We start from the raw sequence: 72,089 nt of genomic DNA on the forward strand, positions 1-72,089 counted from the left end.
ATCCAGCTGGTTGCATTCTCTCATTGTGGAAGACACACCCTTCATTGATGTAATCAGTCACAGCTGCAGCCAACTGACTGATAATTTAATAAACCAGCCTTCTGGTTTATTAACCAGCCACAAATGTCCTTGCAGTAATGGTTAGACCGGTGCTTGCCTGAACAGACACCTGGGCACCCTTATCTGGCCAAGTTGACACATGAACCTAACCATCACAGATACCAAATTAAGTTCAATAGCATGCACAACATACACTCTTCCTATACCCCTACATTCCCCCACTTTTTTGTTGTGCTTGCCACAAATGATACCTTTATGCATTATATGTTCAAAACAACATATTTATCATTGCTTTTTATGCATTTGCCTTTTAGAATCTGTAATAAGTAAAAAAATGGAGTTACATACCAAAATATCCAATACAGTAGTACTGACATCTGACATTTATATTTACCATATGGTTACCTTTACTGGAGGCCTTTGTGCCACTTTGATCCATTGTCTAGTGTTCTTCCCTTTCAGCCTGAAGAACTCCCTTTAGTAATGCTTGTAGGGTGGGATTAATGGTGACAAATTCCCTCAGCTTTTGATCTGGGGATGTCTTAATCATCCCCTTATATTTGAACAATAGTCTTACTAGATATAAAATTCTTTTTTGGCATTTGTTTTTCTTTCAGCACTTTAATTATTTCATTTCACTGCCTTCTTGCCTCCATGGTTTCTCATGAGAAATCAGCATTTAACTTCATTGGGATTCTCTTGTACATGATATGTTGCTTTTCCCTTGGGAGCTTGCAGAACTATCTTCTTGTCCTTGGTATTCAGCAATTTGACTACTCTGTTTCTGGGTGTGACTCTCTTTGAGTTTATCCTGTTTGGGGTTCACTGCAATTCTTGAATATGTCTATCATGTCTTTCATTAAATTTGGGAATTTTTCTGCTATTTTTTCTTTGAATATTCCTTCTTCCCCTTTCTCTTTTCTTCCACTTCTGGAATTCCCATTATTCATACATTGGTATGCTTTATGGTGTCCCACATATCTCTTAAGCTTGGCTCACTTTTTTTCATTCTGTTCCTTGGCCTGAATCATTTCAATTTTTTTTTCAAGTTCACTGTTTCTTTCTTCTGCTAGCTTCAATATGCCATTGAAACCTTCTAGGGAATTTTTCATTTCCATTATTTGTCTCCAACTCCAATATTTCTGTTTGGTTCCTTTTTAAGATATCTTTCTCTTTACTGAGATTCTCATATTGTTCATTCATCATTTTCCTGATAGCCTTTAGTTCTTTCTCTATGGTTTAACTTTGATTTCATTGAGCAAATTGTGATCACTTTTAAAAAAGCCTTTGTCTGGTATGTCCATAGACTGGTTTTCTTTATTGATGATTTCTGTATTTTTATCTTGTTCTCAGGATGGGTCATCATTTCCTGTTTCTTTGTTTGTCTTGTAATTTTTTGTTGCACACTGTACATTTTGATATTTTGATATGTTAATCCTGGGATTTAATCCACAAGTTCTCTGTTCCTTAAGTTTGTATCCAGTTAGTGATATGGCCGAGATTTCTTTGAGTGCTAGGAGCTAACAAAAGCAAGCAAGCCAATGCAGAAAACACTTCCACAGTCTTTGCAAATTGGCTCTGCCTCGGCTGCTGCTCTCCTTCAGAGTTTAGCTCTCTTATTGAGAAATCAGCCTGAGGCAAAAGTGAAGTGTAGGGTCCTCTTTGTCTTTTCTGATCCTGCATCTCATTCCCTGGGCTTATGCTGACTGACCTTAGAAATTCCTCCATTTACAAGAATCCCAATGTCTCCTCTACTCCCTATGAAATAGACTTACTCCCTCTCCCAGGTGGTCTATTGTATGTTTTAAAGCCAGTAATCCTTTGCCCCAGGCCACTCTGACTTAATTGTTTCTTACATTGCTTTAGCTGTCTGCAAGCTGTTTCTGTCTGCAGGGCAAATTCTGGACGGATGAGTCAGAAAGTAGTTTCTTGACTCAGTCTTTCTGACTCTCACTAAAAGATTGGCACCAACATATAGGCAACATAGTATGTACATGAAGGTTACTCTGCCCACTCCAGAACTGGTCTAGGGACCCACAGTGGAGCACAGGCTGGCTCCAAATGTACCTTCCTCCTGCAAGGGCACAGGAACTTCTACCATTTTTAAAGCAGCACTTTCTTGATTTGTCACTCGCCCAGTTACCTGCACCCCTTTAACTGTTTTCTGGTACTTTAAGGAAGATTGCTTTTCCAGTTTTTGCTAGTTGTTCAAAGATTCTGTGCAGGAACTGCACCCTGGAGCATCTTATGCTGCCATCTTGGTCAACTGGAAGTCTCTATCCTGTGTTATTAAAGGCACTTTGTACCAAGGATTCACAACTTGGACAAATTGCAAAAGATTCTTTCATTTCACCTACCAAAAATGGTAGAAGTTCATTGAATGAAATCCAAATATGTTTTGGGCACTTCATTTTTCTCTAAAACTTTTCTCTTTTTAAATCCTAATTATATTTTCATTATGTCTTAATTAAAGATAAATTATCATGGATATTATTGTACTTGATTTAGAAGTGAAATTTTGAAGTGGCGAAGTTGATACTATGCCTTGACTTCATACTCATGAGATGTAAAGAATGCCTCAATAAGTATTCTTTTCTTGAAAGTCTTATGATCAAAATGGAATTAAAAAATTAAAAATTTGATATAGCTTTTATAGGTTATTTTGTATTAGGAACACTAGCTAGTACACCATCCACTTCTACAAATAATGTAATTGTAATATGAGTCCCTTTTTATTCTACTTTGTATTATTCTTTAACGTTTTATAAACATATTGGCTCAAAAAGAAGATAAAATCTTCATAAAGTTATCTAATGCACCCTTTCTAAATCTTCATATTGTATCAATATAGTTCCTTCCCTATTTAGTTAATAATTTGAATGTTTTAAATTTATTTTATATGTAAAACTGTCAGCTTTGCAATCATCATTGATTGTTGTAATATTTTTATCTTGCAATACTATATATACATTTGTATTTCACCCGATGGATAGAGTTTCAACTTACAAAGCACATAAAGAAAATTTCATTCCAAATTGCATCTAGAATGCTTACCCATTTTGGAAAAAAATATGACAATATTAATACTGAAGCCAAATCACATGCCTTGCTTATATTTTGTCATCATTACACTGACTAAATAGGATGGTGTTGTACATTTTCACAGGATCATTGATTATGCAGAAGTTCAGGGATGTCAGAAAGGAATTCAAAGTGGGCACTTGGCCAAAGCCAAAGTCAATTGGCATGTTCTGATTGAATTCTGAGGCTGAACCCAATTGTCAGATTATGCCTAACATTTACTTATTATGCAACATGTGCTACTGCACTAATATGTACCATACAAAACATATGCAAAAATTTAAGAAAATTAAAGCATAAGTCATAAGTGCTAAAATTTTCTTCCTGTATTCCAGTGAATTTTCTTGTACACACACTGAGGTGTGTGCACCCCCATTTTGGGGACAACTAACCTATAAGATAACATTCAAGCTCCTTAACACGGCATAACACAGCCCTTTGACATCTGATCACTGTTTTACATGTCCCCTCTCCTGGCCTTAAACCTTACATTGCAACAACAGTGAACTGCTGTATTCTCCTACACATTGTTCTTGCCTTTGTGACTTTCCTCAGCCTGTACCCTGTACCTTCCATGCCATTTTCTTTTTTTTTCCTGGCCACCTCCCTTCACCCTTTTGTCTCACCTCAGGCATCTTACTCTTTAGGAAGTTCCTTGACACTCCTGTTTCCTTCCTTGGAGGCTGTGTTAGCCTCTTTGCTCCTGAAGTCCTAGAGCATAGTTCTATTTTTATAGTTATTAATTGTATTTTAATTGTCAAGGGGAACCATGAACTGATTTAGGTTATATTACTGCCACCCTAGAGAATCGAAACTTGAAATAGAAATTAAGTTGAAATATGGGAAAGTAAAGAAAGTTGTATTTTCTGTGCACTTGTGTTTGCAGACTGAGGGTTGAACCTGCTACATCTACTGATAGGGAATCATCCTTTACCCAGGGGTTAGGTTCAACAGTAAAAAAAGTGAAGAGCACATATAGATCAGTTAGATAAAGTGCTAGGAAATAGATGATACTCTCAAGTGAGGCTATAAGAGGAACATTTAATAGTGCACCAAGGTGTGGGCTGGGTGTTGGTGAACCACAGGGGATTGGACAGCACTCAGGGCTTGTTAGAGCAGGCTGTTTCCACTACTGGATCTGAAGAGGTCACAATGGTAAGTGGTTACAGGAACCCAGAGACAGAGAGAGCTGTGTGGACAAGGTCACCTGACAGGAGCAGGGAAATCTGAAGTGACCCTGCTGTGGAATAAACAGCTTGGTGTCCTGGCACCCCCTTCCCCATTTCCTGCTTTGGCTGAACCCACTGGAATCCAGAGGGCAAAGCAGTTTGTTGATGCAGCCTGTGGAACAGACCACTGTGGGGAAGGTGGAAAGAGGATCGGGAGGGCAAACAAGATGTCCAGCAAAACATGTAATCCAAAGTATCCTTGAAAATCCCTAAAATCCATCCCCAACCCCTTCTCCACAAAGTCTTGAGGTTTCACATATGAGACTTTAAAGTGCAATCCTAAAGTGATGGAAGATAAGTGACTTATCCTAAAGTGATGGAAGATGCTAAAATCTTTACTTTATTCCTTTTCCTCTGAAAGGACTGCTCTCTCCCAGCCAATAAACCAAAGCTGTTTGCTGAAGTGGTGGGGAATTCTATAATGTAGAAGATTAGCAAAATATCAGAGCTCACCAACTCAAATGCCTCAGGGGGCCAGGCTAGGTGATGAAGATCAGACTAGATAAAACATCCACGGAGGCCCAGTCAGCCTGTGGGTGATGTGTGACATGCTTTCCTAATAATATCCTCTTTCACCAGCCTTTATTAATAGTGATGAACAACCACGGCGTTGGCTAATCATTTCCAGTTGCACGTTGAGATTGATGTAAGGCAGTCTTTTCTATGCCTTTCAAAAAGGCTGATCCCCTAATAACTGTGGACAGAAGCTCTGGAGCTTACTGTATGCAACCACTGTTCTAAGTGCTCCACTTGCATTGCCCCCCTCCTTGATGCCCCGTGTGTCTTACCAGATAGGTGCTATTATGATCATGACTTTGTGGGTGAGGAAACTGAGGCACAGAAAGGTAAAAGAAGGACTGGATGACATGCTACATCTCTTCCACAGTGTATTCTGGGCAGGATCATCCAGGTGGCAACAGCCATAGGGATTATTTACTAATTTTTGAAAGTTATTTGACTCTAACCTGGTTTAAAATATGATTTGAGGTGTCTAGAATGATTCACCTTTAAAATATATTACAAATTATATCATTAAGGCAATAGTAAATCTGGAAAATGATAAAGCCCACCTTTAAGGGGCCAAATGTTTGAGTGACCACAGTCATGACTGCATCAACCCCCTGGGGCCAGAAGTCAGAGGCAGCTCTCACAAACTACCTGGTGGGTGGGACAAACTCTGATCAGACAAGGTAACATCACTGAGGGAAACTATCCACTAGATGCTGTCTATTGGTGGTCTGGGCTGTTGTATCAAAAGAAAGAACAATTCATAAGAACCAAATATCTTTTGGGGAAGGAACCAGATCTTATCCATGTCACTAAAACTCAGAGCAGATTTTCCCAAAGTGTGGTATGCATTCCGCTCACTGGTGGTAAGACAGAAACTGGAGGGGTGACAGACAGGACTTTGAGCCTCCTGCTCTTTCTCAAAATAGAGAAAACAGCTCTAGAAGCTGGAACCAGATCTGGGCTTCCCTACCCCAACCCTCCCTTCACTTGTTTATACACCAGCCTGGGTCTCTTGGGGGTTTCCAGGTGGCACTCATGTGCATCCTGCCTTACAGACACATTCCCTGGGAAACTAGACACGTGATTGGGAGAGGTGATGTGTGGTGAAAGGTTCTCTTTGGCTACCTTTATCCACCACCTGCAGCTCCTCTGTATTGGACAACTGCAAACAATGATGCAATGCTTTCTTCTCACTTAGAATTTTCTATTTGTACTTATTGAGAGCATTCTTATATAGTTGCTTAAGATAATTCTAAAACTTCACATTCATGGTCCAACTCCTTTTTAAAATGCAATTTTATTGAAATATATTCACATACCTTACAATAATCCAAAGTGTACACCAATTGTTCATGATTTCATCATATAGCTGTGCATTCATCACCACAATCAAGTTTTGAACATTTTTATTACTGCAAAAAATAAAAATGAAAATAAGAATAAAAATAAAAATAAGAAAGAACTTCCAAAATATCCTATACCCCCCCCCCCATTATTCATTTACTTTTTGTCCTCATTTTTCTACTCTTCTACTCATCTGTCCATACACTGGATAAAGGAAGTGTGAGCCATAAGGTTTTCACCATCACACATCACACTGTATAAGCTAAAAAGTCATATTGTCTTCAAGAATCAAGGATACTGGATTGCAGTTCAATCACTTCAGGTATTTCCTTCTAGCAAATATTCCAATAAACTAAAACTAAAAAGGGATATCTATATAATGCATAAGAGTAACCTCCAGAATAACCTTTCAGCTCAATTTGAAATCTCTCCACCACTGAAACTTTATTTTGTTACATTTCTCTTCCCCCTTTTAGTCCAGAAGTCTTTCTCAATACCATGATGCCAGGTCGAGGCTCATTCCCGGGAGTCATGTTCCACGTTGCCAGGGAGACTTACACCCCTGGGAGTCAAGTCCCATGTTGGAGGGAAGGTGGCCTCTACCTGCTGACGGTCCAACTCTTTTGAATTACTTGTCTCAGAGGATTTGAGCTCTGTTTTCCCACACAATATTGATCTTTGTGCCATGAAGTGTATGGATTCTGCAAACATTTTTTGAAATATGGTTCCTCTATTATCTATAGGGCTTTCCTTCAAGCAGCTACACTGATCCTGTTAGTTTTGATGCTGGCACATTCTTATTTGATTAAATTCATGGGGTTTTTTTTGTTGTTGTTTTTTTCTCCTCAATTGAATCATATCACTGACTGTTAAACAACTTTTATTTAAAGTCAGTGGGAAATTTTTGACCAATTGATGATTTCAGCATTAATGATTGTATTAGTTTCCTATGGCTGCTAGAACAAATTATAACAAACTTAGTGGCTTATAACAACAGAAATTTATTCTCTCACAATTCTGGAGTTCATAAGGCCAAAATCAGTTTCACTGGGCTGAAATCAAGGTATTGGCAGGTCCATACTCCCTCTGGAGGCTCTGGGGGAGAATTCTCCCCTGGCCTCTTCCAGCTGCTGGTGATTGCTGGCATTCCTTGGCTTGTGGCTGCATCGCTCCAGTCACTGCCTCATGGTCAAATTGCCTTCTTTGTCATGGCTCCCTCTGCCTCTCTTCTTATAGGCTGTGATTGCATTTAGGTTCTACCTAGATAGTCCAGGAGAGTCTCCCCATTTCCAGAGTCTTAATCACACCTGCGAAGTACCTTTTTCCATATAAGGTCACATTCACAAGTTCCAGGGATTAAGACATAGATATCTTTTGAGGAGCTATTATTCAGCCTAACACAATGATAGTCCTGTGAGACTATCTTGGTCTAAGAGATACTATAATTTCTCCTACTTTCAGTTCACATTATTTGGTACAGATCTCAGAAACAAAACATACCATGGCTTCATCTTTACAGCATTGATCTTCCAATCCATGAACATGGTATGTCTCCTTATTTATCTAAATCTTCTCTGATTTCTTTCATCAGCACTGTAGAGTTTTCAGTAAACAAGTCCTGTGCATGTTTTGTTAGAGTTATATCAAAGTATTTCATTTTTGATGTGTGATTATAAATGCTATTGTATTTTTAATTTTGATGTTCACATATTCATTGCTAGTCTGAAGAAATACAATTGATTTTTTCTTTGTATCCTGCAACTTTGTTGAACTCACTTATTCTGGGAATTTCTTGGTAGATTCTTTGGAAATTTTTAAGTAGACAATCATGTCATGATTCTATGCAAATAGGAACAGTTTTATTTCTTCCCTTCCAATCTGCCTTTTGTTTCTTTTTCTTGCCTTATTGCACTGCCTAGTACTTTCAGCACTATGATGAATAAGAGTGGTGACGGCAATATCCTTGCCTTTTTCCTAATCTGAGGAAAACATTCATTCTTTCACCCTTAATTATAATATTAGCTGTAGATTTATTTTGTAGGTGCTCTTTATCAAATTGAGGAAATTCCTTTCTAATCCTGTTGTATTATAAATACATGATGAATTTTGTCAAATGATTTTTATACACTGATTAATGTGACCATGTAATTTTTTTCTGTAGACTCTTGATAAGGTAGATTGCATTGATTGTTCCAAAAATGTTGAAACAACCTTGCATACCTGGAATAAATCCCACTTAGTCATGGTGTATGATTCCTTTATACATTGCTGGATTTAATTTGCTAATATTTTGTGAGAATTTTTGCACCTAAGTTCATGAGAGATATTGTAGTTTCCTTTCTTTCTTTCTTTTCTTTTCTTTTTTCTTTCTTTCTTTTTTTTTAGTGTATTTGTCTGGTTATGGTAATACTAGCATCATAAAATGAATTGGGAAGTGTTCTCTCCTCTCCTATTTTCTGGAAGAGATTGTGTAAGATTGCTATCAGTTCTTCAAATGTTTGTAAGAACTCACCAGTGAAACTATCTGAGTCTGGATACTTCTATTTTGGAAGTTTTAAAATTATGAATGCAATTTTCTTAGTAGTTATAAGCCTATTCAGAATATCTATTTCATATTAGGTGAGTTGTGGTATCTTGTGTTTTTCAAGGAATTGGTCCATTTGACAATTTAGATGTGTATAGTTTTTCGTACTTTGCCTTTTATTTTTGATGTCTGCAGAGTCTGCAGGGATAGCCCCTCCTTCATTTTTGATATGGGAAATATTTCTTTTCTCCCTTTTATTTGTCACTCTTGTTAGAAGTTTGTTATTTTTTTGTTTGTTTCAGAACACCAGCTCTTTATTTCATTGTTTTTATGTTTTTTATTTCATTGATTTTTGCTCTTATCTTTATTATTTCCTTCATTTTTGCTTCCTTAGTTTGCCCTCCTTTTTCTAGGAGAGCTTGAGGTGGGAGTTTAGATTATTATTTTAGACTTTCTTCTTTACTAATATATGCTTTAGTGCTGTAAATTCTCCTTTCAGCATGACTTTAGCTGTGTTCCACACAACTTGATATATTGTATTTTCAGTTACATTCAGTTTGATGTATTTTTTATTTCCCTTGAGACTTCCCCTTTGACTCGTGGATTATTGAGAGGGTGTTGTTTAGACTGCACAAGTCTGTAGATTTTCCTGTTGTCTTCCTGTTATTGTTATCTGGTTTAATTCCACTGTGGTCAAAGAACACACTGTAAGATTTCAATTCTTTTAAATTTGTTGAGGTTTGTTTTATGGCACAGGAAATAGTCCATCTTGGCATATTTTCCATGGGCCTTTAAAAGAATGTGAATTTGGCTCTAGTTGGGCAGAGTGTTCCAGACATATTGATTAGATGCTGTTGCTTGATGGTGTTATTGAGTTCTATATTTTTATTTATCTTCTATTGAGTTATTCTGTCAATTGTTGAGAGAAGGGCATTGAAGTTTCCAACTATAATTGTGGATTTGTCTAAAGTTCCAAAATATGGTTTACATATTTTGCAGCTTTGTTGTTTGGTGCATACACATTTAGGACTGTTATGTCTCCTTGGTGAAAGCCCTAATTCTTCACTTGGTCCCCTCTCATGCCATCCCAGGAGGGCAGGGAAGGGGCAACTTTATACTGATGCATGTGAGGCAGAAATTGTCTCTCCATGTAGTCTCTGCTGATATTACAAGATGAGGGGCTCATTACCAGCTGGCAGGGATGAAAGTCCCAGCTCCCCTCTTGGGCTTCTCTGACACTACCCCAGTGGCAGTGGGGATCCTCATTGCAGCTTTGTGAGGGTGAAAATCTAGGCCCCTTACTTGGACTTTTATATATATCTATATATCTATATATCTATATCTATATCTATATCTATCTATCTATCTATCTATCTATCTATCTATCTATATATCTATCTATATCTTTATCATTCAGTTCTAAGTATTTTGAAATTTCTGTTATGGTATCTCCTTTGGTCGATGGGTTGTTAAGAAAATGTTCTAAAATTTCCAAATGTAAGGGGATATTTATCTTTTGTTGTAATGACTCTTAATTTAATAGCATTGTGGTCAGAGACTGTGGTCTATATGATACATATTCTCTTAAATTGTTGAGACTTGTTTTATAGCCCACTTCAGCAAGTCTCAAAATGTGGTCTGCAGATCCCTGGGAATTCCCAAGACCCTTTCAGGGGATCTATGAAGTCAAAACTGTTTTCATAACTATATTAACACATTATTTGCCTTTTTCACTGAGTTGATATTTGAACTGATGGTGCAAAAGCAATGGGAGGTAAAACTCTGATGCCTTAGCATGAATCAAGGCAGTTGCAGAAAACTTACTAGTAGTCATTGTGTTCTTCACCACTATGAATTTGCAGAAAAAAACCCCAACCAATTTCACTTATGAATGTTCTTGATGAAGCAATTCAAATTTTTATTTTTAGGAAATCTTGATCCTTGAGGACATATCTTTTAAATATTCTGTTTGACCAAATAGAAAGTATACATAAAGCACTTCTACTGTATATCAAAGAATGATGATTGTCCTGTGGAAAAGCACTTGTGTGATTAGTTGAAGTGAGAGGAGAATCAGCTCCTTTTCTCCCCCATAGAATACCAACCATTTTACTTAAAAAAAACAGTCAACAAACAAATCGTGGTTATTTGGACTGGGGTGTTTGGTAGACATTTTCTTGAAAATGATTAAAATGAGCCTGCCACTTTGAAGAAAACAACTGACAATATTTGTTTCCAGTGATAACAATGGAGATTTCAAAAGAAAATTGAATTTAGAAAATCTCATATCTGCTGCTACTGGGGGCTTAAGAGCTTCTAAATACTTAAAGACTTTTCTGATGGGATTGGTGGTGATACTAACAAATATGATTTTTAAATATACTGTAGAGTGAAATAAGTTAACATTAAGAAGATCTGCATAAATCAGTGAATTGAAATTTTCCAGATGGTCGATGCACAATATTCAGAATTACGTATGGTCAAGAGATCCATTCAAAGTGCAAAATAGGCTGATGGATTTTAATATGACAGACTATGAAAAGTTCACTAATCATGGTTTCAGATTCCACATCACAACTAACCTTTAAGAAACTATCACTTGTTGAATTTTGGTGTAGTATCAAAGAAGAATATCCATGATGATCTGAAAATGCAATCAAAACATTCCTTCCTTTTCTAACTACATATCTACTTGTCTATTTCTTCCAGCTGAAGACCACCAGAAACACAGCTGTAGTTGAGCAAGTTCATTGCAGTGAGGGAGAATGCACATCATAGGAAACCATGGGGCTTCTCAGTATCAGGGTTTTAGGAAAGACTTATGGGGTTTGGGCTTGTGTTAGGTGAATTTGAGGGTGGGGTTTAAGAAAGCGGGGCTTTGTTCTGGATTGGATGCTGTCAGGAACTGGAGGTAATTCTATGACTGGGAATCTTAATAAATCTAGCCAATAGGATGGCAGACTAGAGCGAGGCTGAAGATACAATTGGTAAAGAAGCAGCAGTCACTCATATTAGCTGGGAGAGGGGAATTGGTATTGTGTGGCTTGGACAATGTTAGTGTTTTATCTGTTTAGACATGATTACAGAGTGGTCTTATTTTATCTTGATCCGTCATGATCATAGAGTGGCCCTGCCTGATGTGGATGTTCTGTGGAATTGATTATGTTTAACAGAACACCAAGGCCTGCTCTGAGTGCCAGGCCAACTCGCAGCAGCCCCAAGGCCTGGCCAGGTATCAAGGGCTGTTTTCCTCGTTCTCATATGTGCAGCTGGATTTTCTTCATAGACTTCAACTAAAACAACATATCAAAACAGATTGCAGAACTAGATATGAAAATCCAGCTGTTTTGTATTAAGCCAGACATTGAAGAGATTGGCCAAAATGTAAAACACTGCCATTCTTCTCACTAATTTTTTTTAAAAAATAAAGTTATCTTTCACAAAAATGTTATTTATGTTAATTATAATGAGTTTATTGTTGTTATTTTAAATAAATATTTGTATTTATTTATTAAATGAGTTAAATACATAAAACACAGTAAATATTGATAATTGTAGTCACATAAACAAAAGCTCTTTGGAGTCCCTGGTAATTTTTAAAAATCAGCTTTTGGCTTTATTAAAGGGGTCTTGAGACCAAAAATTTTAAGAACCACTGGACTAGCTCATTGTCAAATTTTGTAAATATTCCATTTGTGCATGTCTGATTGTTGGGTACAGGGTTCTATACATATATATCTATTTGCTACATCAGGTTTGCTAAGTGTGTTCTCATCATCTACATCTTTACTAATTTTTTGAATGCCTGACCTATCATTAATTCAGAAAAGTGAACTGAAATCTCTCACTTTGATGATTAATTTGTCAATTCCTCTCCATAATTGTATCCATTTTTATTTTATATATTTAAAGATATTTGATTAAGCCAGATTGTCTGACTTACTAGCCATGTGGCCTAGGATAATTTACTTATTCTCTCTAGCCCTTAATTTTCTCATTTGTAATATGTGGGTAGTGGTAGCACTACCTCATAAAATTGTTGTCAATAAATGTTTGGTATTATCCTCACTAGCAGTGCTTAATGTAGGAGCAGAAAAGGAGAAAAGTTGGATATGTCCTTTTGAGGCTTTGGTCAGGGGAGGCTTGGGAAGAAAGATAGTGGATAAGAATATTAAAGTTGTTGAAAAAATAATTGTGGGAATCTAGGCTGGATAGGAAAAGAAATGAGAAGCCTGAGCTATGGGGAGAAAATGCAGGGGGCATCTTTATGAGACTGAAGGAGTAGTATGGTGGGAGGAGTTTCTGAGTGAGCTGGAGAGACAATTACTAGGTAAATGTGAGTGCCAGGGTGAGACCCCAGGAGAGGGTGGAATGAAGGGGTTAGGAGATGGAGACATTACTTAAACCATACAGAACAGGGAAGGTGACAGTGGAGCAACAGGAAGGCACAAATCTGAGAACAGGAGAAGCAATGCTTTGAGAGGAGCGCTGGCGGCTGGAGGAATGCCAACCCTGCCCATGGTTCTCGGACCTTGGGAGTTCCAGCACCTTCACTGGAGATGGATGCAAGGTAACTAGACCTCCTTCAGGACAGCTTTCAGTAGAGGCAAGAGTTTGGAAGGGCTTTCTTGGGTAGAGGGAGCTGATAATATTGGGGGATACATTTACTGTGGAACCGGGCAAAGTATGAAGCTTCAGGGAAAGAGCAGGGGGCCAGTGGGTCAAAGGAGAGAAAAATTGGTACGTTCCATCTGGAGCAATGGCCAAGGATGAGAAGGCTGTGAGAAATACTGGGATTGGGTGGCTTCAAGATTCCAGACAATACTCTGGACAATGAGGCTCAGGCTAGGGTCTAAGGTAGCATCCATTTCTTAATGATTTTAGGCAATGAGGGGAGGTTACAGCTAGATCAACAAGAAACAGGACTTTCTAAATAAGCGTGCTGCCCAGCCATAGAGCAGTCTATCCATGGGGTAGTGAGTGCTCCATCATAATTTTGTTTGTTTTAAAAGAAACTGGATTGACATCTGTCAGGGAAGCTGAGAGGAGAGCTGGGCTGCAGCTGGGCTGAAAATCCTTGAATTTTAGAGTACATAGTATTTGGCTATGTCGCCCTCTAGTGATCATTTTGCAGAGTTAGTCATAATACAGACATTTCAGAAATGAACGCATCATCTCAAACCCAAAGGTTTGTGGCTTCTAGAATATCCTACATTCCATTATATGGCCAATTATGCATGAAATCCAGCTAGGCATCTTGGCATTTACTGTCTGAGTCACAGTGTTCTAAATCTGAGGTAGCTGCATCAGTAATCTGACATTGGCTGGTAGACTTCTGCACCGAGCACCTATGTCTAGGGATGCAGCACAAAATGATTTAAATTCCTGCCTTCATAGGGCTTTCATTCTGATGTGGGAAAACAGATCAACAATAACCAATAAATAAGAAAGTTGCAGACTCTGATTTATACTACACAGGAAGCAAACCAGAGTGCCATGACAGGGAGTAAGAAGGATGAGCTACTTTGAAAAAGATGGTCAGGGAAGGCTTCTTGGAAGAGGTGATATTTAAAATGAAAAGAAGCAGAAGAATATTCCAGGCAGGGAAGACAACAAATTCAAAGGCCCTGATGGGAAACAGCTTGGTCTACTCTAGGAGCTAACAGAAAGCTCACAGCAAGAACAGAATTAGCAAGTGGCACAGGCATGGGTGGTGGTTGGAGGGGATGGCAGCACCAGATCCTGCAGCGCTCTTAGGTCATGAGAAACCACAAAAACGCAAGAAGGTCACTAATGACAACTTTCACCCTGTCTTAAATTGTATTTATTTTAAAAATTAATTTTGTTGAAATTATCTATACCCATACTTTGTTTCTAAACAACTGGAAGACATACTTAAAAATATGAACTTGATTTCATATTAACTTATTTGGTCTGTTGGCTCATCAGACCAGAGATTTCCTTGGCATTAAACAGTATTTCTATAGTGGCAGTTGGTAGTGAATTGAAAGAGGAGATTGAATTGGAAACAGCAGGTTCTTTGTTGAGTAACATCTCCACTATAGGGATGTTTTCTCTTGATGGAAGTGAACATCACATTCAAGGCACTAACCTCCTCCTAAGTATTTGAACTACTTCATCCAGAAAGGAGACTTAACCAGAATTAGTCAAACCCCGAATTATGATAGTTCTTCTTCTGAAATGTGAAAGTGTGAAAAACTTGACATTGCTTTTACTTTGTCCAGGAATTTCAAAAGCAACGTAAAATGTTAAAGCTCAATGTAGGGTAGCTGTTTTGATCTCAGTATTTCTTACTTTAGAAGAAGCACTGTGAGAAACTGGGAAGATCCACACTAGACAAAGGCAACAGTGTTAAGATTATTAAAGGAAAATGTTCAGTGTGATTTTGTGTTTGGCAGATGCTGCAAATGCAGCCACTGGGTCCACTGAGGTGTGCTGTGTGTAGGCACACTGTGTGGTTGAGCCAAGAAGCTTGCCTTACCCACCTGTGAATCCACACTCTCAGCACAAGACAATTGATGGCCTGACAGAATAATAGTAAAGCTCACTTCATTGGAAAATGTCAGATATGTGAATATGTTAGTTTTTAAGTAACAAATTACAGTCCTGGGCTCTCATGCTGGCACCTGTGAGCCTGGCACTTGGTGGAAAGGAAGAAGGGAAGAGGGAGAGAAGAGGCATAAGTGGGATCAGCGGTGGCATCAAAGGTGACGTGGCATGAGGGAAAGAAACCAGGGGTCATTCACCACAACTGCCTCCCAAAATACCTCCTTCACCTACAGGGACTTGGAGCAACAGTTCTGCAACTGGGGATCTTCAAATTATAACCCAGATTAAAAATTACTGTTGTAATTTAAACCATATTCTAAAAAATATTAGAATAGGCATAGTTTGGAGAATCTTCGTCATTGATATGACACCTTCGTGTGTATTGCCACATGGCTTTAATACCCGTTTGCATTTTTTTGTATATAATCAAGACGGTGTTAAGTGATAGCATTTAACTGTCTTGTTTATTTTTCAGGTATTTTGATTTCCATAAAACACATGATTACTACTAAAAATAACATTTTAGTTATTAGTAACTTTGTTACTCATTGCAACCGAAACCATAGTCTGCAGCTCTATCAGCCTGGCTACATTCATCTCTGGGATGATACATGAGGGCTGAATTGACTTAAAGGAGTAAAGCTTCTGTAAGCCAGAGTATGGCACTCGGTGATATCCAGACAAGTCAGACAACCTGAAGGTCTTGCTTCATATTATTCACACCCCAAACTCAGGTAATGAGTACATGGACCCAGCACCGAACGATTTTAGATTTACTCATCATGCTGGGTTATAATCAGCTGTGATTATATCATGGGTCAAGTTGAAAGTAAATGTTGGTCAAAGCATGGAGTTTTGGGGAGACAGAATAAAATGTCTGGGTTCCAAAGATATTCTCGCTGACTGAAATGCTCCATACCTGTCTCATCACATGGCTTCTATTTTTTCAACTTAAATTCCACCTCCTTAAAAGGGTAATTAGGGAATAATATCCACAAAAGAAACAAAAATAAGTAGAAATGAAAAACCGTCCTTGAATAAGAACTTAATAGTTGGGATAAATTATAGACCAGAAAGAATTGGAGAATTAATAAAGTGGAAAACAGTACCAAGGAATTCACCCAACATGCAAAGAGAAAATAAAAATGAAAGTATCTTTACAATAAAAATAAAAATAAAAATATTTCATTATAATAATATGATGAATATAAAAATATGAACAATCAGTTAAGATGTGAGAGATACACTTTGGAAACTTTGGGTATATTTAATAGGGGTTCCAGAAGAAGAGAATGGAGGGAAGATGGAAAAGCAACATTTGGTGAGACAATAGTTTAAAATTTTCTAAAATCCAAGAAATATGTGCATCCTTAAATGAAAGTGTATTCCAAATACCATACAAGATATATGAAGATAAATCCCATGCAGAGTAGACACATTATGATGACATCACATCAGTGATAAAGAGAAAATCTTAAAAGCAGCCAGAGAAAAAAGACAGATTTTCTTCAAAGGAATGATGAAATGGACAGCTAGTTTCTCACCAGAAATGGTAGATGCCAGAAGACAAAGTAGAAAGTTCTGAGGAAAAATAACTACTGACCTATATATTGTACCCAGTTAAACTATCACTCAAAAGTGAGAGTAAAATAAAATCATTTTCCAGTACACAAAATCTAAGGAAATTTGCCACAGACCCATGGAAGAGACTATTAAGGATAAAAAAAAAGTAAAACCAACCAACCAACCAAATAAAAAACAGACAGCATATACACAGATAAAATGTATCTGGAAATGCATTTCTGTGGCTGAAAAATCTCCTATAAAACAAAATTTTGCGTGTTTTTATAAGAAAGAAAAATTAAAAATCTACTCAATAGTGAGATTGTTTCTCTATGTCTCTTGCTACAGACATATCTCATTTTATTGTGCTTCAGTTTATTGTGCTTCACAGATATTGTGTTTTTACAAAGTGAAGGTTTGTGGCAACCCTGCGTCAAGCAAGTCTATTGGCACCATTTTTCCAATAGCATGTGCTCACTTCATGTCTCTGTGCCACAGTTTAATTAAAGTATGTGCGTTGTTTTTTAGACATAATGCCATTGCACACTCAATAGACTACAGTATAGTGTAAGCATAACTTTTATATGCACTGGGAAGCCAGTGACTTGCTTTATTGTGATATTTGCTTTACTGCAGTGGTCTGGGACCAAACCCACAATATCCTCTAGGTATGTCTGTATTTCTCTCTGTGTGTGTGTAGGAGGTGTTTAATGGGTACTTAAGTATGTCAAGACCTCTAAAACACTTTGCTCATCACCCAGTTTTAACAATAATTAACATTTTGCCAATTTTATTTTGTATATTGCTAAATTCCTTTTTATGTTCAGGAAGAGGATACAAATATAGAATAATTTTAGACAGAATTAAAAAATTTATGGTTAAGAATCTATGATAAATGTTTAAGGTAGCCTAAACAAATGGATTTACAATCTGTGGTTTCCAAAATTGCAGTTAATTTAGAAAAATTTATCCATCCAACAGAATGCAGAGAGATGGAAAAAAAGAAAGTGACCAAAAGGATGGGAAACAGTAAATTTAAAAATATGATAGAAATAAGTCTAAATATATCAATGATAACAAATGTAAATAAATGAAATTCGTATATTAAAAGATAGAGGCTACAGATTTTATTATGCTACTTACAAACAGAAAATGACATAGAAACCTTTAAAATAAAGGAAGGTAATAAGATGCAAGAGAAGCATGACCATAAAGGAAATGGTAAAGTAAATTATGTCAAAAGTAATCATAGAAAGAACAAAAAGAGAAGCCACAAACTGGGAGATGCTATTTGCACATGTAAATGACAAAACATTGAGTGTTCAGAATATATAAAGACATCTTATGAATCAATAAGAAAGAGGCAAATAACTAATGTAAAGATGGGCAAAAGACATAAACAGGTATTTTAGAGAAGCAGAATCAAGAATGGACAATGAACATATGAAAAGATATTCATGCTCCTTAGTTACCGGGGAAATGCAGTGAAACAAAGAGATTTTATTTCATACTCACCATATTGGCAAAAATTTAGAATTCTGATAATTTCAAGTGGTAGTGTAGATGTGGAGTAACAAGGACCTGTGCATCCTGATGATAGGATGAAAATTTGTATAGCATCTATGGTAAACGATTTAGTGTATCCTAGTTAAGTTTTATCATCTGGAAAATGGACTTTATTATGATACCTACCTCTTGGATTTATTGTGAGGATTAAAAAATTTAACACCTTTTGAAGTATGTATTACTCTATCAGTTTTTCATATGCGGAAACTGAGATGTCTGAAGGTTTAAGCAATTTTCAAATGGACTGAGAGAAGTTATCTGAAATGCATATAATTGATAAAGCATGAGTATCCAGAATATTTAACTACTCTATACTTATTGATAAGAAAAAGATACATAGCAGTAGAAAAAATGGACAGAGTCATATAACAGGAAATCCAAATGACCAATTAACATGTGAACAGAAACTCAATTTTTATAATAATCAGAGAAACACAAGACAAACAAAAATTGCAATGCCAATGAAAAATAAAAATAACATTGAGATATTATTTCACACCTACTGCTGTGGGAGCATAAACTAATTCAACTGCTTTCAAAACAGTTTGGTAAGTAAAGTTGAAAATATGCACAGCTTTTGATTAAGTAATACCTCTCTTAGTATATAACCCAGGGCAGTGCTCTTCACACTGGGGTATTCATATCCTTCTCGGTACATGAAGATTTTGCCAGAGAACTGGGGTACTGATAGCTTAGAGAACCTTCAACTTCCTTGTGTACCTTTTCCCCAGCAACTTATATGTGCTTCTTTCCCACCTACCTGTTCATAAAAGCTCTTTTTCTATTTTGGAAAAAAAGAAGGATACTCTTTTGCCCCTTTTCTGCAATTTACTTCTTCCAACCCCTAACAATTGCTAAAAAGTGTTTTGCTTTAGAGAGAGAAACTGATGAAAGCAAAGTACAGAGGAAATGTTAAATGCTAAAAATGTTTGCTCCCCTAAATTAAAATTTTTTTATTGTGCTAACACATATGCAGCACAAAATTCCCCATTTTAACCATGTTAATGTGTACAGTTCAGTGATGTTAATAACATTCACAATATTGCGCTCGCATCACCACTATCCAATACCAAAACTACTCATTATTCCAAACAGAAACTCAACCCATTAAGCAATGATTTCCCATTCTGCCCTCCCTTCCCAATTCTTTCCATTTTTATTCTCAATATTCATCCCAAGATGGAATGAAAAATCCTTTCTAGAAAATGCAGTGACCTCAGAACACTGTATATACTATTAAAAGTAAATTGCGGCAGAAGGAAGAAGATCGCAGCATGGAGAGGAGTGGAAGTTAGTTAGTCCCCATGGAGCAACTAATAACCAGAAACAACTAGTAAATAATCTGGAATAACTGCTGGGGGACAACTGTGACTGCCCACGCATTGTACACCAACCTGGATTGGGAGGAATGCCTGGGATCACAGTGTGGAATCTGTGAGTAGATACTGCAGATGTGAGCCAGGAGGCCCCTCCCCCCATGGCAGCTCAAACTGCAAAACCTTGCTGTGAGAGTAGCACTCTCTGAACTAGCAAATATCTCTCAGTCCAGCTCCAACTGGGGTTTTAATTGGCAAATGTGGACTGCTGAATGCAAGCTGCAAATCCCCAACAAGCAGACAGAGGCTTTTAGTGACAACTGACTTTGAAGAGTCAAGGGACTTCTCTGTGCTGGGAGGGGTAGCCCAGAGGACTGGGTGCTGTCTCTGGCCAGTGGGTGAAACTGGGGGCTGTGGACTGGCTCTGAAAAGGGGCTTTCTCTCTCTTTTTCTCCCTCTCAACCTGAGGGGCTCAGTGGAGAAAGCCTCAGCCATTTTCAGCTTGCAGTGCTCTGACCCAGACAAGGGTGGAGATGGCAGAGTCAGAGACACAAAGAACCCATTTAAATGCAAATGAAAACACCCTAGGGGGTGTATCTTCCCTAAGAGGAAAGAGGTGGTGCCCAGCTCTACTACCTGCCTTCCATTCAGAACCAGACCCCAGAGCCTGGGCAAAACAACCACAGGCCTCACCTCCTTACACCAGTCAGAAGCTACAGACTGACAGGCACCACCTGCTGGGCAGATTAGGAAAAGCACAGTGGCATAAGGCCTCACAGGGTGTCTCAATCTTCTAAGATACACCCTCATAGAAACCGGATACTAAATATTTCTTTCTTCTGGGACCTGGGCCTGTTCTGGTCTGGGAAAACCTGATTGGGGTAACCAAGGAAACCAGATGCCTAGAAAACAGAAAACTACAACCTACACTACGAAAACAAAGCCATGGCCCAGTCAAAGGAACAAATTTACACTTCAACTGAGATACAAGAATTGAAACAACTAATGCTAAATCAATTCAAGAAGCTTAGGGAAAATATGGCAAACGAGATGAAGGCTATAAAGAAAACACTGGGTGTACATAAGGTAGAAATTGAAAGTGCAAAAAAACAGCTGGAAGAATCTGTGGAAATGAAAGACACAACACGAGATGAAAGACAGAGTGGAGACATACAATAGCAGATCTCAAGAGGCAGAAGAAAACACTCAGGAACTGGAGAACAAGACACCTGAAAGCCTACACACAAAAGAACAGATAAGGAAAAGAATGGAAAAATATGAACAACATCTCTGGGAATTAAATGACACCATGAAACACATGAATGTACGTGTCATTGGTGTCCCAGAAGGAGAAGAGAAGGGAAAGGGGGCAGAAACAACAATAGAGGAAATAATCAATGAAAATTTCCCATCTCTTATGAAAGACATAAAATTACAGATCCAAGAAGCACAGCATACTCCAAACAGAATAGATCTGAATAGGCCTATGCCAAGACATTTAATAATCAGATTATCAAACGTCAAAGATAAAGAGAGAATCCTGAAAGCAGCAAGAGAAAATTGATCCATCACATACAAAGGAAGCTTGATAAGACTATGTGCAGATTTCTCAATAGAAACCGTGGAGGCAAGAAAGAAGTGGGGTGACATTTTTATGATACTGAAAGAGAAAAACCGCCAACTAAGAATCCTATATCCGGCAAAACTGTCCTTCAAATATGAGGGAGAGTTTAAAATATTCTCTGACAAACAGACAATGACAGAGTTTGTGAACAATATACCTGCTCTACCAGAAATACTAAAGGGAACACTACAGACAGATAGGAAAAGACAGGAGTGAGAGGTTTGGAACACAATTTTTGGTGATGGTAGCAAAGCAATGTAAGTACACTGAACAGAGATGACTGTGAGTATGGTTGAAAGAGAAAGGTTAGGAGTATGTGGGACACCAGAAGGAAAGAGGAAAGATAAAGACTAGGACTGTATAACTCAGTGAAACCTAGAGTGCTCAATAATTGTGATAAAATGTACAAATATGTTTTTTTGTGAGGTAGAACAAATGAATGTCAACCTTGCAAAGTGTTAAAAATAGGGAGACATTGGGGGAAATGCAATCAATGCAAACTAGAGACTATAATTAACAGAAATATTGTATTATGCTTCTTTTAATATAGCAAAGGCAATATACCAAAGCTAAATGTGTATAAGAGGGGGGGCATAAGGGAGGGATATGGGACTCTTGGCATTGGTGATGTTGTCTCTTTATTCTACTTTAGTTTAATGCTCTCTTTCCTTTTGTTGCTTCCTTGCTGTCATGTTTTTTTTTCTCTTTCTTTTTTATTTTCCTTTTGTCACTCTGCCTTCTTTGAATAGATACTAATTTGTCCAATGAGATGTAGTTCTGTCTTGCTGGATCATACTGGCTCTTCCTAAATATGTAAGAAACAAATGTCTTTCTTTGATTTTTAAACAACTTTGTATTAAATACCTGTGGGGACCTTACAATGATGTGGTGGGGAATCCACAGCACGTTGAGCACATAATCAAAAGTCTCAGTAAGTTTCCTTTTATTTGCAGTTAATGTCTTTGGGATTCTGGTGATCATATGTTGAATTTCATTGTGTTTAAAACCAAGTGCAAGATGATAAACCTTCATATTTTCTTTCATAAGCTCTAGACTTCTAGTTAGTAGCCTTGGGAGAGGAATTACTAGATCTCTCATCTTTTTCACATTAAGTTCAAGTTCTTTCTGAAAAAAACCCCCAATCTGTTATCCAGCCTTTCCACCAAAAACTCAGCAAAAATGCTGCCTTTCTGACCATCTGTGCAATATCTGTCTTACTGAACTGTTTTGACTGTAGGTAAGCCACCCTGATCTTAAGATTTTCAAGGTCTTCGGAGAAAATGGCATACTTTTTAGTCAAGAATGCTCCCAGTTGGTTATCCTCTATACCCAAATCTTTAAGAAACAGGAGTATTTTCTTAAAGTCTTTCTCAAAATCCAGTCTCAGAAGGTGGTTGGCTGCATCAGAATGTTTTTCTATCTTGGACAAATCCACCCCTAGAAGCATTAACTCCTGCAGAGTCTCAGAATGATCCACATAGTCTCAAAGTGTGAATGAAACTGGGGGCAACAGAGGGTCTGCAATAATTTGAACAGCCTCTTTCTTGGAAATTGGTTGCAATGGAGACAATGGAGGTAAAGCTTCCAGTTCTTCTAGAGACAGCTCAGAATCAGAGCTGGGTGTCCTTTGTGTCCCCTGTGACTGTTCATTCGTGGGAGGAAACAGAGCACTTCTGACTTGAGTTGGTAAGCTGGAAACTATTCCATAAGGAGGAAGTTCTGAAAGTCTTAAATCCCCAATGGAGAAACCAATTGTCAGAAAATATCAGAGGCTTAGCAGAAGAGCCACGCAACAATGTTATTCCTGGTCTTTGAAAATATCTGTTGCGTTGTGTAGCATTAATGGAGCTACCCAATTTAATTGAGTTGAACCATCTGGGTATCTGCTGGGCTGATAGGGCCATTTTTCTTGAAGTAGCCTACAAAGAAAAAATATAACATTTTAAGATGGTGTTTAATGAGTTTAGATGACTAATGTCAGGTGTTTCTGAAGCAGAGGAAAAGCCAAAAACAAAGTAGTCTCCATTATAAATCATACAGAACATCTCGCCTGGGCCATGAAGATCCAAAGGCGTGTCTGGAGCCCGAGGGGTACTGGACCCCAGCCCCTTCAGCTCTGGAGGCTCCTAACTTTACCTGTGTCCATATTTCATTTTATATATGTGCAAGCACAGCTGTGTGATAAGTTCCTAGAAATTCAAGTTCTGGGCCAAAGGATATCTGCATTTAAAACTCTGATATATGTTGCCTAATTGCTCTCTGTAGAGGTTGTAGCAACTTGCTCTCCTATTAAGCAAGCTATGATAGTGCCCATTTCCCTGTACCCTTGTAATACAGTATATTATCAAATTTGTTTATCTTGGCAAATCTGATAGGAAAAAATATTTCAGTGTGACTGTGATTGTAATTTGCATTCTTGTTATTATAAATGGGTTGATGCCTTGGAGATATTTCTAAAAAGGGAATGAAAAGAAAAATTTTAGATATTTCTATTTGAATTGGATTCAATGTCCCTTTTAAAAGTTATCTTTACGATATTGGCCTCTCTTCTGCCAAAATGCATCGGATTTTAAAGAACCTTTCACTAATAAATTATAATACTGATTGGAAATAGTGTACAATTGTACTGTAAGGCCTCATCATTTTAGAAGAAAACAAGGGAGTGAAGTTCAAACCAGAAGTTGTTAAACCTGTTTCTCTCCTAGTTTACAGTAGAAACATAATATACATAGGATCAAATGTTCTCATAAATATCTGATTTAATGTAATTATACATCTTTAGAACAATCTTGGATTGTAGTCTGAAAAACGAGACAAAGATACCAGAGAAAAATTTCTCTCCTAAACTATCCCTTGATGCTCATTGGTAGCAATAATATATATTAAATATATCTATATCCTGGATATTCTGTGTAGATCAAAGTTATCTAATAGAAGTTTGTGAGACAGTATCATAACTCTGCTACATTTGGAGACTGCTAGATTCTACCATGTTTCTTTTCTTAGCTCTTTTGATCTTAGAAAAGGATTAACATTTTCAATGGAAAGTAATTGTTTTTTTAAAATTATAGAAGTTCCTTAGAAATGGCTGGCATGGTATTAATTGTTCATTTTATAACTGAGTTATCTGCATATGGTTTTTAGGTATTATATTGTTTGTTTTCTAATTGAGGATTATTTGATTTAGTATTTTTCTGAATCTTAGTTTTCATTCTCTGAAATACAGTCTTTTTCTTGAAGAATTCTGGTCTATTTGATGAGAGCTCCTTTCAAAAGTGAGTCTGTAGCCAGTCCACAGGCTGGTGTTTATAGTGGAGTTGCATTTGTTAAAGACATTTAGGGAATATTATTAATAAGTCTGTGTGAAGTTGATATCAATTATGTTGTCTGGCAAGTGTAGGGGATGTTTTATTATAGCTAGTTATCATAGATAAGTACATATGAGTGATATGTTCTTATGCCATCATGCACACCTATCTGTTTTGCCTGTGAAATCAAAATTCTCTTCTACTGAGGTTAAAGAGGGTCCATATCCTAACAGTGAGCTATCTCTTATTGGAAGAATCTAAAATTGTAACGGTTTGGGATTTACCCAACTTTCAAGCTAGCAAGTTAGTTTACCACAGTTTTCTGGATGTTAGGACAGGACATGAGCGTTCTGGGTCAAAAACAAAGGACTTTCTTACTTACACCACAGTAGGCAGCATGAGATTTATGGTCTCACTCATCCCTCTTGTCCCCCAAGTCCCATAGATGTGATGCAGACAGACTCAGGCAAATGCTGTGCACACAGTGAATTTGTATCAAAGCTGAAAACCGTGAACTTGGGGAAACCACCAGTTCCACAAGGGGGTTGCTTGCAAACCTGCCCAAACCTTGCCCTGGAGGGAGGCATTATCTTTACTTTTACTATCCTGTACAGCAAACAAATCTACCCTCTGTCCTGGAGGGAGACACTATCTCTATCTTCAAAGTTGTCCCCTTACACATCTAGAATAAAAGCTGTCACAAGATGGGCAGAAACATGAGGGGCCCATGGAGAATTGTCTCCCAATAAAAAAATAGGGGCATTTTCCTGAGCTGTTGGCAGGTCTGGATTCCTATTTCTGATTCTGCATTATGTTTCCTATGTCTAGGACACAGTTCTTCACCATAAGTATCATCTTCTGCTATTAGGTAACTCCCATATTTGTCAAGGATTGGTTGGAAATAGATACTGGGTTACAAACACAGGATATGGAAAACTTATAATAACTCTTTGCATATGTCTCCAGTCAAATTATCCATATAAGATAAGGGAGAGAGCCCTGAATTCTTGACTTGGCCTCTTGGGGAAGCTTGAAAGTCTTAAGCCTAAGTCTTCTTGGATTTTTAGTTTCACCCAAGTATGGCAATGAAGGCAGATGTTTTAATAAGCCTGGGGAATCATGGAGCTTGGGAGCAAGTGGTACTTTTTTGATACACAGGAATGCACTTAGAAACCTCAAAGATGTTCAGGCAGTTTAAAAAGCCTTGCAGAAAATGGGCTTCTTTTTTCTTTATTTTTTTGATAAAGGTATTTTCAGAGACAGAATTATGGTGTCCATAAGAAAGCACATCATACACACAAAGCCCCTAAAATAGCTAACCTTTGCCTAAGGATACAAAACAGACTTTCTTGGAGTTCTGAGTAAATCCTGAGGTGGTAAGGAATGCTGAAAACAATGAATATTTGAAGAAAGGATCTCTTCAGAGCTTCTGCCAATAAAATATTCTCTATATCAAAGAGTACCCTCTCTTGGCTTCTTAATAATGAAAGGGCTGGTCAAGGTAGCAGGCTTTGGGCATCCTCAGTGTTAGGAAAAGACTGACCAGTGTTTGCGTGTCTTCTAGGAAAGTGTTTTTTTTTCTCACTCTTTAAAAAATTAATTTCCCTCTGTCCTTATCAGGGAACTAAAAATTTTAAAAACCCTTTACTTCACTTTAGAATTACTCACTTTGTCAAACTAGATAGAAGTGGTAGCTGGTTCTCAATGAAGAATGCAAGGCTTCTTACAGCTGTATTAAAGAAGGGAACAATATTCTTCTTTTTCTTCATTTTTGGCAATAAATTAGAAAAAATAGCAATATATTATGTAGCAATATTAGAGAAAAATTTGAAAGGAGAAAATAAGTCATCCATAATCATATTGCCTGAATATAGAAGTTACTCTTTTCATTTTTGAATATTGCTTACTGGTCTTTATTTGAATACATACATATTTTTGGCATAGTTGCAAGAGATGCTTATAGCAAGTATCAACTCAGTTTATGTGTATGTATCATGCTAGGCTTTAAGGAATGGGATTTTTCTTTAAGAATCATCATATTCGGCTAATGTGTTTTAAAAGCCAGGCCTTAATTTATCCTATAGCTTAACTATTACCTTATTTCACTAGAGGAAATACATTTTCTTCTGACAACAGATATCAGACCAATTGCTTTTTGGGGATCATTCCTAGTTTTGATAGAAAGACTCCATCATCACCCCCTTTTTATCTGGTATGACATATAAGCAAGAATTCAATTAATTTAACAGATTTATCAGACTATTAAATTGAGGAGAAAAGGGGTTAAAATCATAACCCCATTTCCTGCCACTTGAGATTCTGATCTGGTCTGTCAGAAGATAAAGTTTGCCCACAGTGGTATTAAAATATAAGCTTCAGGAGGCGGGGCAAGATGGCAGACTGGTGAGCTGTATGTTTTAGTTACTCCTCCAGGAAAGTAGGTAAAAAGCCAGGAACTGCGTGGACTGCACACCACAGAGCAATCTGTCTTTGGGCATACTTCATACAACACTCATGAAAACGTGGAACTGCTGAGATCAGCGAAATCTGTAAGTTTTTGCGGCCAGGGGACCCGCGCCCCTCCCTGCCAGGCTCAGTCCCGGGGGAGGAGGGGCTGTCAGCTCCAGGAAGGAGAAGGGAGAATTGCAGTGGCTGCTCTTACCGGAAACTCTTTCTACTGATTCAAACTCCAACCATAGATAGACTGAGGCCAGACACCAGAGACTCTGAGAGCAGCCAGCCCAGCAGAGAGGAGACAGGCATAGAAAAAAAACAACACGAAAAACTCCAAAATAAAAGCAGAGGATTTTTGGAGTTCTGGTGAACACAGAAAGGGGAAGGGCGGAGATCAGGCCTTGAGGCGCATATGCAAATCCCGAAGCAAGGCTGATCTCTCTGCCCTGGGCACTTTTCCTTAATGGCCCTGGTTGCTTTGTCTATTAGCAATTCAATAACCCATTAGATCTCTGAGGAGGGCCGTTTTTTTTTTTTTTTTTTAAATCCTTTTTGCTTTTTCTAAAACAATTACTCTAAGAAGCTCAATACAGAAAGCTTCAAAGAATTGAAATTTGGGCACGTCAAGTCAAGAGCAGAACTAAGAGAGCTCTGAGACAAAAGGCAATAATCCAGTGGCTGAGAAAATTCACTAAACAACACAACTTCCCAAGAAAAGGGGGGTGTCCGCTCACAGCCACCATCCTGGTGAACAGGAAACACTCCTGCCCATCGCCAGCCCCATAGCCCAGAGCTGCCCCAGACAACCCAGTGTGACGGAAGTGCTTCAAATAACAGGCACACACCACAAAACTGGGCGTGGACATTAGCCTTCCCTGCAACCTCAGCTGAATGTCCCAGAGCTGGGAAGGGGGAGCAGTGTGAATTAACAGAGCCCCATTCAGCCATCATTTGAGCAGACTGGGAGCCTCCCAACACAGCCCAGCAGCCCAGAACTGCCCTGGGGGGACGGCACTCACCTGCGACATAGCACAGTCATCCCTCAACAGAGGACCCGGGGTGCACAGCCTGGAAGAGGGGCCCACTTGCAAGTCTCAGGAGCCATACGCCAATACCAAAGACTTGTGGGTCAGTGGCAGAGACAAACTGTGGCAGGACTGAACTGAAGGATTAGACTATTGCAGTAGCTTTAAAACTCTAGGATCATCAGGGAGATTTGATTGTTAGGGCCACCCCCCCTCCCCGACTGCCCAGAAACACGCCCCACATACAGGGCAGGCAACACCAACTACACACGCAAGCTTGGGACACCAATTGGGCCCCACAAGACTCACTCCCCCACTCACCAAAAAGGCTAAGCAGGGGAGATCTGGCTTGTGGAGAACAGGTGGCTCGTGGACGCCACCTGCTGGTTAGTTAGAGAAAGTGTACTCCACGAAGCTGTAGATCTGATAAATTAGAGATAAGGACTTCAACTGGTCTACAAACCCTAAAAGAACCCTATCAAGGTCAGCAAATGCCACGAGGCCAAAAACAACAGAAAATTATAAAGCATATGAAAAAACCAGACGATATGGATAACCCAAGCCCAAGCACCCAAATCAAAAGACCAGAAGAGACACACCTAGAGCAGCTACTCAAAGAACTAAAGATGAACAATGAGACCCTAGTACGGGATATGAAGGAAATCAAGAAGACCCTAGAAGAGCATAAAGAAGACATTGCAAGACTAAATAAAAAAATGGATGATCTTATGGAAATTAAAGAAACTGTTGACCAAATTAAAAAGATTCTGGACACTCATAGTACAAGACTAGAGGAAGTTGAACAACGAATCAGTGACCTGGAAGATGACAGAATGGAAAATGAAAACATAAAAGAAAGAATGGGGAAAAAAATTGAAAAACTCGAAATGGACCTCAGGGATATGATAGATAATATGAAACGTCCGAATATAAGACTCATTGGTGTCCCAGAAGGGGAAGAAAAGGGCAAAGGTCTAGGAAGAGTATTCAAAGAAATTGTTGGGGAAAACTTCCCAAATCTTCTAAACAACATAAATACACAAATCATAAATGCTCAGCGAACTCCAAATAGAATAAATCCAAAAAAAACCCACTCCGAGACATATACTGATCACACTGTAAAACATAGAAGAGAAGGAGCAAGTTCTGAAAGCAGCAAGAGAAAAGCAATTCACCACATACAAAGGAAACAGCATAAGACTAAGTAGTGACTACTCAGCAGCCACCATGGAGGCAAGAAGGCAGTGGCACGATATATTTAAAATTCTGAGTGAGAGGAATTTCCAGCCAAGAATACTTTATCCAGCAAAGCTCTCCTTCAAATTTGAGGGAGAGCTTAAATTTTTCACAGACAAAGAAATGCTGAGAGAATTTGCTAACAAGAGACCTGCCCTACTGGAGATACTAAAGGGAGCCCTACAGACAGAGAAACAAAGACAGGACAGAGAGACCTGGAGAAAGGTTCAGTACTAAAGAGATTCGGTATGGGTACAATAAAGGATATTAATAGAGAGAGGGAAAAATATGGCAAACATAATCCAAAGGATAAGATGGCCGATTCAAGAAATGCCTTCACGGTTTTAACGTTGAATGTAAATGGATTAAACTCCCCAATTAAAAGATATAGATTCGCAGAATGGATCAAAAAAAATGAACCATCAATATGTTGCATACAAGAGACTCATCTTAGACACAGGGACACAAAGAAACTGAAAGTGAAAGGATGGAAAAAAATATTTCATGCAAGCTACAGCCAAAAGAAAGCAGGTGTAGCAATATTAATCTCAGATAAAATAGACTTCAAATGCAGGGATGTTTTGAGAGACAAAGAAGGCCACTACATACTAATAAAAGGGGCAATTCAGCAAGAAGAAATAACAATCGTAAATGTCTATGCACCCAATCAAGGTGCCACAAAATACATGAGAGAAACATTGGCAAAACTAAAGGAAGCAATTGATGTTTCCACAATAATTGTGGGAGACTTCAACACATCACTCTCTCCTATAGATAGATCAACCAGACAGAAGACCAATAAGGAAATTGAAAACCTAAACAATCTGATAAATGAATTAGATTTAACAGACATCTACAGGACATTACATCCCAAATCACCAGGATACACATACTTTTCTAGTGCTCACGGAACTTTCTCCAGAATAGATCATATGCTGGGACATAAAACAAGCCTCAATAAATTTAAAAAGATTGAAATTATTCAAAGCACATTCTCTGACCACAATGGAATACAATTAGAAGTCAATAACCATCAGAGACTTAGAAAATTCACAAATACCTGGAGGTTAAACAACACACTCCTAAACAATCAGTGGGTTAAAGAAGAAATAGCAAGAGAAATTGCTAAATATATAGAGACGAATGAAAATGAGAACACAACATACCAAAACCTATGGGATGCAGCAAAAGCAGTGCTAAGGGGGAAATTTATAGCACTAAACGCATATATTAAAAAGGAAGAAAGAGCCAAAATCAAAGAACTAATGGATCAACTGAAGAAGCTAGAAAATGAACAGCAAACCAATCCTAAACCAAGTACAAGAAAAGAAATAACAAGGATTAAAGCAGAAATAAATGACATAGAGAACAAAAAAACAATAGAAAGGATAAATATCACCAAAAGTTGGTTCTTTGAGAAGATCAACAAGATTGACAAGCCCCTAGGTAGACTGACAAAATCAAAAAGAGAGAAGACCCATATCAACAAAATAATGAATGAAAAAGGTGACATAACTGCAGATCCTGAAGAAATTAAAAAAATTATAAGAGGATATTATGAACAACTGTATGGCAACAAACTGGATAATGTAGAAGAAATGGACAATTTCCTGGAAACATATGAACAACCTAGACTGACCAGAGAAGAAACAGAAGACCTCAACCAACCCATCACAAGCAAAGAGATCCAATCAGTCATCAAAAATCTTCCCACAAATAAATGCCCAGGGCCAGATGGCTTCACAGGGGAATTCTACCAAACTTTCCAGAAAGAACTGACACCAATCTTACTCAAACTCTTTCAAAACATTGAAAAAAATGGAACACTACCTAATTCATTTTATGAAGCTAACATCAATCTAATACCAAAACCAGGCAAAGATGCTACAAAAAAGGAAAACTACCGGCCAATCTCCCTAATGAATATAGATGCAAAAATCCTCAACAAAATACTTGCAAATCGAATCCAAAGACACATTAAAAAAATCATACACCATGACCAAGTGGGGTTCATTCCAGGCATGCAAGGATGGTTCAACATAAGAAAAACAATCAATGTATTACAACACATTAAAAACTCGAAAGGGAAAAATCAATTGATCATCTCAATAGATGCTGAAAAAGCATTTGACAAAATCCAACATCCGTTTTTGATAAAAACAATTCAAAAGGTAGGAATTGAAGGAAACTTCCTCAACATGATAAAGAGCATATATGAAAAACCCACAGCCAGCATAGTACTCAATGGTGAGAGACTGAAAGCCTTCCCTCTAAGATCAGGAACAAGACAAGGATGCCCGCTGTCACCACTGTTATTCAACGTTGTGCTGGAAGTGCTAGCCAGGGCAATCCGGCAAGACAAAGAAATAAAAGGCATCCAAATTGGAAAAGAAGAAGTAAAACTGTCATTGTTTGCAGATGATATGATCTTATATCTAGAAAACCCTGAGAAATCAACGATACACCTACTAGAGCTAATAAACAAATTTAGCAAAGTAGCGGGATACAAGATTAATGCACATAAGTCAGTAATGTTTCTATATGCTAGAAATGAACAAACTGAAGAGACACTCAAGAAAAAGATACCATTTTCAATAGCAACTAAAAAAATCAAGTACCTAGGAATAAACTTAACCAAAGATGTAAAAGACCTATACAAAGAAAACTACATAACTCTACTAAAAGAAATAGAAGGGGACCTTAAAAGATGGAAAAATATTCCATGTTCATGGATAGGAAGGCTAAATGTCATTAAGATGTCAATTCTACCCAAACTCATCTACAGATTCAATGCAATCCCAATCAAAATTCCAACAACCTACTTTGCAGACTTGGAAAAGCTAGTTATCAAATTTATTTGGAAAGGGAAGATGCCTCGAATTGCTAAAGACACTTTAAAAAAGAAAAACGAAGTGGGAGGACTTACACTCCCTGACTTTGAAGCTTATTATAAAGCCACAGTTGCCAAAACAGCATGGTACTGGCACAAAGATAGACATATAGATCAATGGAATCGAATTGAGAATTCAGAGATAGACCCTCAGATCTATGGCCGACTGATCTTTGATAAGGCCCCCAAAGTCACCGAACTGAGCCATAATGGTCTTTTCAACAAATGGGGCTGGGAGAGTTGGATATCCATATCCAAAAGAATGAAAGAGGACCCCTACCTCACCCCCTACACAAAAATTAACTCAAAATGGACCAAAGATCTCAATATAAAAGAAAGTACCATTAAACTCCTAGAAGATAATGTAGGAAAACATCTTCAAGACCTTGTATTAGGAGGCCACTTCCTAGACTTTACACCCAAAGCAGAAGCAACAAAAGAGAAAATAGATAAATGGGAACTCCTCAAGCTTAGAAGTTTCTGCACCTCAAAGGAATTTCTCAAAAAGGTAAAGAGGCAGCCAACTCAATGGGAAAAAATTTTTGGAAACCATGTATCTGACAAAAGACTGATATCTTGCATATACAAAGAAATCCTACAACTCAATGACAATAGTACAGACAGCCCAATTATAAAATGGGCAAAAGATATGAAAAGACAGTTCTCTGAAGAGGAAATACAAATGGCCAAGAAACACATGAAAAAATGTTCAGCTTCACTAGCTATTAGAGAGATGCAAATTAAGACCACAATGAGATACCATCTAACACCGGTTAGAATGGCTGCCATTAAACAAACAGGAAACTACAAATGCTGGAGGGGATGTGGAGAAATTGGAACTCTTATTCATTGTTGGTGGGACTGTATAATGGTTCAGCCACTCTGGAAATCAGTCTGGCAGTTCCTTAGAAAACTAGAGATAGAGCTACCATTCGATCCAGCGATTGCACTTCTCGGGATATACCCGGAAGATCGGAAAGCAGTGACACGAACAGATATCTGCACGCCAATGTTCATAGCAGCATTATTCACAATTGCCAAGAGATGGAAACAACCCAAATGTCCATCAACAGATGAGTGGATAAATAAAATGTGGTATATACACACGATGGAATACTACGCGGCAGTAAGAAGGAATGATCTGGTGAAACATATGACAACATGGATGAACCTTGAAGACATAATGCTGAGCGAAATAAGCCAGGCACAAAAAGAGAAATATTATATGCTACCACTAATGTGAACTTTGAAAAATGTAAAACAAATGGTTTATAATGTAGAATGTAGGGGAACTAGCAGTAGAGAGCAATTAAGGAAGGGGGAACAATAATCCAAGAAGAACAGATAAGCTATTTAACGTTCTGGGGATGCCCAGAAATGACTATGGTCTGTTAATTTCTGATGGATGTAGTAGGAACAAGTTCACTGAAATGTTGCTATAGTATGTAACTTTCTTGGGGTAAAGTAGGAACATGTTGGAAGTTAAGCAGTTATCTTAGGTTAGTTGTCTTTTTCTTACTCCCTTGCTATGGTCTCTTTGAAATGTTCTTTTATTGTATGTTTGTTTTCTTTTTAACTTTTTTTTTCATACAGTTGATTTGAAAAAAGAAGGGAAGTTAAAAAAAAAAAAAAGAAAAAAGACAAAAAAGGAAAAAAAAAAACAAAAACAAAAAAAAAACGATGTAGTGCCCCCTTGAGGAGCCTGTGGAGAATGCAGGGGTATTCGCCTACCCCACCTCCATGGTTGCTAACATGACCACAGACATAGGGGACTGGTGGTTTGATGGGTTGAGCCCTCTACCATAAGTTTTACCCTTGGGAAGACGGTTGCTGCAAAGGAGAGGCTAGGCCTCCCTGTATTTGTGCCTAAGAGTCTCCTCCTGAATGCCTCTTTGTTGCTCAGATGTGGCCCTCTCTCTCTGGCTAAGCCAACTTGAAAAGTGAAATCACTGCCCTCCCCCCTACGTGGGATCAGACACCCAGGGAAGTGAATCTCCCTGGCAACGTGGAATATGACTCCCGGGGAGGAATGTAGACCCGGCATCGTGGGATGGAGAACATCTTCTTGACCAAAAGGGGGATGTGAAAGGAAATGAAATAAGCTTCAGTGGCAGAGAGATTCCAAAACGAGCCGAGAGATCACTCTGGTGGGCACTCTTACGCACACTTTAGACAACCTTTTTTAGGTTCTAAAGAATTGGGGTAGCTGGTGGTGGATACCTGAAACTATTAAACTACAACCCAGAACCCATGAATCTCGAAGACAGTTGTATAAAAATGTAGCTTATGAGGGGTGACAGTGGGATTGGGAAAGCCATAAGGACCACACTCCACTTTGTCTAGTTTATGGATCGATGTGTAGAAAAGTAGGGGAAGCAAACAAACAGACAAAGGTACCTAGTGTTCTTTTTTACTTCAATTGCTCTTTTTCACTCTAATTATTATTCTTGTTATTTTTGTGTGTGTGCTAATGAAGGTGTCAGGGATTGATTTAGGTGATGAATGTACAACTATGTAATGGTACTGTAAACAATCGAAAGTACGATTTGTTTTGTATGACTGCGTGGTATGTGAATATATCTCAATAAAATGATGATAAAAAAAAAAAAAAATATAAGCTTCACCCAAAAGTGTTAATAGCTTAAGGAACTTATGTTCAGTTGTGTTGTCTGGAACTTAGCTAACATCTCTCTGTGGGATCAATCAGTAAATGTTGCAAACTGTTTCATATTATTTGTGGCTATTTAATCTAAAGGCATAAGAATGGATGATAATAGATGTTATGGAGAAGGGCATTGGGGAAAACCTTAACTTGTTTGTGGCCCATTTTATCTACCCATGCTATCTTGCAATGACTCAAATCTCTGACTCAGGAGAGCTGTGAAAACATTGCCTATACAAATATATTTTTGGGTGATGTTTTAGTTTCCTTGGCTTCTCAAGATAATACTATGAAATGGATTGGGTTCAACAATGGGGATTTATTAGCACATGTTTTTGAGGCTGGGAAAATGTCCAAATCAAGGCATCATCAAGACAATGCCTTCTCCTCAAAGACTTTGGAGTTCTGGGGCTGGCTGTTGGCGATCCTTGGTCCTTGGCTCCTCTGTCACATTGCAATGTACATGGCAGCCTCTCCTGGCCTCTCCCTTCTCTTTCTGGGTTCTGTTGAATTTTAGCTTCTGGCTGCTCCCTGTGGCTTTCTCTCTCTGTCTGAGTTTAATTCCGCTTCTAAAGGACTCTAGCAATAGGATTAAGACTCATCCTGATTGAGGTGGGCCACATCTTAACTGAAGTAACCTCATCAAAGATTCTACTTATGATGGGTTCACACCCACAGGAATGGATTAAGTTTAATAACATGTTTCTCTGGGGTACATAGAGCTTCAAACCATCACAGGTGACAAGGTTATTATGGCACAAACTTCCATGTGTTCACCCAAAACCCATTTTCTCATTTCTCTGGCACACGATTGGTTGACATTTCCCAGCCTCCTTTGCAGTTAGGTGTGGCCATGTGACTCAGTTCTAGCCAACAGAGTGTGAGCCCACGTGCTGTGTGCCATTTCTAGGCCTGGCACATAACCTCCAGCAGATAAACCTCCATCCACTTTCTCTTTCCAGCTTGATGCTGAAGACCATCAAGTCCTTAGGAGCCATGAATTTCCAAGTTGCCACAGTGAAGCCATAAGATTGACACCTGTTTTGAGGAGAGTCATCATCTGATTAGGAACACCTCTTGTGGACTTGACTTTAGCAAGAAGTAGACTTCCACTGTGTTAGGCAAATGAGAGTTTGGGGATGTATCTTGTAAAAGCTGCTAATGTTATCCTAATTAATATATTACAAAATAGAAAGTTATTTGATTTGTATAATGATACACACAGATACATGCATTACTTTTGTTACTCTGTAAACAATCTGTGATGATGCCAGAGAGGGTGTTAGCTGAAAACACTTTTAATTGGGGACTGAAATACCACCCAGAGTTAAAAATTATCTATAGTATCACAAGAAGTAGCACAAAGCAGTGGTTAAGCAAGAGGGCTCTAGGACTAGACTGTCTGGGTTCAAATCTTGGCTCTGCCACTTGTTATCTGTGTGACCTTGGAGAAATTATCCAAACTTTTGTTTTTCCCAATTTCCTCATGTGTAAAGTGGAAATAATAATAATATGTACCTCATAGTGATCTTATAAGATTTGAATGTGGTGTATAGTCCCTGGCAAAGTAAGTACACTCAATATATGTTAGCCTAATATTGTTATTATTATCATGTAAGAACTGCCTGTCAGGCAAGGGCCCAGAGTTCAGAGAAGATGGGTGGAGAGGCCTCTGTGTAGAGGCACTGGCCGTGATGGCTGCTCAGGCTTCTGGCTGACACTGTCCATCACTGACATGCTTTCCAACTGTGTGGATAACATCTTGTGGCAAGGCACCTTGGAGGGGTTGGAGGGGTGCCTCATACTTCTGCAAAAGAATATTCCTCCTTCCTGCTCATCTCCATGGGCTTCTTCTGCCTCCTGCAGGGACTCCTTTCTTCATCAGCACCAAGTGGCAGGTTGCACATCTTTCCTCCTCTTTCTCTCAAATCCTTCTGTTCTCCATGTGTTCCAGGTGGAGAAGCAAAATGGATATTTAGGGAGCCACAAACTTCTGTCTATGTTTATTATTGGTTCTATCCTTGGTTAGCCTTGGGGTAAAAATGAACTGCCTTAAAGGTACCTTGAGAAATGAATTAAAATTCTATTTAAAGTTAGGAGCATATTGAATCTTTAAGCAAAATATACGCTTGAGATTCCAGACTTGCAATTTATCCAGTGGAAAATAGGCATACTTTTTTAAAATTCTTATTTCTTTTAATAGATTTCTGGTCTATGTCTCATTAACCAGAACTGTCACATGACCTCTCTTTACAGCAAAGGAGGGGTGGGCCTGAAACAATGAGTTTTATTTTTTTTCCAGCCTCTGTAGTAGAGGAAGGCAAGACAATAGGGGCTAGAAGGAAGTGGTGAGGATCCACCTAAATTATCTGCCACATTATACATTCCTAGAAGATGAATCTAGAACTGAGATTCCATATTCCCAAAGCAGGGAATATGGATAAGAATTGATTTCCATGGTAACTATAATGTTGTTGGTATTCTATAAGTTAAAATTCAATGCTGTCCTTTTTTCCCTGGATACAATTTTGAATGATTTTATGACTTAACAGAACTGCCTCATCTAGTTTCAGTGGGAATTTAGATAAATCTGCTTTTGATAGGTAATTACCCATAGTTTGGTTTATATAAAATAGGCTTTCCAACAGAAGGGGGGCGCTCAACTGTAGATAAAGATAATTAAATGATAATTAAAATTGGGTGGTTTAGCAATAACATTACAAATGGGGAAGGGGCAAGATGGCATCTTGAAAGGGAAATTACTTCTACTGGAATAGTCAGAACTAAACACAACTCATTCTGTTTAAAGATTACTACTCAAAGATTATTGTTCAGTTTCTCTAATATTTGCTATTTGACTTAACCAAAGATATTCATTTATCATCAGAACTTTGGGGATAGGATCTAGTCATTGCATTTGTAGACACCAGACATTCAGAAAGGAGACTCTTCCTTATCTTAGATATGAATGTTTAATTTTCCATTGTGAAGGACAAAATCATTAGGGTGACAATCTTATCAGTGATGGACCTAAGAATAGAATGAAGGGTGGGAATATCAAAGCAGGATGAATTAGGTATTTTGTGCGTATCTGACACATACATAGCTAAAGAAAGGGAAGTCTGAGGGTATTAGTTAGGAAACAGTTTCAGATGCATGTGATGGAATTCTCCCCCCTTCCCCCTAATAGTGGGTTGGACAAGATAGAAGTTTATATCGTCTTGTGAAGGTTGGTGATCCAGGCAAGGTACACTGGCTCTGCTGCACACCGTCATCCAGGGACCTTGGCTCCCTCCATCCTATTTCTTTACCAGTCCAAGCAGCAGGATGGAGGAAGGGGAAAGGACCTACGGCCACACCTAGCTTCAAGAGTGTCTGGGAAACATAGTTTTTATCCTGGGTGGCCATATGTATAACTAAAAATTGAGGGGGAGAGGTTAATATTATTAAAAAAAGAGACCTGATTTTGAGATATAATTAACAGTCTTTGCTACAATAAAATTATTGCCACTATAGAAAACAGAACAATTAATTTAAAGCAAATTCAAAAATTTTGAAGCCAGAGGAGATCTTGGATTTGTGCAGAAACAAATCCCTCCAATCCTCTTGACAGGTATAATTTCATAATTCCTCATGAGTTTTTGAGTTTTTAAGTACATGGCCAGAGCGAGATATTGCCCTGTGTTAGTCATCCTTCAGAGCAAGGTGGGTCCCAGGTCACTGTTCTCTCATAGGAGGCACAAACAAAACACTGCTGTCTCTCTGGCCGTGTGTACATTGCAGACTGGATTAGTTTTCTGACTGCTACTCCTTTTCTGTGAAGAGTATGGTTACCACACCCTTCTCTTGTATACTCAACTGCACCTACTTACCATTCCAATATGATGCATGGAAAAGTACTCAACAGAAAAACCAGGACACAGCCATGGTAGTGTGGAAAGTGCCAGAGGGAAAGGAGTCAGGGGTGGTTGGAGAGAAATGGTTTCCACTGTGCATCTGGGTGGTCCATGGAGGGCGCCATGGATGAAAGGGAGAAAGGTAACCAAGAGTGGGAGAGGAAACAGATCATGTGCAAAAGGAAGTATGTTTCCCTCTCCCTACTGAAATTGAGGCATATCTGGGGACCTGTGAATCTCACGTACCAGAGTGTCTGAGGCAGGCATGCATCCAGGGCAGCAGATACTACTAACCTAACTTAAAGACCCAGAAATTTAGGAAACGGAACAACACTAGGGAATTTCAGCGAGAATGGCGCGAACAAGTACCACAGCAAGGGGGAAATCTGAATGGAAAGCTCCTGCATATTGTCTTAGTATACTCAGCATTCTTCGACCTCACTGGGGCTTCTGACCCATCAATCTCGCCTCACTTTCACACGTCCCTCAAGTCCGCCTCCTGTCCACACTTCCCACCTTGCTCAGCTTGGATTCCATGATTCATCCCTAAAAGTCACATCTTACAAAACATTTGATTCTCTTGCCCCTCTCTTCCATTGTATTTCCCTGGCCAAACCACAACTCTGATTAAACTCAGTACCCTCCATTCCGGGCCTGCATCTGAGCAGCTGCATGTGGCTGGAGGAAAGCACACAACTGAGTTGACCCTGGGACTCCCATCATCCCCCAGCGTTGCCCAGCAATCTTGCCACAATGCCATAGGCAAGATATTCTCCTCTTCCCTGAGATGACTATCTTATACTTTTTCCTTTCTCATCACACTCATCACACTTTCAGCATCACCTTTCTCCTTCTCATTCTTAGCTGTTGGCTTCGATCCTTCTTTCACTAAGGAAATAGAAGCAATCAACAAAGAATGACCTTGAAATTTCCAAACACATCTGCTTTAGTAGCCACGTTTATTCTGCCTTATGTATAGTAATGATGAATGTCCCATCTCTGCACCCCAAGTCCACTGGTCCCATCCCTTCTTGCCTACTTGAGAAATATGCTCCTGCAATTATCTTCTTCCTCTGCATCATTATTCCCTCCTCTCTGTTGACTCATTCCCACCAGCAGACATACATGCAATGTTTTTATATGCAATATTTTCCAGTTAAGAAACTACTTCCCTGACCCCACATTCTCCCCTCCAGCAACTATTCCATTTCTTTGCTTCCAAATAGCAACACTGCAGGAAAGGACTTCCTTTGAAATATTGAGTGGGACTTTTCCTATTGTCTTGGAACTGATGATTAGGGCCAAAGATGAGGATGAAGAGAAACATATTAAGAGGTGGTTGGACTGACTCTGATTTACCAAATGTCACTTCATTTCTCCTTCCAATTCTTAGCCTATTAAAAAAAAAAAAAGAACGAAAAAAGAAAAGCAATGAGGAGAGGATCACATTAGTTGAGATGTCACTCTAGTGGGGAGAGCTGTGCCTTTTCTCTACCCTCTCTCAAAGCAAGGGATGGTGGTTCCAGAGATTTACTTGGAATGTAAGTGGGGGAGACTAGCATCCATTCTCCAGCAGGGTGTTTGTCTCCTTCTGCTCATTCAAGCTGGGGAGAGAGGAACTAGAGGGAGGTCACGGCACGGAGGATTCTGCAGTTGGGCAGCCTATTCTCCACTATTTGGAGTGTCAGATTTCTGTGGGTCAAGGGAACCTTTTAAATTTGATAAAAATTTATTTTTATCAAAGCAATAATGTAAAACCAGGGGGAGGTTTTAAGCACACCAAATAAGGTTGTAGGATGGGAGCGGGGAGCTGAGGGGTGGGAGAGATTTAAGTTGAGGCAAGATCTCCTACTTCAGGAATCTGGCAGTGGGGAGATTCCCCCGAGGAACCCCTACACACGTCCCAGACAGAGCTACCATTAGGATGCCGGCCACACAGAGGATGTCTAGGCCAAGAGGAGGTAGCTGGAGAGGCAGAGACAACCAACCAAATTTTACCTCCCCTATCCCTCTCCCTCTCTAGGCCCCAGAGGACTAGCTCATGAAAAGGGAGGAGGAGAAGAATGTCAGAAAAAGAGATCCCCACCCTACCATCTCCTCTCCACTCCAAGTGGGAAGAGTGGAGGAAGGAACAGATCTCTCCCAGTCCCCTCAAGCCTGGTCACCATGTGGGGGTAGGTGGGGAATGAGATTTAAATCCTTAATGAGATTGGAATTTTAAATTGGGTTGACTTTTAGTAACTGAAAGCAACCGGAAAGCTAAGAAATCTGCTCAATATTTCATTAAGTAACTGGGAAATAGCATTCAACTGGAAAATGATTTAAAGCAATGATTTAAAAAAATTAAAACTGTTTGCTGTTTATACTCACTGAGTCCAATCTTCTCAATAAACCAGTTACATCTGTACTTGTCTTCCCTCTTATCTCTTGTTCTTTCTCTTTATTATTTTTAAACTTAAAATGTATTTTTATCAAAGCAAAAATGTAAATAGTTTTTTAAAGTCATGTAAATAGTTTTAAACATGTAAAATGTTTTAAAAAATCAAATATTTCTGCAAGGCTTATAACAAAAAGCAGCAATCTTTGTCCAGTGTCTTCCCAAGAGAGGCAACTGCTTTAAATCTTTCAACTGTGTCTTCAGGTTTTCTTTATCTCAATCTTTTTTAAATAGTATATATACATTGCTATTTCTTGCTTTTTCAGTTTCATGTATTATCTATTTTATATAATAAAATATAAATTATATATGCTATAAATCTATAGACATGTTCTCTCTATATAATACTATCTAGTTTTATATAATATCTAGTATATATAATATATATCCAATTGTGGAAGATGAGGAATTAGCCTTTTTACCCTCCTTCTTTTCCTACCATCCTCCCCCAATAATTCTATTATGATTTTGGTTAAATCAATATTCAGTGTTATTTTGACTAGTAAATAGTCATAATTGAGTTTTTCATGTACTATGATTGTATTTCCTGTCTTGTACAATTTGTTTCTTTGGAGTCATTTCCCTGTTTCCCCCTTTGCTTTATTTTCTCTTTACCTATTAATAATTTATCCCCAACTCTCTGCTAGAAGTATAAATAGTTATTAAATGTTTCTTTTTATTTCTTTTTCTTGGAGACATCCTTCTTGGAGTCCTCCATCCTTGTGTTCCAAAATGAACTGGAGCTGCCTAATCCTGCTGCAAAGATGTCATCCTGGGATGTCCCCTTCCCGTTCTACTGGAAATCCTTCCCGTTCTACTGGAAATTCTACTTGCTCTCCTGTATTGAGTCCCCTGTCTCCTGGATCCCATGTTTCCCTCTTTCTTGGTTTACCCTCTTGTTTTGATGGAGTACATCCTTCAGTACCTTTCTAAGAATGAATAGATCGGAGGTAAGTTGAAACTTTGCTTGTTGGAAACATCTTTATTTTACCCTTACATTTGAGTGACAACCCCAGCCCAGAGTCCCTTTGGTTCATCCTCCAGGTACCTAGTCTTTTGCTTGGGAGGTGGAGGGGCAGTCACCCAGCTGTGTGGGGATTGGGAGGGGAAGAGTCTAGAAATCTTTTTCTTCTTATGAAGACTTTCACTCATTCCTGATTTCAGTTCCTCCCAGTACCCCACTTTCAGAAGTACCTGGTACCTTTAATTCCTGAGACTTCTAGAGGTTGTTTTGCATGAGTTAGAACACCCTTTGTCCCCCAGACTATAGGTACTTAGGATTCAATTTGCTTCGGGCTGAATCAGTTACCATCCATCAATATCAGCTTTCCATGTCCCAAAGTTATATTTACATCTCTCTTATGCTCTCATCTGTTCACCTATTCTCTCTGTTCCAAAGGTCTATGCATTTAAAACCCTTTATGTTTGCTTTAGTGGAAGTTCAAGAGGGAACAGAAGCAAATGCAGCTATTCAGTCCTCCACATTCAGTAAGTGTAGCTATTCAGGAATCTCCATTCTCTCAGCCCACTCTAGTCAGATTTTTATCCCTTTCACTTTGCTGAAACTGTTCTTATCAAGTCAGAAACTTGCTAAATCCAGTGGTCAATTCTCCATCTTTATCTTGTTTGGATTCTCAGGATACAATTAATCTCTTTCCCCTTCTTAAAGCGCAGTCTCTGGCTTTCCTGCTACCTCACTGTCCTAGTTTGCTAATGCTGCAGAATGCAAAACACCAGAGATGGACAGGCTTTTATAAAACGGGGGTTTATTTCACTACACAGTTACAGTCTTAAGGCCACAAAGCATCCAAGGTAACACCTCAGCAATTGGGTACCTTCACCGGAGGACGGCCAGTGGTGTCCGGAAAACCTCTGCTAGCTAGGAAGGCAGCTGGCGTCTGCTCCAAAGCTCCGGCCTCAAAACGACTTTCTCCCAGGACGTTCCTCTCTAGCAAGCTTGCTTCTCTTCAAAACATCACTCCCAGCTGCACTTTCTTTCTTCCCCCCGAGTCAGCTCATTTATATAGCTCCACCGATCAAGGCCCACCCCAAATGGGCAGGGCCACGCCTCCATGGGAACATCTCATCAGCATCATTGCCCACAGCTGGGTGTGGCACATTCCAAGCAAATCCAACCATCACCAAAACGCCTGCCCCACACAAGACCACAAAGATAATGGCATTTGGGGGACACAATACACTCAAACCGGCACACTCACTCAGTCTTCTTTGCTGACTTCTCCTCTTTCTTGCCTCTAAGTGGTTCAGTGTCTCAGGGCTCAGTCCTCTACCCTCTTCTCTCCTTATAATCTCATGGGTGATATGCAGCCCTGTGGGTTTAAATACCATCTGTATGCTGGTATCTTCCAAGTGTAGCTCTAGCCCCAAATTCCCAACACTCCTGAGCGGCATATTTGTACAGGTCCATCTGCCCTTCTGACATTTCCAGTTGGCAGTGTCCAATAAGAGCCTCAAATTTGACCTCTCCCAGGTAGAACTTGATTTTAGCCCTCAGACCTGCTCCCACCACAGTCTTTTCCATCTCAGTGTATAGTACCAATATCTACCTATATTTTGCTTAGGCTGAACACCCAGGAGTTACCCTTGTTCAATTTATCCCTGTACTCCCACATCAGTCCAATTGCAAGTCCTATTTTGCTATTTTGAAGACAGCAATTCCATCTTCAAACTATATGCTGGTTGGACCCCTTCTCACTACCTTCACTGCTGCACCCCTGGTCCAAGTCACCCCTATCTCTTATTCTCTCATTTGTAGCCCTGTAATAGCCTCCTATCTGGCACCCCCACCCCTAGTCTATTTTCCACATGGTAGTAAGAGTGCTCTTTCTAAAGAACAAGTCAGCTATTTCCTCCCCTACTCACAACCATCACACTTTGAATGAAACCCCCTTTCCCCAAGGTCTGTAATAAAATGACTTCTACCTCTTGACCTCTGGCCACACTGACCTTCTTGCTTATCTTTGAACATACCAAGCTCATCTCTGCCTCAGGGTCTTTAGTTTCTCTTTCTCTGCCTGAAGTGCTCTCCTTGCAGATCTTTACATCATTCACCTATGTGCTCAAATGCTATCTTCTCAGAGAGGACTTCTCTATCACATCTGAAAAAAAACCCTCCCCCTTCAGTTTTCATCCCCTTAGAAGGTCGGTGAGCCTCTTGCTGGCCTCATGGTGTGCCTGCGATGGGAGTCCTCACCCAGCTCTGGTTGTGGAGGTGGAGTTGCCACAAACCTGGTGTCAGATAGGAAGGAGAGTGGCTAGAAATACAACATGGCATTTCTTGCATCCTGAGCTTATGGAGCAAGAACTCACACCTGCACATTAATAGGTATGGTGCTGAGAGTACAGGTTCTCCCTGTATTCTATTTTGTTTTATTTTATTTCAACTTCTGTACCATGTTAATTGACCAGAGGGAGACGAGATAGAGGCTGGGTGGCCTGTATCTATGGTAGACCTAGGAGTGCAGGAGACATACATTCTAGAGGGAGGAATGTGTGCAGGTTGGGAAGGATATATCAAGCAGGAAATATGTCACAAAACTGACTTTTGAAAAAGTTTGTATAAGAAACAGACCTTGGTGACTACACATTCCAGCTCTCTAGTTCTCTTCTTGGTTTCCACACTGGCACTGAGATTAAGTAGTAATTGAAATTTAACTCCAGTCCGCATGGAAGAGCTCAAAAGGAGCCTGAGTTGAGTTTAGTCAGTGACCCCATCTGCAGAAAGGGCCAGCCTCAACTCCTGTCTGAAGGAGGACTCTCTGCTGTAGTCTTGTTCACGAGTCATTACCTGCGTCTAAGGGAGCAGCCAGGATTTCTCTAGGATCTTGCCTCCAGGGAGGCCCAGATCCTTGACCCTGACCTGGCCCCTGAAGGTTGTTGGGATCCTGGAGGACTCTGCCACCAAGCACCCTCTCAGCCAGGATGGAGAGATGGTGTTGTGTGCAGACCACATGCCAGTTGCTATATGACCTCTTTACCTGTATCACCTCACAAGTCCTGTCCAGTCCTATATTCATTCATGCAACACACATTTATTATGCACATACTATTTTCCAGGCATTGTTCTAAGGACTACAACTATAGGGGTGACAAAGACCAAGTCTTTGCTCTCACAGAGCCTACATCCTAGTGGAGGAGACAACCAAGTAAACAAATATATGAATAAATATGTCAGACAAGGTAATAAAAAGATCATGTGGTGATAGGTCAGTGCTTGTCAAAGTGTGGTCCCATGGACCCCTGGGGTTCCTGAGACCCTTCCAGAAGGTCTGTGAGGTCAAAACTATTTTCACAAAAATTCTAAGATGGTATTTGCCTTTGTCACTTTCATTCTCTCCCAAGTGTACAGTAGTGTTTTCCAGAGTCTACATGACATGTGGTGATACCACCGCTCTGACAGATAATGAAATGCAAATGCCCGTGTGTTGTGTTTTAAACATTTCTGTTTTAGTTTCTATGATGGTAAATATCGATAAAATAACTCACATCAACAAAACCTCTTTGAGGTCTCAATAATTTTTCAGAGAAAATTATTGAAGACCAAATAGTTTGAAACCCACTGTGACAGACATAGACTAGGTAGTGGGGAATTTATATGTTATGGGACTTGTGCAAAAAAACAGTGCTATTCAATCGGGTGTGTCTGGGGGCACTGGGGTAGGAGCTGGCTCTCTGGGTAGGTTTCATGACTGTTTCTCCAGGGAGGCACAAGCTCTTGGCCTGAGAAGAACCCCAGGGACTTTGGGAACCCACCCCCAGGCATATCCCATTGAACTGGGCTATGAGCTGGTGCCAAGGCTCCAAGAGAGCACTGCCAGCCAGTGGCAACCCACAGCAGGAGGTTCCTTCCTGTTCTTTGCACACCATGATGACTCCAGTGGGTGTTTCACCTCCTACTCCCACTCTTACAAACAAAGGACTCAGCTTATGAGCCTGGGAAATTGGAGATGGGGCCATTTGTGACAATGGCTACAAGAAGCAGACAAATCCAAGCCTCTGTATCCAGCCCCAGTCCCCTTATGCCAGTGTCTAGGTCCTGAAATTGGTATGACTTGGTTTCTCCTGACAGAAGCATGGCAGGCAGAGGGTAAGGAGCCCAGGAAGCTGGAGCGCTCCCCAAGTGAGCTGCTGAGACTGTGTGACATGATGACTTCTGCTGGGCTGCTCGGTAAATTGCACCCCCGCCCTCTGCCCCGGTAGAGCTGCCTCAGCGCCTCTGTCTGTCAGCTGTGTTTGTTGGGAACCCGTTTGCAGTGTGAATTGGTAGGTGATCCAGGCATTGAAGTTGCAGTTCCCAAGAGTTGAGGGTTAAGTTACCTATCTATCAAATCCTGTCTTTCAGCTGACATCTGGAAAAACCAAGTGATATCCACACACCTGAGGCCTCGTCAGCAACCCAATTAAAGGCTGAAGTTTTTCTTTAGTTACTTTCTGACCTTGGAGTTTGAGAGTGTGGGTCTTGGGCTTTGCTTCTGATCAACCTGCATGAAGTCTCAGGTCTAAGCATTTGAGAATTAGCATATGTGGATATGCACACATTTTGTTGGATCACTCTCTGTGTGACTTAAGATTGATCCCTGGACAATGACTGATCGCTGGGCAGTTGCTTATTTCCACAGACAGAGACAACCTGTCCAGGAAAAAAAAAACAACACAAAAACAAAAGAACCCCAAGCATGCCACTGGATAAAGGTTTAAATGGACTTCCTGCTAGTGAATTGCATTTGATAGTTGCGTGGGTGCAGCCCATGGCAGGAATCCACACAGCTCACAGGAGATCTGTGGGGCCCTGGGGTGTTGTCACTCTGTCTGGGTAAGTGACAGCCAGGATATGGGATTTGGTGATTATTTTTGGTTTGGTTTGTTTCTAGCTCATAAGAAAGACTATATATAACATTGAGAGAGGCATAACTTCCAGATTGTCAAGGTTGGTGCTAATAGTGAATGATATACTAATATATGTTACATGGAACCACAAGCTTGCAAGAGCAATGCTTATGCACTAGATGAAAGGATAAATCTTCTGTTGTGTAATGGGAAAAGAAAGCTGGCAATGTAAATGCAGTCTTAATATTTTTTTCAGGCGTTGCATGTGTAATTAGGCATTCAGTGACTTCCTCATCTAAGGAAATTTGACTTTAATGGGAGCTATGTGGCAAACTATGAAAGGAGTCTTTTAAAAATGCAGGGGTGAGGATGGAAAGGTATTAACTATTCAAATGGATTATTTCCTTGGCCTTCAAACAAAACAAAACAAAACAGCTCCACCATCACCAATCTGCCAGTATACGAACTATGTGGCTAGATGATAGGCTCATATTCTAAGCCCTTGGAAATTAAGCCAGAAACCGAATGGCCAGATAATTTCATCTCCTAATGTGTGGCATATTTTGATCCCCTTCTGTGCCCACCCTCCCCCCACCCTCCTCTTGTGCAAAAGGGCTCTGTTTAATGAACACAATTTCACTGGTGTTGGAAATTTGCACAGTTTATGATGCAGGAGAGAAAGCTGAACCAAAGCTGATACACTAGTCATTCTTCACCCTCTCCCCTACTTCCTCCCCTCACCATCTCCCCCATCTTCCAGAGAATCACTGGGAACCTTTAGAAACAGTGAAATCTTGACCCAGGGTGAACACCAGATCGGAGAGCCTCAAAAATGTTTGCTGGGCACCGATGGAGGAAAGGATTAAGAGATAAAGGCAGAGCCTGAGTTTAACGATCTGCAAGGGAGGCAGCCACCCCCTTCCCAGGCCCGGCTCTCCCTGTGTGGGGAGTTTGGTTCATTCCCAGAATGATCTTTCAAAGGCCACAGGCTTTGGCAGCAGCCCCAGCCACTCCCCATCATATCTTCAGCCTCAATGGCCAGGTTCTTTACGTGGTTTCAAGGCACATGGCTTAATAGTTAGTCTCTTAGGGAAAGGATTTTTTTCTAATGAAATAATAATTTAAAAATTTTGTTTTGGAAGAAAATGTACCTACTATTCCTTCTCTTGACATTTTACAGAAAATGTTCTGAGCTGTCAAGAGGGGGCATCCTTGCTTTTCAGACAAAAGAATTTGAGTTTGCTCTTCAGAGGAGCCTCTGTGGGAATGGCGGGAGGCAGAGGAGCCTTAGACTCTAAATAGAAGAGGTGTGCTGTTACGGATACACCTGGGGTGTGAACCCTTCATATCTACAAACTTGCTACTCAGTGTGGCCGTCTGGCCAGGGCCTCAGCATCACCTGGGAGCCTGTTATAAGTGCGGGCTCTCAGGCCCCGCCTGGGATTTACTGAATCAGAATCTGCATTTAACAAGCTCCCCAGGTGGTTAGTGTGCACCAGCAAGTTTGAGGAGCTGCTGCTCCACAGCCCCCATTTCTCAAACTTCCTGGGGATAAGAATCACCTGGGGTGCTTGTTCAAAACAAATTCCTGAGCTTCCAACCTTAACCTACTGATTCAGAATTTCCGGGAGAGGTCTGGTCATCAGAATCTTTTACAAATGCCCCAGGAGGTCCTTGTCATGAGGGAAACGTGAGAAATACAAGATACCGTCATCCTTTTGAAGGGAATACATAGCGATCTTAAACCGCTTTCTCCAGAACACATCATCCTTCTGCAAAGAAGCAATCTCCCTTTTCCATCCCACTCCTACTCTTAAAAATAGAATTCTAAGGACAGGGAAGTGGGAAGCCGAGGCGAAGCACCCGAACGGCTGCGGGGGTGCAGCGGGAGAGGCCAGCCTAAGAGGCGCTTGCCGCCGGGGATCTGCGGGAACGGGGGTGCTGCCAGCAGAGGGCAGCAGAGTCCGCCCTGCCGCGGGGACCTGCTGCGAGCGTGGTAAGGCTCTGCAGGGGGGAGAGACGGGAGAGTGGCCTTCTCTCCTGGCTTCGGGGACTTTCTGGAGCTGTTTGCAGACCTCAGTCTGGCTGGACTGACACTATGTTGGTCAAGTCTATGGGGTCACAGTAGACTCCCGCCAGATGTGAATAGGAGCCAGGTAGGGGTTGAGCCAATGCTGCACAACAGAAACATTATGCAAGCCACAAGGGTTAGAATCTGCGTTAAAAAGTGTAAAAGGAAACAGTCGAAATTAATTTTAGGATTATATTTTATTTAACAAAATATGATCACTTCAACATATAATTAATATAAAAATGATTAATGAGAATTTTGCATTCTTTTTATTTCTACTGACTCTGAAATCTGATGCGTAGTTTACAGTTGCAGCACTCCTCAATTTGGACCAGCTGCAGTCCAAGTGCTCAGTAGCCACAAACTGGACAGTGCAGGTCTAAATTGAAAAGATGAGGGGAAATGATGTGGCTGAGGAGGTAAATTAGGACCAGAAATGGAGGACTAAAATCTTGTCTAGGGCTAGATTCTGGTGTCTGCACACACCAACAAATATTCAGTTCATTATTGAGAACTTACAGTATGCCAGGCATTGGGCTGGAGGCTGGAGATACATAAATCATCAAATGCTTACCCTGATGCTGAGGACCTGGGTCCAGGTTATTGGGGAGACAGTCCAGAAACAAAATCTTTCAAATCCGAGTAGCCAGCACGTTGGTAGTGTTATGGGCAGGTGTTTGGTGGACTCAAGACACATCATTTGACCCACCCTGGGGAAAAGGCCCTGAGTGACAATTAAGTCAGACCCAGTCCCCTTCCCATTATCATTTCTGGATTTATTCAGAAATTGTTGAAAACACATTTCTTTTTGGTCTAAAGAAAGAAAATCTGGCTGAGGTGAAAATCTTTAAGCTGGCTGTAAGACTCCTCAAAACTGAAGGCTCCAGAAAGGAAAAGCAAGTGTATCATCAGCTAACTTCCCCACGGGAGTCCCTTCCCATTCATCCCTTGACTTTTACCAAAGGTTGGACCCACCACGTTCAAGGTTTCCTATTAATTCCCCCAGCAGTGCTGTTCTAGGTTAATGCTATTTTGGGAATACAGTTCTTCATTTCAGTGTGAATTTCCTCAATCCTCTGCACAAATTGAGAAAAATCCTTAGTGCATTTTTTTTTCTTAGATGGATGGAAACTAAAAGAGAATGGAAGGCCTCCAGCTGTTTGAGGCTCTGTCCTCAACAACAATCAAAATTCTCCATCTTTTCTTGTCTTGGCACTTTCTGATTGAAATAAGATTCCAGCATTTATCTGCACCTGCAATTTTGACAAGAAAGGAAAATTTAAAAGACAAGTGAAAGAATTCTCTGAGGGAAGTCAATGAGTCGACAGTGGTCAGACGCATGCGAATCTCTTTTTGCATTCCTCTGTCAATTAAGCTACAGTTACATATTGGAGAGCAGAACTTAAGTCTGTGAGTGGAAATGCAAAAATGTGCATAGATCAGTAGCTGGAACCTTCCTTTGGAGCGAATATTACTTGGAGAGAAGATGATGATCCATTTGGCATTGAAATGAAGAGGATTTTGAGTCAAAGAGTCCACTTTAAATTATGGATTTGAGTTTAGTTGAAGGTCAAACTTATCTTGCATGAATAAAATCTTCAGAATTTCAGCATATACTCAGAAAACGTGGGCTATATTGAGCACATAAGCATTTCCTTCAGGGAAGAAGAGCAGTTTAATATTATTGCCTTCTGCATAATTATTGATCATATTAGCATAGGAGATGCTGAAAAGAAAAGCAGAATAACAAGCTGTTGAACACCCTTTCTTCTCAGCAACTACAACCACAGGTTTTGACAAGCTTTGGAAGTTGTCTGGAGACCTAAGAAAATGGTTACGGAAATTTGGTAACAGTGGGTAATTTCATTATGGCTCAACAGATGATAAAAATGATCCACAGAGAGGTGAAGGATTATTTAGCCAGTACCATCTGATATAAATGATTTTCCATCTCCAGGAACTTGGGAATCATTTATGGGACATAATGTTGATTTGGTTTTCAAAGCTTCCTGAGAGCCAACATGAAGAAGGAAATGTAGTGAGTTACAAATGCATCCACTGGGAGGGAGAAATGTACTCAGTTCTCAAAGGAGAGTGAGACATTCATAAGGAAGCATTCTAAAAATTAAAAATATTTGCATGGCTGTAATGTTCTTTTCAAAATCAACTGGTTCACATTGCAAATTAATGATTACGATTTAGGAAAGTGTAAACGTACTTCAGAGGTTTGCGAACCTGTTCATTTGAGTGAACTACTCCTCCCTTCAACACAAATCTAAAAGCTATGCTTTTCAAGGCTTGCAATGTAAATTGGATTCCAGAGATAATCCTCACTATAAAAAGTAATCACTGAAGGTTTTGGAGTCTACATTCTGCTGCATTTTGTAGGATTATCTCCCAGAGACATCAGAAAAGAAGCTCTGCTTGGTGCAAATAAAAACTTCATGCTGTAATATCTTCCAGTGAAGTCTGTGTATGTGTGCATGTGTGGAGGCATCAGGGTTGTAATGGATGAAAGACTGACAGATTAGCAGTTTGAACATCTGAGTCCTAATCCCAGTTTTGCCATTAATCAGTAGTGTAATTTATGTCACTTTGCTTCTCCGAGACTCAATTGTCTGTGCAAAGTGAGGAGACAGTATAAGATCAGCATTTCTTAAAATGAGGCCCAAGGAAAACTAGTTCTTCAAGATGTTAATAGACTTTCTATGAATGAAAAATTGGAGATCAAATACATTTGGGAAAGCTGCCTACCGTCAGACTTTCAAACTTATTTTTGGTCAAGGAACCCTTTTGTCTGAATAACACCTAGCAACTTCTGGAACATGGTTGGTAAATGTTGAACTAGATCAAGGGAGGGGTTCTCCAACTCTTTGGTCTCAGGACCCTTAAAAATTATTGAAGACTCCAAAGAAATTTTATTTATGTGAGTTTTTTTTTTGTTATTTATCAGAAATTAAACAGATACATTTTTAAAATAGTTATTAATTCATTAAAAAATAAACACATCACATGTTAATATAAATAACACTTTTCTAAAGATGAGTATATGTTCAAAATCAAAAAAAACTTATTGAGAAGAGTGGCATTGTTTTACATGTTTGCAAATGTCTTTAATATCTGTTTTGGCAGAAGACATCTGGGTTCTTAAAGCTGCTTCTGCATTCAATTCATCATGATATGTTGTTTTGTTGAAGTATATGAAGAAAATCCAGCTTCACAGAATCCTAATAGCCTTTCCAGATAATTGTAGATATTCTTCTTTGATAATACACCAAAATTCGACAAGGTTATACAATATCTGAAATGATATCAATGAACTTTTCAGACTCCATTACTTTAAAATCCATCAGTCTTTCTTGTAATTTGGATGGATCTTTTATTCATTTCATAACATCATGTATTCATTATTTGGAAAATATCGGTTCACTGACTTATGCAGATCTTCCAGTTGTTGACATATTCCATTATATAATGTCAAATACACAGTATCAAAAAACCACATTTGTTACTATCACTACAAATCTCATCAGAAAAGTCTTTAAGCATTGGGAAGCTGTCAGGCTCACTGTGATTGGTACATGTTTTCCAAACTTCAAACATTTATATGAAAGTGTGAGTTTTATCATTGGCAACAAATACTGTCAATTGTTTTCCTTAAAGTAATAGTCTCACTTAGTCATTTCTGAGAAAATGTCTTCCTAATACTCAAGTCTGAAGAAGCACAGGTGTTCTTTCAAATAAAAATGATGTTGCATGAAAAAATTGACTGGTTCAGTTTACAACTCAGCAATTGCACAAGTGCTTTTGTTCGGGATCATTGTACTATGAAGAATGCAGATATACTTTACGTGTACCTCTCAATTGGTGCCATGGAATGTTAACTCAAGGACTGAGATTAAGCAATATTAATAAGTTTTATTCTACATTGGCTTTCTTCTTTTTCTTTCCCTCCCTCCCTCCCTGCCTTCCTTCCTTCTTTTCCACTACTGTGTACCAGTGAAGAATATGATCACAAGTACAGTTTGGTGCCACTGCTTTGATTCATGCTAAAGAAACAGTGCAAGTCTTATCAGAGTGAAAAAGACATATAATGTCTTGGTATTATTATGAAATGTGCTTTGATCTCTCAGATGTACCTGAAAAGGTCTTGGAGATCCCCAGGAGTCTGAAGCCTGCATTTTGAGAATCACAGAACTCGATCATCTTAAAGGTCCTGCCCAACAGTAAGATCTGAGATCAGGACAAATATAGATTCTTTTACATTTCCCACCCAGTCCCTTGTCATGTGCAATTTTGGGCAGTTGTCTGGGAATAGGTGTTTGGTTTGTGACCCTGGAACAAAGTAAAACAAAGTTGGATGCTTAAGAGCATGGACTCTGGAGGCAAACTGCTTAAGTGTGAATCCTGGTTCTACCATTTCCTAGCAGTGTGACCTTGGGTAGGTTACTCAAACCTCTTGATGCCTTGATTTCCTCATCTATAAAATGGGAATAATGAAAGTCTCTACCTCAGAAGTTGTTGTGAAGACTAAATGATCTAATTACACATGAAGTAGTTAGAACAGTGCTTGGCTCATAACCAGCCCTTAATAAATGCTTCATATTACTATGATTTCTGATCCACAGGAGGCCCTATATCCCTCATAGAAGCATAGGCTGGAGAGTTGCCTCTGCCCTGAGGACTGTCAAGGGCTGTTGTTTCAGCAGTATCTCTCCGTGGTGACAGCTGTCCCACCCTTTTGTAGCTGAGCTAGCTTGGGGTGGGAGTTTTTATTCCTTATACCCCAAAGAGCCTTAATGGGAAGACAGCCCATCCTGTGCTATGAAAATAGCTCTTTAAAGTGGCCAGTCAGTTCTGTCATTTAGTTTGCAGGGAACTCTCTCTGTTCCCCTCCCTTGCAGAAGAGGAAGCTGAAACAAACCCCAGAGCCTCTGATTTCTTGGTAACACCATGTAGTTTGATTTCTGGTCAGTTAGGACTATAAGAGCCATAGGTCTCTTGGGTGAACACTTTGTAGTCAAGTACCTAATTGGGGCTTCCTCCGTTTGACAAGGCAAAGCATTTAGATTTTTTCCCCCTATATTCAGAAATATTTCCTGCTCTTCACTTTTAACAGCCCCAATTCCACATCTGAAAATGGTGATGACCTCCTCTAGTTTTAAAAATTCTTCCAATCACTTCTTCCCTCTTCTGTCTGTATAACCATAACTACAAAGGGATGACCTTGAGATGCCCTTTAATAAGTCATCATCAATTGTAAGGTAGAACACTGCTTTAATTCCAGCTTTTGGGCATGGAGGAAAAAGAAACATGTATTCATATTGTTTATAAAATTACCTAAATTTTGGAAATAATAAAGTGCAAAAATATCTTGAATTTTAGAACCAAATAAATACAGTGTAAAGAAGAGGAGATATAATGCCTTAATATTTTAGTCAGTGATATTAACATATGTAAAAAAGAATGTATATCTGATAAGGGACTCATATCTAGAATATAACTCAATAATAAAAAAGACAATCCAATTAAAACATGGGCAAAGTATCCAATTAGATATTTCTCCAAAGAAGAAATATCTTGACTGTAAATTGGATTCCAGAGATAATCCTCACTATGAAAAGTAATCACTGAAGGTTTTGGCCAATAAGCATATGCAAGGTTGCTCAACGACAGGTACATGCAAATCAAAACCATAAGATGCTACTTTGCACTCAGTACGATGGCTAAAATAAAGAAGTCAGATAATAACAAATGTTGGTGAGGACATGGAGAAATCAGAACTCTTGAAAACTGCTAGTGGGAATGTAAAATGGTACAGCTACTTTGGAAAACAGTCTGATACTTCCTCAAAAAATTAAACATAGAGTTACCATTTGACCCAGCAATTCTACTCCTAGGTATACATACAAGAGAAAAGAAAACATATGTCCACACAAATACTTGTGTATGAATGTTCATAGCAGCACTATCTAAAAGCAAAAGGTGGAAACAACCCAAATGACCATCATCCAATGAATGGACAAACAAAATGTGGTCTATCCATACAATAAAATATTATTTGGCCATAGAAAGGAATGAAGCACTGGTACATGTTAAAACCTTGAAAACATGAAGCTAAGTGGAAAAAAAGTCACAAAAGACCACATGTTGTAGGATTCCATTTATGTGAAGTGTTCAGAATAGGCAAATATTAGTGGTTGGTTAGGGCTGGGAGAGGATGGGTGGATGGGGGATTGATAACTGAAAGGTATGGGGTTTCTTTTTGAGGTGCTGAAATGTTCTAGAATTGATTGTGGTGATGGTTGCACAACTCTGATGATAGTAAAAACCATTGAACTGTATGTTTTAAATGGGCGAACTGTATGGTATGTGAATTATATCTCAATAAATCTGTTACCAAAAAAAAGGTGTTATATGGTGGGGGAGGTCATAGAAAAAAAGGAGTTCAGAAAACTTAGCCAATGGATATCTGTAGAGAAGGGTGGGGAAGGGCATTTTACTCCTTGAGAATAATTATCTCCTGTGGACAAAATAAGACTCATGACCTCTCGCCTCCCTGTTCTGTGCTTCTATCTTACTGAATAACCTTCAGATTATTAATTCAGCCTCCTATGTAGCATGACACAGGGAAAGGATGGAGTGTGGGTTGGTGGGCCAGAATTTTCTGGCTTCTGAAAGGAATAACTGATGTAAAAGGAATAAACTGGTATTTTGATTTATACTTTAGTCTCCTGTGAGTTTAGTCAGCTGGAGTTCACTATTGAAAGTCTGATCATCTCTGGGTTTGTTGATCAAGTCCATTTTCTAATACTGTAAGGTTGAGGACCTGATGCTAGACAGTGATGCGTTCATCGAGGCCAGCCAGGCTGTGAGGTCTCTTGAAGGCCCAGCAGCTAACTTTCCCTGGACTTCACCCATGACCTTTCTGCTCACACTTCTTTCTAACTACAACCAATACGGCCTCATGATACATGTGCTGACATCGATCTTCGGGAGCCCGAGCAAGAATCCTGCCAGTTCTGTGGACCAACCAGCCAGTTTTTAAGCAAGACCCTTAACTGCCTATCGACTGAACTGACCTTCTGTGTCTGGACCTGTGGTCGTTCGTTTGGCTGCTTTGACTTGGGAGGGTGAAAAATGTGTTCGAAATGGAAAAGTGTTCGACACTGCTGGAAGACTCAGTGACCTAGACCTTGTTACTAAGGCAATTTTGTGCATCTTGCTCCTGCTCTGTGTCTTGCTTTTTCAGTCGGTGACAGCATGGAGCAGTAGACAAAGGAAGGCACATTCTCCGAGGCCCACGATGGAGAAGGAGATGGGTGGGCACTCTAGGAAGTGGGCTGGTGTGTGTGAGCAAAGAAGGACAAAAGCGTATCTGGAGGTCATGCTGCCTCCTTGGGGAATGTCATTTAACCCACAAACATTTACTGAGTGCCACTGTGAACAAGGCAAACCAGGCACCGCCCACCAGCAGTTTATATGCTGAAATATGAGTAAAGGTGACCATATTTACTGATATGCCAGTGGGGACACCTAATTGGCTGCATAGTTAGACACATGGTCATTGGTACTAAATGTTTAAGTCAGGGTGCTGCCAGAAGGCTCAGAAGGTATGGGTCTGGGGAGAGTGAGAAGGGCACAGATAACGATAAAATTCAGGTGCTTCAACTTTGAGGCTGAACACTGAGAGCAGACTGAGGGGCAGAATCTGGGGGTGAGATTTGCATGTTGACTGCATCTTAGCACCTTTCTGCTTCCTTCTCCAACACCCACCTCGTGATGCCCCCAAAGGGCCTTATATTCTGGGGCCCCTGTAATAATCACCTGATATGGTAGAGTGTACAATGGGCACCACATGGAGAAGAACCCAAAACTTAATTTTGCAGGAAAGATGGGCCCTGGGACAGTGTCCTCAGACCTGCCAGAGGCTAAGAGAAAAAAGGGTTAGAAGGAAGGTAAATTAGCAGGAGATTTTGGGACAGAAGGTAAGGTGGAAGGGAGAACCCAGGGAGAAGAAAAGCCAGTCAGAGGTTCAGCAACGAGGGGGCTCTGCAGAGAAGCTCTTTACCAAGCGAGGCCCTGCTATATGATGGATGGAGGGTCTGTGCAGCATTCTTCTATTTCCATTTCACCAGACTCTGTTGTTGTTTACACTTTAAAATATTATGAGGTACAGCAGAGACAGAGAAACGGTATGAAATGCAGCAGAAGTTTGACAGTAACAAATATAACTAGGTGGCAAAATGAAAACAAGAAGATAAGAATAGATTAGGATATTAAGAAAAAGCAAGGTATTTCTTTAAAAAAATAGAGGAAGAGAAACTAAAGTCAAAAGAGGAATTTAAAGAAGATGAATTTCACTAAAGTGTTGAGAATTGGAAACTGGTGCAAAAAAAACAATTCCTATTCACAGGGGCAGATCTAGGTTTTTGGGTGGGGGGTGGGGCTTGAAGGTTAAACAGTTTGGGGAGGGGCCTTTTAAAAAGAAAAAATTATGGATACAAAATTAGAAACAGACCTTGAAAGGGGCCACTGGTGGTGGTGGACTCCGAAGCTTAGGATTTAAAAGTTTCACGGTAAATCCTCCTGTGATTAGGTGGTAGGAGCTCATTGACATCTCCCTAACCCATGTCCCCAACCATCTTAGCCCTCAAACTTGCATTCCACCCTGCCTCCAGCATGAGCTGTAGAAGGGCCCTTTTCATGACCCTTCACAAGCAGCCCGTTGTCTCCTGGGCACAGGCAACACTCCTTGGTGGTCCCAACAAGAACAAAACACACTTCAAACAAAACAAAGCAAAAGATTAAGGAAAACAAGTAACCTAAAATAACTACTTTGCTTCCAACATGTTCCTACCCTACCCCAAGAAAATTAATAAACCAAATCCAAACAAAGGAATGAGGAGAACAAATAATCTAAAATAGCTACATTGCTTCCAACACAGAACAGGAACTCTTTTGAGAGTGAGCAGGGGTCCTCTTAATAATTACACTCTCCCAGGTAAAGCAGGACATATGGTCACCCCACTTATGCGTCCCACTTTCCAAAGGTATTTGCATTTTTTTTACATATTCTAGACTTTTTTTCTTAGTTATATTATAAACATTATTTTCTAACCTGCCTTCCTTTCATTTAACAATGTGTCATGAAATCCATTTGTGCCCATAAATACAGATCTTTACCATCATTTAAATGACTGCATACTATTCCATTTGGATATACCATAGTTATTTAGCTTATCCTGTATTGGTAGATATCTAGATTATTTACAGTTTTTGAAATTATAAAGTATTTATAAAGAAATTTCAAGTTGCTTGTTGTAACTTTGTGGGTTTGAATTTTGCAAGGGTAGTATCCAGCGAGCCAATTATTTTCTCTGTTGTACTTTGCCCTCCCTGGTGGCTGTGGCTGTCGCCTCCGGGGACTTAGTTACAATCTTGTGGGCTAGCCAGGCATTTTCCCTTATGGGCACATGCAGAACAAAGTTAGTATAGCCTCCCCCTCAATTAAATGGGATTAAAAACCAGAGCCTTTTGATTAAAACAACTAGGTATGAAGAGTAACTAACACTACTGACAATTGTATTTAAATAGGTGATAGGCAGTTTAGTCAAGAGGTAAAGAACTGTGAATATTTATGTTTAATTAGTACCATTCTTACTCATCCTTAATCCTACTGCTGCTTGAATTGTTTCATTCATTCATTCATTCATTCATTCATTTACAAACTACTAATCACATGTACCAGTCATAGAGATGCTTTGTGCAATTCAGATCAGATACCGTAAAACCTCATTTTTGTGGATGCCACTGGTTCATTAAATAACTCTTACTATATTCATGTTTGGGGTCATTCACTCAAATACTTCACTTTAATTGAGAATACCAGTTACTATTTCTGCCAATTATTGTATCTTGCATGGAACTCCAAGGCACACTAGCTCCTTGATATTCTCGAGGGATATATTCAAGAGAACTTTGCTATCTCTGAATTTGGGTACTCCACAACAGCACTTCTTGGAGGTGTCTGTGTAGATGAAAACAAACAGAGGAAAACCAAGGTTCGTTGAGATGCAGATGCAGGTCACAGTGGCATGGAATACAGAGGATTTCTGGATGGACTGGGTATTTAACAAGTGTTTCAAAGCAGGATAATAAGCCAAGATGTGAGAGCTCATTGGTATAAAGACAAGTGAGTGCAAAGCAGAAGATGAAGAGATGTGTGAGAAACATTTGGGGATATTTTGAGTAACTTGTAATAGGAAAAGGGCTGAAGATGACCAAGTTAAACAGAAACAGGTCTACTTTCCATCCTCTCTTAAAACCAGCATGGCATGAAAAGGCCCAGGGTGGGTGTATCAGTTTTCTATCACTGCAAACAAATTACTGCAAAATTTGTGGTTTAAGACAACATGCATTGACCATCTCACACTTTCTGCAGTGAGAAGTCCAGGCACAGCATAATTGGGCTCACAAGGGCTGCAGTTGAGGGGTTGTCTGGGGTTATGTTCTCCTGCCGTGCTGTGGTGCTGCATACAGCCAGAATAGAGCACTACAGAAGTAGGCATCCTTTCTCAAGGCATGCAATACCTACATGATGTGTAAAAAGGTCTAGCGCATAGAGGGCAGTAGAGGGAGGTGAATGGGGCCCGGGTGGCATTGATGGGGTCTAAGGATGTGTCCTTTTCTCTTGCCACTGCACTGCCCACAGGATTTCTGATTGCAACATTCAAGAAATGCCACTCTCCATTTTGGGGCTACTGGTACTTGTAGCGCCAGATGGCTGTCCTCAGGGTTCACTGCAGCTGAGCATAAATATAAAAACTGCCATTTCTGAGGGGGGGCCGATGATGCCCAGGTGTGTGGTTCCCGAGCAATTTTACCTTGAGTAAATCAGTAGGTCTATATTGGAAGACACATGTTAATTTATTACAGCAAGATTTTATGTCTTAGTCAGTCATTAGCAAAATTTCGTACCAGAAATTCTTTCCTCTTTAATCTTGGTGGGATTGGTGTTACACATAACTTGACTATTAAGACAAGAATATCTTGCAGATAGGGAGGTTGTTAATCTAAAGGGTTTTTGCAGTGTGAAATGCAAATGCTCGGTGACAGATATGCAGGGATCCCCCAAAGCCTTCTTAATCCACCATAAAGGGATCTAAGGAAAGGTTTGATTATTTTGTTAACACAATTAAGAATGCTTCAACAGCTCAGCTCCTTTCCAGCTCCAAACCCTTTACCATTTGTTCAGATAAACTTTCCAGCCCCTGGAGGGTCAGCTCATCAACACCTTCTTTCCCTATGTGTTCCCAATGGCAGACTCAGGGATTTGAGGTCTACATTCACAGAAGGTGAGAGTAAAGCGAAGATGCTCTCTCTTCCCAGTATCTCCTCTGCGGGACTCCTGACCAGCTCTTTCTTGTGGTCTCACTTTCCTCTGGGTTGGCATGCCTTGTTGTTCCCCTATGTGCCTTCTGGGTGGATGGGGTCATTGGGCAATCTGGAGATGAGTCATATTGACACATCAGTCATCCCTGCAACAAGCCAGGACTCAGGAGGCTCTGGTTCTAATCCAGCTCTTCCGTAAAGTAGTTGTGTGACCTTGGGCAAGTCATGCCTATTGCCTCAGTTTCCCCATCTGGGCTAAAGACTGCTAAAGTCCTTTCAGTTTTAAATGCTATGAGCTGGCACCACTGCTCCATGGCATGCTTGTCCAGAGGCTCCCAATGAAAAACCTCATAATTAGCTCACTTTTTTCAGTATATTATGCTTCATATGTTTGTTGGACTAGTTGATGATGATCTAGTAGACAGTGGTGTTAAAAAGGTAGGCTCTGATATTGGACTGTCTAGTTCAAATCCTGGCTATGAATGACCTTGGGCAAATTTTGTCACCTATCTATGCCTTAATTCTCTCATCTAAAAATGGGCATGACAATAACAGTACTAACCTCACAGAGAAATCATGAGAATTAAATGAGCTAATGTGCATAAAATGCTTAATTCTCAGTATGCAGTAAGTATTAAATGTGAGTTCTATTATTTTTATTATTCCCTATAACTTGGAAAAACTATGGAGTTGTTCCAGTTTGTAATGCTACAGTTATGAAAATACCAGAAATGGATTGGCTTTTGTAAAGGGGGTGTATTTGGTTACAAAGTTGTAGTCCTAAGGCCATAAAAGTGTTCAAACAAAGGCATCAACAATAGGCCACCTTCACTGAATAACACCTATGGCATCTGGAAAACCTCTGTTAGCTGGGAAGGCACAGGCAAGTGGCTGGGGTTTGCTCCAGGGTTCTGGTTGCAAAATGTTTTCTCCCAGGACATTCCTTTCTAGGCGTCTGGGGGTGTTCTCTTAGTTTCTCCAAGGCAAACTCTGGGCTAGAAAAAGTTTGCTTTCAACTGCCATCTCCAAAATGCCTCTCTTGGCTGCTCTCCAAAATGTCACTCTCCTCTGCTCTGAGGTCCTTCTGTTTGTGAGCTCTTTTATAGGACTCCAGTGATTAAATCAAAACCCACCTTGAATGGGTGGGGTCCATATCTCCATGGAAATAATTCAATCAATCGTTTCACCCACAGTTGATTAGTCACATCTCCATGGAAACACTCAATCAAAGGATTCCAGCTCAAGCAACACTAACATGTCTGCCCCCACAAGACTGCATTAAAGAACATGGCATTTGGGGGGAAATAATACATCCAAACTGGCACAGGAGTCAAAATTCTATTATAAGTTTAATCAATAAATGATTTCCCCCATCAAACAATAAGTGTTTATTTAGAGACTGCTATAGAAAGATGGAGAATCCCCCCTTCCCCATCCCTTCTGCACCCCAAGATCTTAAAAGTGTGTTCACCTCACTTGGGAAGACAAAGATGAGGTCGGGTACCCCTTTGGGGCTCCCAGGGCTGCAGCAGGCCGTCCTGGGTTGGCCCATGATCTGCTTCCTTCCTGCCATTCTGGAATCCACAGACCTCACCTCCTCCAAGTGCCCTGACTATGTACAACATTCCTCTTTGCCTGTTCTCAAAACTTGTGGAGCACTCAAAGAAACTTCCATGGTTTTGTGGGATCTTTGAAAGACCTCTATGTCTTTCTTACCCCCTCACCATGTTCTCTCCCTCCTCCTCCTTTTTTTTTAAATTTTTCCTCCCCAGGGAGCCCCTTCTGGTTCTTCTCTCCGTTTTCTTCCCGTAGTCCCCAAGAATCCTCTGAGGACTCATTCTCCATGGTCTAGGCTTAGTCCCTTGCAAAGGAAATTCTGTATCTCTATACCTTACAGGAAAACTATCAGCCCCCCCAAAATTTAGGAAACAAATTCATTATCTTTAATGGGATTTCTTCACCAGCCCTGGCCAAGAGGGACCTGAGCTCCCAGGAAACCTAAATTAATAAGTGTCCTAGGTTGGGGTATGGAGGGGAGGCAGGGGGCCAATCAAACCGAGATGTAATTTGTTTTTGAGCTTTGCAGTGAAGGATGAGAGTTTTAAACAGAAGACCTAAAAGTTCATGTAGCTAGGAAAAAGGATTTAAAGCATCTCTGAGAACCCCACAACAGTTTGGAATCCATTTTGAGTGAAGTGGAAATGTTTGGATGAGTGAAATGCTGCTCTCTTCTAATTGGCATCTGGTTGATCAGGGACCGCCATGAGACCTTGAGAGGGTTGTCAGGAAAATCAGCACAAAGAACATTTTACTAACAAATTCCTAATTTCATCTGTGCCAGCCACAAAACTTATTGTACTCATTTTGGCTCTCGAATGAAAGAGCAACTAGCGGGTACCTTTGGGGTCTCAGAAGAAGATTTAGAGAGGTTTGTTAGTCTTTTAGAAAGTGGAGGGAGCAACTCTTCCCTTCAGCTGTAAACTCTGGAGAAGTCTATTAGCAACTCCCCATGTAGAGCTCGAATCACTTCCCCTTTGATTCAATCACCCTGAGTCATTAGGCTGTATGAACACCACTTTAGACAGTGCACTATAAATAATTAAAACATAGAAACATGAGCGGTCACCTGATTCGGCCCCACAGGGAAGTGGTAATGCAGAAGATGTCTGACTTTGTGCCAAGCTTCTTGCTGATGACCAGGATTTTAAAACTGCATCTCCTGTCCCAACGTGGTCCTCCAAGCTCCAGACCCACATTTCAAACCAGCGCCATCCTGGCATTTGCTGCATTCGACAAAATCCACATGGCTAATCCAGAAATTAGAAACTTCCCCTGTGCCAACTCTTCCTCCTAGTGTTCTGTTTTGAGACTGTATGTACAATCTTCAAGTCACGGGTATGGAAGATGGTAGTCTCCCAAAAGGGCCATGTATTAGGTGGCTATGGCTGCTGTAACAAATGACCATGAACTTCGTGGCTTAAAATAGCGATTTATTCTCTCACAGTCCTGGGGGCCAGAAGTATGAAAACAAGGTGTTGGCAGGGTCATGCTCTCTGCAAGACTCTAGGGAAGAATCCTTCCTTGCCTCTTCCAGCTTCCGGTGACTCCTGGTGTTCCTTGGCTCGTGGCAGCATTAACTCCAATCTCTGCCTCCGTCTTTGCATGGCCTTCTTCCTTCTGTGTCTGTTTCCTCTCTTCTTATGAGGACACCAGTAATTGGATTTAGAACCCACCCTAATCCAACTTAATTATATATGAAAGGCTCTATTTCCAAATCAGGTCACTTTCTGAGGTTCCATGTAGACACGAATTTTTGTGGGATATTACTCAACTCACTACAGGCCATAACAATCTTTCCTATCTCACATGCCCTCTAGAACCTTGCCACTCTCCCATCAAGACATGAGGTCTGTGTCCCCTCCCCTTGAAGCTGAGTGGGCATTTATGACTGCCTCAACTAACAGTATGGCAGAAGTGAAGCTGTATGGCTTCTGAGTCTACATCATAAAAGACATATATCTACCTGGCTCTCTCTCTTGGGATGCTTGCCTTTGAGATGTAGCTGCCATGCTGTGAGGAAGCCAGGGCACACGTAGAGGCTCATGTGGAGAGAACTTGAGGGCTCCAATGTTTCAGCTCCAGTTGAGCTCCTGGGTTGACAGAACCAATGTGCCAGCCATGGGAGTGAGCCATCTCTGAAGAGGATCCTCCAGTCCTCAGACAGCTGCCCCAACTGACGCTGCACAGAGCACAGATGAACTTTCCCTGCTGAGCCCTGCCCAGATTGTATACTTGTGAGCAAAATAAATGATTGCTGTTGCTTTAAGCCACTAAATTCTGGAGTGGTTTTTGATGCAGCCTATGATACCCGGAACATGGCACCTAAAACCTTGGAGCATCATAACAACTCTCTCCTCAGTACCACACTTTCCTGACTCTAACCAGTCACTGCACAAGTCTCTTCCTTTCCTCCTGCCCCCACCTAGCTGGGGACCTAATTATTTCATTCAGGATAGTATCATTAGCGTCTTAATGGGCCCCTAGCCCTTTGGTCCCTCCCTGCCTCCATCCTACTCCATCATTCTCTCAAGCACACTGGTTTGCCACTGTCTTGCTCAAAATTCATTGATGGCTCTTTATTCCTTACAGGGTTTTTTTCTACATTCTTCTACTTAACTGTAAGTCAGGACTTCTTTAATTTGGCTTCAGCTTATCTTTTCTGCCTTATCTCCTACATCTTCTCTGTAAAGATTCCATGCTTCTGACAAACCAAACCACTTGATACTCCAAACACACCTTGAGTTTGCTCTTCTGCCTTGGAAACTTTGTACCATATCTACATTTAATAACATGTTTTGAGTGCCTATTCATGCCAGGAAATGTGCAAGAAAGGGGAGAATGGTGGAACACTGCCCCCACCCTCATCTTCTTACCTCATCTAACTGAAATTCTACCCATCTCCCAAGGCCCAGCTCCATACTTCACCTCCTCCATAGAGCCTCCTCAGATGCCTGAAATCTTACATCTTCTGTTCCAGTCAAACCAAATGATTTGCAACTCTGTGACCCTCTCCCAAACCACTTGGCCTTTATGCCTGCTGGATATTCTTTCTTCATCCCTTCCAACTGGCTAACTCCCTTCATACCCCAAATCAGATATTTTCTTTTGGGAAAATTTCTGTGATCCTCTTGGTCTGGCTTAGCTATGCCAATGTATGTTTACCCTAAGCCCAGAATGGATCTCCTAGCTGTCTCCCCCATTAGACTATAAACCCTGGGAGGACCTGGACTGGATCTTTTACATCCTGTGCCCCCTGACCTAGTCTGTAGAGAGTGCTCCATAATGTTTACTGAATGACGAATACTTGAGGAATGCATTAGAAAGATCTCAAAGGCCTTTTTGATATGGCTGGACACGAGAAAAGGATTTGGAAATGAGGCTGCACTAGCCATTGAAGGTTCATGGCTGTATTTCAGGTTTCTTGAGTTGATTTTGAACTTAGTTCCAGGTAAAGGAAGTCTATGCATACACCTTCCTTGGCCCTCAGACATATCTTGGAAATGAAGAAATATTTTAACCAAAAGACATTCAACTTAGCATTTTGCTAAACATTCTTTGTTCTCCATGTAAGTCTTATCTCCTCAAAAAAATTGTAAACTTCTCAAGCATAGGGGCTATACATACTATTTTTTTTTATTCTCCCACAGCCTCTGTTTTGTATTAGGAACAGACAAGCCCCTCAATATTTATTCAACAGACTTTTGTGCAGAGACACAACTAACCCCCCAAATTACTGTTGGTTTTCTTTGAGTATCACTGCTTTTGTGCACACCAGTCTGAAAGTTTCTTCCTTGACTTGAATAAATAATGAAGCTCTTAGCCTTGTTGGATTATTGGAAGAAGTGAATTCTAAAGAGAATCACATTCTGGGAGGCATTCCCCATCTCACACTTTTCAACCTGTCTTCCCTTTTGGGGATAGGATTGTGAACCTTGGGATGTCATTATACATCTTGGGGGTTAATCATCCAAGACTTTCCCCCCTAAAGTGTCCCTGGGGACTGTGAAAACGTTACTGTGGGAGAGAGGTAGGCTCTTAGAGAAAGTCATTTCAAGTTCTGCTTAGATGACCTCTCTTGGGGTCTAAGATTAAATCTGTTACTCTTGAGAGCATTTGCTGAGGGAATCCATCATCCTTTCATTTTGTATTTCCTGGTTCTTATTCAATATTATGACTCTAGGGTACAAAAATACCACAACTAGTTACTTGAAATGCTGGCACCTATAGTATCTTGAGTTAATGTTACTTGCAGCTTTGTCCAGGAACAATTCTGCCGTGAAACACTCAGCTGTAAAAGAAATGAGGCTACTGAGAAGGATTCTTTGAGTGTCTCTGGCATGCAGAGAGGCGATGGGGATCTGCGTGTGTACGTGTGGGAAAGTGAGGGAGGATGATAAATAGTGTGCTACCTCTGCTTTAAGAGCACGTCCTTTTATTCTTGACACTTAAAAAGACACTGTCAAAAAGATGTTTTACTGATTTGACTTTCTGTGCAGGAGAACGTGCAACAGTTACCTAGTAAGTGGTTTTATGGGGAGTTTCACCCACACGTTATAATAAACTGAGCCCAAAGATAACATATCTTTTGTGCTTTTACAGTGCTTGGATGATAACTGTGAAAAATTATCTAGTGGAGGTTAGCAAACTGTACCTGTGGTCTTTTTCTCATGACCTCTGTATGATAAAGTTTACTATCTTGGAGCATGATGCATTGTCAAATAATAGGTTTGCTTGTCTGGCCAACAAGAAGTAATTGAGGAGTGTTATAGTTTTACAATCGTGTTTTCAATGACTCTGCTGCTTTTGAGTTGTTAGACCTGAACAAAATGGGTCAATGTTGAAAGAATAAAGTTTTTTTTTTCTCTCTCTCTCTCTCCTCTCCCATCTCCTACCCTCCTTCATCTGAGAGTCTTTATGGGAGTTTTTTGAAAGGGAGGGATGGGAGGTGGGCCTTGGTTATGATGATTCTCTACTCAGGCTTCCCAGGCTTTCATTTTGGCACTTGAGGAGGGAGATGTTGGTCTTAGTTTAGTGACTGAGAACAAATTTGGATTTGACTTACCAATGAATGTCCATTGAGCACATCTTGTGTTCTTTTTGTCCTTGGGGAAAAAATAGGCTGACAAGCTTATTTTGTTTTAAAGGTTCTTTGGACTACAGAGCTATGTCTTTAAGGAATGATTTTCCCCTCTGCAAATTCTTAATGGAGAAGAGCCAAAAAAAAAAAAAAAAAAAAAAAGTGCTTGGAATAGGACTTGTTTGGAGCAGACTGAAGCTTGACTGACCTGGATGATCTAGGACAGGTAGAAAATTAAAGCGCATTTGATTTTTGCTTCACTCCATTTTCTTTGGAGCTGGGTCCTGTCCAGCATTTTATAGAGGGTGTTCCATTTAACACCAGTTTAATGAGATAGTTTATGGTGAAGTGAGATTGGGAAACATAGCACACTAATCTAAATCCTAATTTTTGTGCCTCATGATGGACATTAGCATGTTAAAATTAACTCAGCATTTTCCAAAGATGATCACAGAACCCTCCACCCCCAACATCCTGCAGAACTAGTGTGCTGCACAATGTATTTTGAGGAACTTTGAAAAGCTGAGGTTTTGGTGATTTATAAATATAGCTATTATTCCTTTCAAAAAGAAACCATCAAAAGGCTTAGGAACCCTTCTCCCAGTACACACACACACACACACACACACACACACACACACACACACATTTGTTTCAGAGACTATGTTTTTTTTTCAATAGGGCTATTTAGATTAAAATTTGAGAGCTTCCCTATGCATGGAAAGAATTATTTCACTGTGATGGGGGCCAAGGAGCTTTTTAGGAAAATATCTTAGATAAGATAAGATAAATGACCAGGATTCATATTTGTACAGGAATATTTGATAGACTGTGTTTGTGTTTGCTGATGGTGGGGATTATTGAAAATGTAAAGAACAGTCTGATGGGTCTGGGAGAGACTCTAAAAAATAAAATATTAGGCATGATCATCCAAATTCAGCAATAGGGCCCTTGGAGTCAGAAGGGAGTGGTTGTCCTTGCTAGGTGTTCTGGCTGCTACACAAAAGTGACCCCCTGATGTTGGCATCCTCCCTGCAGAAAGGAAGGTGGTGTGCATAAGATTTAAGGAGCCCTAACTCTCCTTTGTGATGCCTGAAAGAGAGTCTAACAGAGGGGAGGGCATCTCTTATATAACCCAGCATCCAGTGGCAGTGACAGGGCCCTGGGAGTGTGACTTGGTAGCCAAGAAGTGGGGATGAGAGCAGCCTGGGCAGGGTCCTGGGGAAGCATGAAGAGGGGTCTTGGAGATGAGCAGTGGCAGCTGTATGGCATGTGAAAAGCAGACAGGATTAAACTGGAAGAGCTGTGGGCACCTCCCCTACCCCAATAAGGGTATTGGGAATCTTGAAGGCAGGTCTTAGAGTTAGTGGAAGCTAGCTCCACTATATTAGCAGGACTTAATTTTACCCACTGGATGAAGCCCATGGACATCCTTCTAGTTACTCAGGTAGTTATGTTACCAGCCGATTTAGTCCAATTGCTGGAAGACAGAAGAGACACCTCAGGAGCGCAGCTGGGCCACCATGCAAGATCCCACGGGATGGATGAATAAGCTATCTATTGCTGCATAACAAATTACACCAAATCTCAGCTGCTTAAACAACAACAAACATTCATTATCTCACTCAATTTCTGTAGGCTACGAATTTGGGAACAGCTTAACTGGGTGGTTCTGTCTCAGGGTCTCATAAAGTTGAAGTCAGGATGTCGGCTGGGGCCACAGTCTTTAGAAGGTTTGACTGGGGCTGGAGGATCCACTTCCAAGATGGCCACTCACATGGCTGTGGGCTAAAGGCCTCAGTTCCTTGAATTCCTTACCATGTGGATATTTCTGTAGAGCTGCTTGAGTGTCTTCATGATGTGGCAGCTGGCTTTCCCCAGAGCAAGTGATCTAAGTGAGACCAGGGAAGAGGCTCCAGAGTCTTTTATGACCAAGTCTCGGAAGTCACCCACTGTCACTTCTGCTGTATTCTATTTGATGAAAGCTAGTTACTAAGTCCAACCCACGTGCAAGGGGAGGGACTGCCTTTTGAATAGAGGAGTGTCAAAGTAATTGTGGAGACATTTTTAAACTGCCATAATGGTAGTCTGCTTGTATTTAATCCTCTCAAGGGGTTAAAGGGTTAACAAGAGTGTCAGAAAGCATATGAGAGAAGGATTTTATTTGGAGAAAGGTGTGGGTAAATTTGCCGGCCTGCCCAGAGGTGAAATCTATTTTTGAGTCACAGAAATTTTTTTTTATTTATTTTGAATTTAAAAAATGGGCTCCAGACATGACTGCTTGTTGAATTGGATGAAATTAAAAATAGCTTAAACGTTTGGGAAGAGAGGGGAGATGATTAGTTCTCAGGATATATTAAATGTCCTCACATGAGAAGAGAGTCAGCTATTGGGAAGAGCTGCTTTGGAAAGCATATGCTGTGTCAAACTCCGCCAGCAGATGCAGAATCTGCTGCTAAAGTTAGCTCCCTGAGAACAGAGCTGGATAGGCTGCCATCACAGATGTCTCTAGAACCAGCACTTGGGACAAATATAATCCTTACCGCTGGAAAGGGAGGCCCCACACAAGAAGATTCTCACCCTGGTGGAGGGGTTGAAAGGAGGTGCAAAGGACGATTTATGGCCCCAAATGCTTTTACTCTTCTGTGGTTTCTTAGAATAACAAATGGTTTCTAAGCTGCAAAGTGTCCTGGTATTTTGCATTTCTAAACTTGGGAATCCTTCATAAGGTGAATTCTTGTTACTTTAAGAAGAACCCATACTATGTAAAATCCAAGGCCTGTTTGGAACGGTTTTGAAACATGTGTTTTGAGATTTAATAGCCTGAAATGTTGGAGGCAGTGGGGATGAGATAAGTGTTCAAAGTATCTAAAACAATAGAGGAGGAGTTAGAAAACTACAGTCATGAGAAATGATTTAAATTATTCCATTAGTGCAGGAACCAAATGCTTTTCTCAAACAAGGAGATCTAGCTTCTTGGTATACAGATGGTGTCAATGTGCTAAGCAACCCATTACGTTACACAGCAGCCTTTCCCAAAGTGGGTTACAGAGAACTTAGTCCACAAGGATGACTCACACAAAAAAAATGAATGATAAATAAATTTGGGCAATGATGCAAACACGGTTCCCTTCTTAGGGAGTCACAGTGTGTATCAGCATTTAAACGGCTCTGAGAAATCCTTAAATGAAGAAATCTATTTAATTTGCTTCACCTCTTATTTCCCAAACATATCACCATGGGAATTCTTTGTTCTCTTACCTGTAATATTCTAAACTTCCTCTTTCTATCCTTTTATGATGTAAGCTATTCAAGGGCAGAGTTTTGTTTTATTCACAATTATAGCCCCCACCCCCACCCCAGAACAGTGCCTGGGACCAGAGGTGGGTATCAAGAAGTACTGATGCTTAAGCTTCGGGGTCCCTGCTCTTTCCAAGGCCTGTACGTAACTTTTTATTCACAATTTTGTCTTTTTTCTCTTGAAGAGGCCTCCACAATTTTATAAGCTTCAGGCACCACAAAACTTGGATCAGTCCCTGCCTGGAACACACTAGTTACTGACCAAAGAATTATTGAATGAATGATTGAGTGGATGGATGGATGGATACCATAAAACTTGTGTTCCTTGGGATACACATTGAGAAACACTAGAGGCAAGCAGCTCTAGTTGGGAGGGCCTGAAGGTTAATGTTCACATTAGAATGAGGATGCATGGGAGAGGAATAAAATACTATCTGGAAAAAAAAATAACTGGAAAATGCTGGAGTTGGAAATAAAGTCCAATTGATTTACAATTGACTACTAGAGCTTAACAGTTTCTTATGCTCTCACCAGATAGCATGTATCTAATATAATGCTAGAGAATTTCATTATGAAGCTTTAGAGGATGAACAAAAATTGCAATGACTATTTGGTCATCTCATCTAGCCAGAGAGGTTCCTGAGGAGGAAAGTTCTGGAGCTCCTGAACAGAGAGGGCCACAGCTGCTCCTGGACTGGCCTTGTTCTACAGCCCGGGGTGGAATCCCTCTTACACATCGCAGATTGGATTCTGACAGCATTGTACCAGCAGAGAGTTCAATAAATCCCAGGGGCTGTCCCTTCTTGACCCTGACCACCAATTTTTCCCTTTTCAATTCTAAATGTGGGCTTGATCCTTAAGTAAGGAGGCAGATTTTTAATAGTTCCACCAGGCCTCACATTTCCAGATGAACATTGTCTTTTAAATATGGCATTTTGGGGAGCAGCACATGGGCTCCGTGTGCTGTTACTAATCAAAATGTTTGTGACCCTCTTTTGGAATTGCCTTTTGTGTCATTATGAGGCACACGAGACAACTCCATCCTCTTGGTTGGCCAGATGTTGTTCTTGACCAAAAATGGTCCTACAAAATGGCCCATCTTACTCAGCAGGCTTGATTCTGGAATCACTTTAGGATTTTATCTAAACTCAAACCCACTGTTAAAAGACAAAAATTTGCCACTATTGAGATTATTAAGAAAAAAAAAAAGAAAAGAAAGAACCATGTGATCTTAAGGCACCTCTCCAAGAGGCAACCCAAACCATTTTGAGCATGGACAGCATCTCTGTAAAGAGCTTCTGGGAGGGCTGCCTTCAAGGGGATAGACCTTGCTGTCATTTCTGAAGTTCTGGTACTGTTGTGAAAGATCTGATTCTGAATCCGGCCTACTCATAAGAACCACCTGGTGTTTTAGTTTCCTAGGCTGCTTAAACAAAGGACATGAAATTGGCTAACTTAAACAATGGGAATTTCTTTGCTCACATTTTTGAGGCTGGGAAAATTTCCAAATCAAGGAATCATCAAGTTGATGCTTTCTTCCTGCAT

The 72,089-nt window shown here is 40.1% G+C and overlaps 1 pseudogene; it reads right to left on the reverse strand.

Moving 5' to 3' along the window:
* Window positions 1-13,996: 13,996 nt before the first annotated feature.
* On the reverse strand, window positions 13,997-23,291 carry LOC119512078 (annotated as a pseudogene).
* Window positions 23,292-72,089: the final 48,798 nt, after the last annotated feature.

Source organism: Choloepus didactylus, chromosome 17 (genome assembly GCF_015220235.1).
Source record: "Choloepus didactylus isolate mChoDid1 chromosome 17, mChoDid1.pri, whole genome shotgun sequence".
Lineage (NCBI taxonomy): Eukaryota > Metazoa > Chordata > Mammalia > Pilosa > Megalonychidae > Choloepus > Choloepus didactylus.